At 31.9% G+C, this 72,089-nt stretch overlaps 2 protein-coding genes, 1 non-coding gene and 2 pseudogenes across 4 annotated transcripts; 3 read left to right on the forward strand and 2 right to left on the reverse strand.

The window, feature by feature from the left end:
• The first annotated feature begins 5,311 nt into the window (after nucleotides 1-5,311).
• LOC124945960 lies at nucleotides 5,312-23,497 on the forward strand. The gene is made up of 3 exons (XM_047486506.1): nucleotides 5,312-5,694; nucleotides 6,182-7,008; nucleotides 23,382-23,497. Exons 1-3 carry the CDS (start codon nucleotides 5,312-5,314, stop codon nucleotides 23,495-23,497), a joined length of 1,326 nt encoding a protein of 441 aa, XP_047342462.1.
• Nucleotides 23,498-24,756: 1,259 nt separating this feature from the next.
• On the reverse strand, nucleotides 24,757-30,447 carry LOC124945970 (annotated as a pseudogene).
• Nucleotides 30,448-32,177: 1,730 nt separating this feature from the next.
• On the forward strand, nucleotides 32,178-35,725 carry LOC124943588 (probable inactive receptor kinase At4g23740). Of its 2 annotated transcripts, XM_047484081.1 has the most exons (4): nucleotides 32,178-32,317; nucleotides 32,420-32,477; nucleotides 32,709-33,983; nucleotides 34,846-35,725. In XM_047484081.1, exons 3-4 carry the CDS (start codon nucleotides 32,789-32,791, stop codon nucleotides 35,493-35,495), a joined length of 1,845 nt encoding a protein of 614 aa, XP_047340037.1. In that variant the 5' UTR covers nucleotides 32,178-32,317; nucleotides 32,420-32,477; nucleotides 32,709-32,788; the 3' UTR covers nucleotides 35,496-35,725. The 2 variants fall into 2 exon arrangements, with proteins under 2 accessions (XP_047340037.1, XP_047340032.1); XM_047484076.1 differs by having other exon boundaries at nucleotides 32,191-32,477.
• Nucleotides 35,726-37,058: 1,333 nt separating this feature from the next.
• Nucleotides 37,059-37,132, forward strand: TRNAV-CAC. The gene has a single exon. It is a non-coding gene; the product is annotated as a tRNA-Val (tRNA).
• A 13,458-nt stretch (nucleotides 37,133-50,590) lies between these two features.
• On the reverse strand, nucleotides 50,591-52,211 carry LOC124945980 (annotated as a pseudogene).
• Between the last annotated feature and the right edge of the window lie 19,878 nt (nucleotides 52,212-72,089).

Below are 72,089 nucleotides of genomic sequence, written 5' to 3' on the forward strand. Positions count from 1 at the left end.
AATAATTAAATGAAAAAATATGTACCGATAAAATAAATATATTAAAACAATGTCATAATTAATTTTTTTATAATAATAAAATAGTATGATATATAATTGGAAAAATATTAAAAAACATTTAATTTAATATATATAAATATATAAATAATTAAATAAAAAGAATAGATGATAATAAAAAAACTAACATTTCAAATGTTTTAATTTTTTTATTTATAATTATAAATAAATCTAAAATATATTTCTCAACACATTTAAAACTTAAAATATTTAATTAAATATAATTTTAATTTTTTTTATTTAAATAACTTTATTAACATTTTTACAATTTTTATTTTATTTTATTTAGTAAATTGTTATTTTATTTCAATATTTTTAATTAATAATATATATTAAATATATATATATATATAATAAATATTTTTATTTGATAATATATTTAAAAATATATAATAATTATTTTTTATTAAAAAATAAAAATAAAAAAAAAAATAATTTTTATTTTTATTTAATAATAATAATAATTTAATATTATAATATTTTATAAAAAAATATTTAGAACATTATAAATTTAAATAAAAAATATTTAATAATTATATAAAATATAATATTGTAAACACTATAAATCTACACCAATTAAAAAAATTATTTTCATTTATTTTTGAATAAATAAAATTAAAATGATTAACCTAAAGACAAAACACAATTTAAACATTTAATTAAATTAATTAGTGTGATAATTAAAGTCTAATTAATTAATAAAATGGTTAAAATAAAAAATAAAATGATTTTAGATAAATGTTTTACTTATTTATCTTAAAATAATTTTAGAAAAAAATTAAGGGATTAAAATAAATAATTTAGGATGAAATGACTTACCATTTCATCCCAAAAAATTATTTATTTAACATAAAATATAAAAAAAAACAATAAAATAATTTGGAAAAATATTTTTCATATTTATTTAAATATTTTGTGTTTTTAAAAAGATCAAAATTAAAGTCTGAAGGTGAAAGTAAAAATCAATTTCAAACCAATCTTAAGGTTTAAAAAATATTGATAATCCGGTGTAGCCAAAACCCTAAGGATTCGTTGCATCAGGAATTACAACCTTCGGATGGACGTTGGATCTTCATTCAACGCCCATGAGCGCAAGTCGCGTACTCCGCTGCAACGAATGGAACATGCGTCTGCGCCGCACAGGATCGACTAACGCGCACCTCACCATCATAAGCCGAAAACGCCCAAACGCAATATCGCTTAAACGGCACGCGGACAGAACGCTCCTCGTCTGCGTTTTCCCTCGAAACGACGTCGCTTTCACCTACGATCGTCTTCTCTAATGCGTCGCCGGAAGGATAAGAACAATTTATTTTTGATTTTCCAAAAAATGAAAATTTCTCTTTAGTCAACCTTTCCGGCTGATTAAAAGGAAAAATGATCACCCTACCACGGTGATCATTTCTCCTACAAAAATAGGGATTAATCGTCCTTATTAAGGTCAGTTGGTTCAAGAACAATCAAAACACCATTAATGGTTTTTGGCTGATTCGATCCACTTTGATGGATCAACCGACTACGGAAGGCTATAAATAGCCTCCTTAAACAAATTTGAAGCCAAGAAATCTACTCTCCTACTTCAAATCGAAAAAATTCAAAAATTCGTCATTAAAGCTTCAAGCTTTTGGATTTTTTAAAAATTTCGTATAAAGCCTTAAAGTTCGGATCTGAGCATCCTAAAAGCTTTCATAAAGTCCTAGTAGTGTTCTCCAATCCTTGTTAAGATTTCAATCACCCTATAATTCATATTTCTAGTTTGAATTTGAAATTTTTATATTTCAAATTGCACAAGCTTGTAAGATGTCTAGTTGTGATGTTTTATGGTTGGAAACCAATTCTAGGATCATATATAAACTTTCTGTATAAGTTAGAGACAATCAATCAACTTTAAACAGAAAAACCTAAATTTAATTTAAAAAAAAAACAGATTTGTTGTTCTTGGGCGAATCTTTGAAATCCCAGAAAGCTTCCCAACATGATTGTAATCATGTTATGCAACTGTTTGGATCATGTTTAATCCATCACGATAATGTTTGATCAAAATCAAAAATTTCAAAATAATTGAAAATTTTGAGTTCTTGATTTGGTCAAAATGAACATCTAGTGTTCTTGTTTTGGTACCAATCAAGTATATGAGATATAAGGAAGTTATTGGATTACTCATTTCTCCTCAAAAACAGTTTTAAAACCAAAAATCAAATTTTTGATCACAAACTATTTTGAACGATTTAATCATCATCCATGTCGATTCATCCATGTCGATTGATACCTTGAGATGACGACCAACATGTTCATAGAAGTTTTATGAAGCTACCCAAACTCTTGGATCAAAGAATCCAAGCTTAAATCAAAATTGCAAAATCTGCAACTTTTGTGTTTTGAGGACTGAGAGGTTCAAACGAGGATTTTTACATTCGAACGAAACATCAAACTCAAGATCGAGAACTCCCGAACCTAGGAACGATGGCCTCCACCCAGAACGGAGAGGTCCGATTGAGAGGGCAAACATAAGACCGAAGAATCTCAATTTCGACCAAGAATTCATAAACCTAGGACCGATGAACTTAGCCCAGAACTAGCCTAGAACCGATGAGTTTATACACCCTAACCGATAATCTCAACAAAAAACCGAGAGTCCTTAGCACCTCGATCGAGGCTTCTTAGCCTAGACCGATGGGTCCAACTAAGGGTCCCGGATCCCGACCGATGTAAACAAACTCAAAGCCTATGACTTCGGTCATAAGGCTTGTTTGGTTTCATTTTTCAAAACTCAAAATTATTTTTGTAATTTTGGAATCTCCAACAATTTTCTAAAAATCCTGAAAGATTAGAAAATGATTTCAAAATATTTTTGGGATATTTTCACAAAAAATATTTTGACTAAAGCATGTTTGGTGTTTATTTCTAAATTCTAACACCCTAAAAATAACTGATGTTCTTCAGTTATACTCCTCCATAGTTCTCATCAACAACGACATGTACCAGGATTTAAATATTGTTTCAATATTTTAAATATCACTAAAACCTAGAAACATGACTAAGACTAGAAAAATAATCGATAAAATAAAACGTTATACAACCGATTTTCAAAAGTCAAATTTATAAGTAGAGACCGTTTTTTAAAATGGGAAGGAGGATGAAGCGCAAAAGCCCTTCCCCGAATATAACTAAACTACGAACTAAAAGAAACTTTGCCCAATACGTTTGTATACGTATTCCAATTTTGATTGATTTTCAAAAATCAATTAATTCTGTTTTAAAACAAATAATCTTTTAAATTAATTATGTTTAATTATCTTAAACAAAAGAATTTTTTAAAATTAAATTTTATTTGATTACCACAAATATTCGGATTATATAAAATTTATCCCCGTATTAATTATTTTTAATTAATTTCAAAAACTCACAAGAATACTTTAAAAAAAATTTAAACAACGTTTTATTGTAAAAAAACATTAATATTATTTACCTCTAATATTAATGTGCATCGAGCACTTTTTACAATTGATAAATCAATTATTGCATTTACATATTTTAATTACCGATATTAATTTTTCAAAATTACCTCTCATATATTATTTATTTTTATACTTCTAGCATTTTTTTAACATCTCAAACATTATTAAGTTTAATATATATACATATAATTAAATATAAAAAAATACATGATAATTTATATTTTCAATATATTCTAAAATATTATTTTAAGTATATAATGTTTCATTTTATTTTTTATTATAATTAATAAATTTAAAATAATTTCTCAATTACTTTAAATCTTAACATACTTAATTAAATATATTTTATATTTTTTTAATTTAAATAATTTTTTAAAATATATATATATATATATATATATATATATATATATATATATATATATATATATATATATATATATATAGGTATATTAAAAATTATTTAAAGTTTGTCAAAATATTTATATGGTAAAAAATATTAATATTAGTACCTTACTTATTAATATTCATTTTTTTTAGAATATCTTTTACTCATACACTCGGCGAACCAACTCTTACATTACCCTATATTATTTTTCCAAATTCTAGTATTATTAATTTTCATCTCAAACATTACCAACCTTTTAATAAATAATATATATAATTAAATATACAAAAATGTGATAATTAATATTTTTCTTTTTAATTTTTTTTTTAAAATTCTAAAATATTTTACAAGTATATAATGTCTTATTTTATTTTTATAATAATAAATAATTCAAAACATTCTCGATCATTTTACAACTTAAAATATTTAGTTAAATTTCATTTTAATTTTTTTATAATATATATATATATATATTTAAATATACCTATATAAGAAAATTATAAATTAAAATAATAAATATTTATTATATTTTATAGATTTTTGTATGTATATATATACAAATAATTAATAATTGTAATTCTAAAAAGACAAAAAAAACATTATTAACTCACCCTTCGGTGGACGAACTTTTACTTTAGATTACACATTTGAGCATGTCTTAAGCCTTGAATCGTGGACGAACCCTTATATTTTCTTACCAATATTTTGATTTATTCTAAGTCGAAATTCCTCCATGGACGAACCCTTAGGTTTTATCATCAATGTTTGTGTTACTCAAGCCGACATTCCCTTCGTGGAGACACCCTTAGATTTTCTCACCAATATTTTCTTTGCTCTAAGCCGACATTCCCTCCATGGATGAATCCTTAAGTTTTTATCACTAATGTTTGCGTTACTTAAGCCGACATTCCCTTCGTGGAAGAACTCTTAGGTTTTTTCATCAATGTTTAATTTACCCTAAGCCGACATTCCCCATGGACGAAGCCTTAGTATTTTATCACTAATATATATTATTTAACAAAATCTTAACTAATTTAAAATATTAAAATTTTTAATTGCACGATATTTAGTGTGATAAACTTACTGTCTCTAAAATTTTTATTACATAAAATTAAGTATTTTCTCAAATATGGTGATGTTCTTATAGGAGACGGATTAGTATTAATTAAATAGTGACTAACAATTAATGAATTCTTTTAACAAGTAATAATTAATTAAAATATTGGTGAAGTAATCCTACGACTTTTTCCTCAATTATTATTTTTCTTAACTAAACAGCTGTTGTCATGATCAATTCAATTAAGTCATACAAAAAGTCTTTGGTTTGTTGTACAAAGAAAGAAAGAAGAGTTTGTCTTTACAAATTGTGTTTTGATCATATATATCTTCTTACTTATAATCAAATCTAATGTTGAATGATGGAGATGAAGTTGATTATCCCCCAAGTTCCGGATCTTTTCATGTTCATTTACATATAAAAGAAGAAGAAGCAAGAAAGAAAGGTATTAAGCATTTTGGGCATGAACATTCTTTGACGTTCAAGGAAGATGTTAGAAATGGATTTGAAGAGGAAGATGTATTCTATTGTCATGGTTGTGGCCTTGAAATTAGAAGAAGTGGGTTCATTTGTTGTATGGAAGATTGTTGTTTTAATCTTCACGAATTTTGTGCATCTTTACCCAAAGAGATGAAAGACTATCCACAACACCCACAACATCCTTTAATCCTCTACACACACTCACCTTATCCCGACTTTGGTTTCAGTTGTGATGTTTGCAAAAATGACTCCTGGTCAGCGACGCCATTTTGTTATCACTGTGCAGTTTGCAAGTTTAACGTGGATCTAAGATGCGCATCCATGTCCTTTCTTGTTTGCAATGAGTTTCTGCACAGACACGAATTGACTGCTCAGCTATATCCTGCATCATTTTTGTGTTGTTATTGTGGTGAGTACCATGGAAAATTAGGTATGTCCTATCAATGCAAAACTTGCTCGTTCTGGATCCATGAACAATGCTACTCATTGCCTAAAAAAATTAGTCATGGAAGTCATGTGCATCCGCTTAAATTATTCCATCTTGAGGATTCACCAAAGTCTCTATGTGGTGTTTGTGAGGAGAATATAAATCACAAATTCAGTTTCTATGGTTGTTTCAAATGTAATTACCCAATTCACATAAAATGCTCAACTAAAGAATGGTACAGTTGATCCAACTATCTTTTTACAATGTTAGTTTCTACACTTGATTAAATTGTGTTTTATGATCTTCTTATGTAGGTATCCAATAAAACAGTATGAAAGAAATGACAAATTGATTCAATTTCCATTGCCTTCTAGTGAGGTAGTACGGAACATGCTAGCCCAATTTATCAAAAATATATGTAGATGGAAGGACGAGGAAGATAAGAAATTTGATATCCTAAATCACCCCAGCCATGATCATCCACTTACCCTTGAGTTTGATTTAAAGAAATTTACAAGCTTTAATACAAGTAGACGTGACTATGAAGTCTGCAATGGATGCATGCTTCCTCTATTGAATGATGCACCCTTTTATAGTTGCAACATGTCGACGTGCAATTTCGTTTTACACAAATGGTGTGCTAAATTGCCACGTGAGTTAAAGCACCATGCTCACACAGGACACACACTAATCCTACAAGAAAAGATGGATGAATGCTTTGGCTTCTTTAGATGCAAAGGTTGTCGGCAGATAGGGAATGGGTTTGCCTACAAATGCAATGAATGTGAAGGATACTACTTGGACGTTAGATGCGCTACACTTCCTAGATTCGTCAATCACGAGACTCATGATCACCCTCTCCTTCTCAAGTATGGGAGATTGACAGGAGGTTGCATCTCATGTCGTAATAGCAATTTAAAAGAAGAGTGTAATTGTAAGACTTGCAACTATAGTTCTACCATCTCACCATGTTCATCCTCCTTCTCATTTGGTTGTGATGCTTGTCATTTTAGCATTGACACCAAATGTTTGATATTGCCACGAAAAATTACACATTGGTACGATAAACATGGATTCAAATTGACACATTCAATTCATTTTTCCACTAGTAATGATAATCAAGGTGCAGAAGAATATCATTGTGAGTTTTGTGAGGGGAATGTAAATCCAGAAAAATGGCTCTACTATTGTTTTGAATGTGACCAGTGTGTTGGGGCTAATTGTGTGCGAGAGTTGCTCGGTTTATTTCCAAATCTTATTAAGTTTGGGGGACTCTATGATTCTCCGCATCACCTACATCCCCTAACCTGCATTATAATTTCCAATGACTTAGTGTGTAATCGTTGCCATGAAAATTGTTTTGCATTTGAAGTTGGTTTTCAGTGTAAAGAATGCAAAATTGTGTTTGGTCTTAAATGCGCTTATTCATTGTAATATGTTAATGTTATATACTATAATTTACAAACTCTCCATCCTTTGAATACAATGTCTTACTCAATTTCATTTTTTATTTTATATGAATCTATTCTTCTAAAAAAAACATTATAATTTTTTATACTTTTTATTTTAAAAAATTATTTTATTATTATATATTAATTTCTTTAAATCTTTATAAATAAATTAAAAAAATTCTTAAAATCACCCAAATTAATCAACATTATTTAATTAATAGAATAATTATTTTAAAAATAATAACAATCCGATCGAACCATGAAGGTTTATTTAAATAACTATTTAATTTGTTGGCCGACCAGTTGTGGAGGGGAATTTGAGGAAATGACCCTCAAGAGGGACCTAATTACAGATGGTGCGGGCCCATAATTTTAATAGCGCTGGTGACCCTTTTTTTTAATGACAATTATACCCTTGCGTAACGCAACTCCAGTTGCGTGGCGCAACCGATTTTTTTTTTCAATTTTTTTTCGTCTCGCGGTTGCGTGACGCGGTTGCGTGACGCAACTGGGGCATTTTCGTCCAAAAAATTTCATAATTAAAATTTTTTGAAAAATAAAAAATTGCGTCACGCAACCTGAGGATGCGTGACGCAATAGGGACATTTTCGTCAGAAAAAAAAGGGATCACCAGCGCTATTAAAATCATGGGCCCGACCATATGTAATTAGGCCCCTATTGAGGGTCATTTCCTCAAATTCCCCGTTGTGGACCATTATAATAATAAATTTCCAACTAATATCAAAAGTGGGGGCATTATAGTAATTGGACAATCATTTGTCAATTTTATCATTTTATAATAAACAAATTATATAGATAGAAAAAAATTAAAATGAGAAGAAATTTTAACAAAATATATTTTTACAAATTTATAAAAGTTTGATTTGTCAAATAGTGCTTTTATTGTTAAAGTTATAAACAAAATTTTATCTTAACAATTATAAACGCAGTTAACTTATTATTTACGTAACATTTATAAATAAATAAATAAATTTATGTCTTAATTTAATTATCAAATTTCAACAAATTTAGAGTTTTGATTACGAATTTCATTAAGTAGTCAAAACCCTTCTTTCAATGAAATTCGGTAGTTAAATTATTTAAAAATTTACATTATAAATAAAATATATGTAATGATTGTATATTTTAAATAATTATTTTACAAAATTACTTAAATAAATGTAAGAAAACAAAAAGTTAATGTATGAAAAAATATAATTGATCAAACTAACAATTGACAAAAGAATAATTGTTATTATTATTTTTTTTTAAATGGAACACAATTGTTTGGTAGTAATAACAAACAAAATTTGTCTTTGTTGGATTTAAACTCTTACAACCCATGAATACATATGATTACATTAATTAGGTGCATTGGTTAGACCTAAATGGACTGTCTTTTAATATATTTTCAAATAATATGACCTTTTATTTTCCACCACTCTAACTATAAAGCATTGAACATTATCTATCACCGATACTAATTGGTTAAGCATAATGCTCCTTAATCATTTTTTAAATAAGTCCATAAAAAATGATATAAATAAGAGTCGTTTAAGCTTAACGACAAAAATATTATCAAAACTAAAAAAAAAAACATTTTAAAAAACACAACACAAAATAATTCACCAATGATCAAACAAAAAGAACAAATTTGAACGAGCACGGAGATCTTCAAGAAGATCAATGAGTTTCTCAACTGCCTCAACTAGTTTACCTAATGAAAACTCCCCGATTGTCATAATAATAGAATTATGAATTAAACGCATTGGTCGATAACGATCAATAAACATTCCACAGTTCCTTTCAAATCAAATGGTCTACTAGAAGATAAGCGGGATATGGGCCCAACGACTCAGACCGACCGAATTCTCCGTCTCTATCCACACTTTTTAACAACTAACAATGGATTCCGGCATAAGCCTCTGAATACCAGTCATGTTTCATAATAAGCTTCAAATCGCAATCACTTCATCATAGTGTAAGAGAAAGTGAGGCGCCTACTCCACCTCTTTATGACACATTATACAACGACTTGACATAATATACCATTTTTTCATGCATGTATCACTAGTCAAAATCCCTCCATGCATGACACTCCATCCAAAGAACGAGATCTTCGATGGTAACTTAAAGTCCCACAACTTCTTCCATATGAGATCGTAAGGAGCATTCATTATAATTAAAGAGTAACAATGACTAACCTTAAAATTATTATTATCTTGCCAACGCAATATATCACACAAAGAAGGATTGACCTCTATAAGACCCACCAAGTTCAACACTCTATCATGTAAAGCTAACCCTTCATCATTTAGTTTTTTCTTATACCTAATTCTCATTACAAAACCATAGAACTCACGTCAAACATGTCTTTAATTGTAGTATCTCTACATATAACAATCGAAGAAAAGGACATGTATAATGAGGAAAGACTTTTGACACTACATCATACGTCACCCCAAAAACTAATCGAAGAGTCATCGCCAACTAAAAATATGCATTGTCCACGAAAAGACTTCCGCATTAATGTGATGCCACTCTAAATACTGCATCACACTGACCGGTTAATAGGTTTGGTGAACCTTCCAGACCAATTATTCTCATACTTGCATCTGATCATAGTAGCCCACAACGAGGTAAGCTCCAAGTAATATTTGCACACCATTTCAATAAAAGAGCTTTGTTAAATGATGTCAAATCTCGTATACCCAAGCTCCATTGGTCCTTAAATTTCTTCACTTTATCCCAACTTACCAGATGACGGAAGGATGACTTAGATGATCTCTAAAGAAACTTACAAATATTTTTTTCCATCTTCACAACAACACTTTTAAGTATAAAAATAAATACATCATGTAATTAGGCATAGATTCTAAAGCACTTTTGAAAAGAACCAAACGCCCACCTTTTGAAATCATCTTGCTCTTCTAGATTTGTAACTTTCTTTCCATTTTGGCAATGATCGGATCCCAAAAAGCTTTGAAACGGGCTTTAACACCTAAAGGCATCCCAAGATAAGTAGACGAAAATGATCCCACCTTGGAGCTCAATATGTTCGGAATGTCATCTTACTTCTATTGGATATTGAGTTTGAGAAAAAGATCTCAGTCTTACCAAGGTTAACCCGCAATCCAGAACAGACTCTAAACAACTAGAGAATATCACAAAGATGCTTGAAATTTCTGTGAGTGGCTTAAATCACGCATAAGGTATCGTCCACAAAAAGCAAATGAGAAATGACAAATGGTGACCTCCTAATCCCACAATCAACTCCTTTAATGAGACTAGCATGTTTGACGAAAGTAAACATTCTTGAAAAAAGTTTACATGACAATGACAAACAGGAATGGGGAAAGAGGATCACCCTGCCTGATTTCCCTTGAGCTTTGGAAAAACCCTTTATGGCTTCCATTCATAATTAAAGAGAACTTAGTTGTCGATACACATAATTTGATCTAATATATCCACTTCTCTTCCATACATATTCTACCCATTACATCGAATAAAAATTCCCAATTAACACAGTCATAGGCTTTTTTAATATCAAGTTTCACGAACAACACTTATCTTCCCTAAAATTTTCTAAATCAATACATTCATTTGTAACAAGGGATGCATTAAAAATTTTACGACCTTTAATAAAAGTCATATGATTTGTTGAGATCACTGAATCAAGAACTCCGCGTACTCTATTCTCCAAATATTTAGACACAATCTTGTAAAAAGATGAAACAAAACTAATAGGTCTAAATTTTTTCACATCAATAGTTACGAGCGCTTTGAGAATTAGGCAGATTAACGAAGAGTTCCAACATTTGTCAAATGATAAGAATTTATAAAAATGCTCGATCACTTCCATGATATCATTTTTGAGAAAAAATCACATTTTTTTAAAGAAGGTTAAAGTAAATTCATCGCTTCTCAGGGACTTATCACTCCCACAACCCATTACCACTATGAGTGTTCATCGGTTTAGTTTTTGGGTTATTCGAGTTCTTTGATTCGGGTTCTTCAATTTTTTTTTCATTTTTAGCCAATTCAAAAACCGAACCGAATTCGAATTTGATTTTTCGGTTCGAATTCAAATTAATCGAATTCATTTTTTTTAATTTTACTGCCAAATCAATTTTGAATTCGAATTATTCGAATTCAAATCAAATTTGAATTTGAATTAGAGAAATCTTATCTATTAAAATTCTAAAACTATACCAAAAAAAAGCAAAAATCACCCAAACTATTCTTAGTAACTTATTGTCGATCTTCATTATTCAGCAATTGAACGCAAGAAGAAAAACAGTGTTAGTGACTATCAAGATATTACCGGTGAGATATCTAGATATGTGAAAAGTTATAGAGATTTTTAAAGTTAGAGATGAGGTGGTCAAGTGGACGACTTGATGACTAAAGAGAGGGGAAATGGAGTGAGAGATTAGGAATTTTCTTGGGTTTGATAAAAATATTAGGGATCTCGTAGGAGGCCCATGACAAATTAATATATAATTATTTCATTATATGCAAAAAAATTATATAATATATAATTAAAATAAATAATAAAAAATGAATTTTATTTTCGGTTTGGTTTTCGAGTTAAAACCCAAACTCGAAAATAAAACTGAAAACTGTATTTAAATTCGAATCGGTTTAGAATTCAATTTAAAACCGAAAAAGAAATTTGAATTCGGTTTATTTGAATTCATTAAAATCGTATTCGGTCGGATATTTGGTTCAAACCAAATATTGAACATCCCTAATTATCGCTGTCTCCACTTCTCTTTCTATGTAACGAGCTTCTAATATATCCTTTTGCTCCACACTAATAGTAGCAAAATTTACACCATCTAACTTCGGTTTAACCCTATGTGCTTCATTGAATAAATCTTTATAGAATTGCACAATTCTATTTGAAATTGCAGGCTCACAATCATGAGCAACATCCTACACCAAAATTGAGTTAATTGCATTGTTCATAGCCTGCGCCTTTGAGACCCCTTAATTTTTTTTTGTATTTTTATTCCCAGCTCTCAGCCAAGTATACCATTGCATCGATCTCTTCTTCTTTACATGGCTCAAGAAGATTACTAACTAGTAAAATATGAGAGCTAACCTCTTTCGCTAAAAGTTACGAATCTCTTTCACCTCGTCGAGAACATTAATTTTAGTACATAAATCATCGATCTTTGCACAAAATATTGTACGTTCACCTATATATCAACTTTTTAATACCCTACGTAACTTCTTTAAATTCATAAAAAGTTTTGATGATGCCGAACCGGAAGGAACTTCAGACCCCCACCATTCTTGCATACGCGTCACAAAGTCGTTCATAATCATCCACTTATTCTCGAACCTAAAAGGGCGACATGACTTATCCCCAACCCTACGCTCTAGCATAATAGGTCTATGATCTAAAAAACTCTACGTAAGTACCTTTTGAAAAATATTAGCCACCCCCTGAAATATCGAGTCACTAACTAAAAACTTGTAAATGCGAGACTAAGATAACCCATCATTGTCATTGCCACTTCTAAACGTGTATCGTTCTCCTTCAAGTGGTGGATCCACAAGTTCTAGATTCTCGATGAAGACCATACAAAATAATAGTGAAACAATCTTTTTTAAAATTTATATAATCATTTAAATATCACGTATAAGTTGTAATTAACTTCATGTAGTCTTGGGAATGGGGGAATCCTCCTCTGAGGTGATAGACACCTCGAGAATGGTGGAATCTGGATCATCCAGTCCCTCAATGTCCGAAAGTGATCCAATAAATCTCATAGGATCATTGGACTATACGTCTTCTGTACGAGCTCAGGGCTCGTTTAAATGTCTTGATAGAGCACATTTTGTAACCTGTTTAGGTTCCATGATATCTCCATAAAAATAAAGTTAAAATTTTAAAGAGGTCATCCTATTTGACACAAATAAAACATGTCTATATGTTCGAATAATATGGATTTTTCTTTATGATAATTTTCCATCCATGTCTAGATGCCATATTCGTAGCGTAAAAAACATGTTGTGCTTGACTTTCCATTACAAATAGATCATTAATCTGAGTTATTAATGCCATGTTCACATTAACACTTAAAAAACCATATTTATCTACTTTTACACCACAATCCTTAGAATATACTCAAATCATCTACACTTGAAAAGAATTACTCGATTACCACCAAAATACTAAACTTCTATGATATATGTGAGTACTCTGTAGTAATTTATCGTTTCGGACTCATTGTTTTCAATTACTAAGACACCACTATTTTGCGTGGTTAACCCTTGTCATGCTTCTCGGTGCTGAACTTGTACCCGTTTATTTTACAAGATTTATACTTCTTGGCATAAATTGTTGGGAAACTCCCAAGAATCTTTAGACTCAAAGTTTGATCTGATTCATCATTCAATTACCCCACTTTCGTTTTGAAAAATCTTATGTAAAGTTTATCGCGTTTAATATTAGAAAGATTGAGTCGCACTGTATCGGTCAACTCTTGCATGAATTTACTATACATAATGAAATTTAACTGTAATTAGCTAATTATAAAATTCATACTTAGTCACTAATCAGCTTATGAACACTTACTTGTAATACTGTTCGACTTCGAGACAATTTTTCAAAATGAATACGTGAGCACATTCCTAATCACACAGTTTGTATATGTAAATTGTTGCAATCGATAAATCTTCTATTGACAAGGATATAGAAAGTGTTGAAGTTGGTTGTATCAATTTCTCTATTGACTCGTGATCTTCTAAATATCGAGCACATAAAGTCATACTTTTGTGCAAAAGGTAACTCTCATTAATTGACCCTTCAAGAAAGTTTTTGTTCTGAATGTACTTTTTTAAGGTACCCATATATTATTTAATTGGATACATCCATCGATACTGGACATGCCCCCCTAGCAAAGCCTCAAAGGCCAAGTGTACAGGAAAATGTACCATTATATTAAAGAATGAAGGTGGAAATATCTTTTTCAATTTACAAAGGATCAAAACAATGTCATCCTACAACTCTTCCAATTCATCTCGATTTAAGGATTTTTGACATAACAATCGGAAAAACCTAGACAAGTGCACTAGAGCATCGTACACATCTTCCGTAAGTAAAGAACGTGTGGCAAGTGGAATCAACTATTGTAATGGAATATGACAATTGTGACTCTTCAATCCGTAAATTTTCTTATCAATTATATTTAAACGCCCTCAAATATTGGAGCAGATTCCTTTTGGAATTTTTACATCTTTAAGAAACATACATAATTGTTTCTTCTTATCTGAGGAAATTGTGTATGGGGCTGCCGAACATTAAAGAACACCATCAAAATCAATGAGATGCAATGAATGTCTTATGTTCAATAATTCCAAATTCTTACGAGCTCTAAGTACATCCTTCGTTTTTTCTTTAAAATCCATTATAGTGCCCAACACGCTATTATAAATGTTTTTTTTCAATATGCATCACATCCAAATTATGCCTTAATAATAACATTTTTCAGTATGGTAGTTCGAAATATATGTTGAGTTTATTTCAATTATCACCCTAAGATTCATGAGAAAATTTTCTCCTTTTAGGACGGTAAGTAGTCAAACAAATTCCTTTTAAATCTTTTGTCTACATTAATAATTCGGTTCCAAACAAAAGATCAGGTGTCGGTCTAAACTTTGTATTACCATCAAAAGAATCTCTTTCCATGCGTCAATGATGAGTAGGTAAAAAAAATTGTCGATGACTTGTGCAACACTCTTTTTGGTAGTGTACCAATCTCAACGAAGTTGTATTCTTATAACAACATGGACATGCAAATTTTCCCTTCGTATTTCATCTAGATAAATTTGCATATGTCGGAAAATCATTAATTATCCATAACATAGTTTCCTACACATTGAAATATTCTTTACGGCTTGTGGCATAAGTCATCACACCGGTATGCCACAACTTTTTTAACTCGTCAATCAATGGTCGGAGAAACACGTTAATCGAATCCCCGAGACTTTTTGGCCCGGGGATTAACATGGAAAGAATGAAGTTATTTTTATCCATATAAATTGTAGAAGAGACGTTATAAAGGATAATAATAATAGGTCAAATGATATCAGAAGTCTTTCCATTTGCAAAAGGTTAGAACCCGTCACTTGCGATAGAAAGTATTACATTCCGAGGCTCAGAGGAGAAATATTTAAACTTTTCATCTAAGGACGCCAATGTCATTGAATTAGCTGGATACTTTAAGACTTCATCATCAATATTAATATTATCTTTATGCAAAGTCATATGAGGAGCGGTTGTGGAGCACATGTACAACCTTTGCAACCTCGGTGCAAATGGGAAATATTGTAAAATTTTATTTGGAATTAACTTCACATTCATCTTTTTCTGAAGCGTACCACTTGATTGGTTGCTAGATACACCACAAACTTTATACTTGTCCAAATCTTTATCTTTTTTACGGAAGAGCAAATAATCATTCTTACAAGCATCAATTTTGTCATATGTTAAACCGATGTTTGTAATAAATTACTTAAAATCATAGTATGAACTTGGCAACTCATAATTAACTTGTAATATTTCCTCTTTGAGCAATTTTAATAACAAATAAAATGACGTGTTGGTTCATTGACCAACATTTTTTTATGTGAAGTAATTTAAGTAAGGTGTAGGCTTTTGAAATTCGGGATCTTTCATACAAGGAAAGTTTCGAATCATCCAACATACGGTAGAATTCCTTAGCATCGTCAATAGTGTATTCATTATTTAAGACTTCAGCGGTTGGATACAAATCATTGATAAGGTCTTCCATAAATTGACCATCTTGATCAATTTCTTCGTTCATTTCATCATTAACGGTATTCTCTCCTACACCACCCTAATTTTCATTTCTAAGGTCATCTAATTCATCATTAACATCTTCTTCATCATCCCTTTCATTCGAAGATCTCGTTTCTCCATTAAAGTACCAAAAATTATAATTTTGATGGATTCCAAATGTAATTAGATGATCTCTAACCATTATTCTATTTTATTCTCATAGTTCGATTTGCACACTTTACACACAGACAAGGAATCGAATTTCTGTTAGTAGACCTAATTGCGAAGTATATGAACATTTCAACCCCTTGAATATAATTTGGATTATAACGGCATAGAGTCATCCAACTTTTATCGGGGACTTCCATTTTAACTAATTACAAAACATAATTTAACAATGTCATCAAAATTCGAAATGACCTGATCCTTGGGCTCAGAGCCACCTTTCGAGATGATGAACAGGAGAATCTTGGAATAAGTAATAAAGAAGCTCTTGAGAATGGACTAGGAAATCTTGGGTTTTGTGAAATCAAAAGATCAAGTGCAGAAGAAGACAATTTGGTCTTGAATAAGGCAGTGAGCCTTAGTTCTGAAGTAGGGCGAATTAAAACCGATAACAAACATGAATCCAGTAGTGAAGAGGTTCAAAGTCAGAAAAGACCTACTAAAGCAGAACAAGATGAAAATCGAAGACAAAGCAGAAAGATATTGGATCCAGAAGCTACTAAATCTATCACGGGAGAAGATGAGATCTACATGAGGCAACTCTCACTCAATGGCAATAGTATTCCATGTAATCAAACTGTAGCCATTGAGGATAGTGAGGCAAGTGATGCTTATGATTTCTCTAATGAAGAGGTCTAGGACAGTCTGGAAAGTCAGGAACCCAACACTTATATTCATTCATGAATATAGTGACATGGAACATAAGGGGACTCAATGAACCTCTAAAATGTAAAGAAATTAGGAGGATCATTGAGAATCAGAAGATCACTATTATGAGTATTTTTGAGACAAAAGTCAAAAGTCGGAACGTTGAGAAGGTTAGCAAACTGTGTATTGATAGTAGCTGGAAAATCATTCACAACTCAAATGACAAAACAGGCAGAATTTGGGTTATTTGGGATAACAAAGTTGTTGAGGTGATGACTCTCTTTTCGAATGATCAAGCAATCCTGGTGGAGGTCAAAGACAGAATCACAAGAATCGTGTTTAATCTTTCTATTGTCTATGGTAGCAACTCAAGCACTGACAGAAGACTCCTCTAGAATTGTCTTAGAAACTGGATCGGTATTGATAAATCTTGGGCTGTCCTCGGTGATTACAACGTAACCAGAAACGAATCTGATCGTAACCCAGAATCTGAAATTACTCGGGATATGATTGACTTTAATGACTGCATCAGAGATATGGGTTGTATTGAGCCTACCAATTCTGGGAACTTCTTCACTTGGTCTTCTACGAGAGGGAATGAGCAAATTAGAAAAAGTAGAATTGACAGATGTCTGGTAAATGAGAGCTGGATTAACCAATTTCCGATAAGTCAACTTCATGTTTTGAATCCGGGTATATCTGATCACTGCCCGATTAAATTGTTCTGGGAAAAGGAAGAAATGTTCAAAAGGCCCTTTAAATTTTTCAATTTCTGGATGGATAATGATAAATTCAAGAGTATTCTCGAAAGCGTATGGTCAACAGATGTCAGAGATTCCAACATGTATAGGGTTTCTGAGAAGCTTAAGCTCTTGAAGAATCATCTCCAAAGCTTTGACAAGAAGAAGTTCAACAATATCTCCAATAGAGTTCTAGCTGCTTGAGAAGAATTGGAAGAGGTTCAGAAAAAGTTATTAAGGGATGATAGTGATGAACAACTCAATGAAACAGAAAGATATGCGCTTGAAAACTTCAGGAAACTGAGTCTGCTTGAAGAGAATTTCGTTAGACAGAAATCAAGACAGAGCTGGTTTTCGTTGGGTGACAAAAACACAGCTTTCTTCTACAGAAAATGCAAGGCTAGAAACATGAGAAATAATGTGTACAGGCTGAAGAATGATGATGGTGAATATGTTCAGGGTCAAAAGGGTGTCCAAGATCTGGCTATTGATTTCTATAAACAACTTATGGGTACAAAAAAGCAGCATCAAAGTCACCTGAATACCTTGTATCAAATTATTGATAGGAAAATCTCTGCAGAATATAGTCGCGAGTTGATAAGGGTGGTCACGAAGGTTTAGGTTAAAGAAGCTCTGTTTAGTATTGATGGGAATAAAAGTCCGGGTCCTGATGGGTTTAATGCACAGTTCTTTAAAGATAATTGGTCGGTTGTGGGTAAAGATGTTACTGATGGGGTTCTGGAGTTTTTCAAAAATAGGAAGATGTTAAAGCAATAGAATACAGCGGTCCTAACCTTGATCCCCAAAACTGCGGTACCTGAGAAAGTACAAAATTTCAGACCAATTTCCTGTTGCAATGTGATTTATAAAATAATTTCAAAAATCATTTCTAAACGTTTTAAAAATGTAATAGGAAAAATAATAAATCTTAATCAATCTACATTCATCCCCGGTAGGACAATCTCTCATAATATTCTTCTCATGCAGAGCCTATTAAAAGGCTATGGGAAAAAGAAAATATCCCCGAGAGTGGCTTTCAAAATAGATATCAAGAAAGCTTTCGACTCTGTTAGATGGGAAGCCATTCGAGACTTTCTGGTTGTTTCTGCTTTTCCTATGATTTTTATCGATTGGATTATGCAATGCGTTTCATCATCCTGCTTTGTTGTTAGCGTCAATGGAGTCCACGGAGGCTATTTCAAGGGTGAAAACGGGGTAAGGCAAGGGGACCCCCTCTCTTCTTACCTTTTCGTAGCTATCATGGCGATCTTTGAGAGCATCTTCGCGATGTTCCGAAAGAATCGTCCATACATATTTCACCCATTCTGTGAGGTAGATGAGGTAACACATTTATGTTTTGCTGACGATTTGTTCATTCTAGCGCACGCAGACGTTGATTCCATTAAAATTATTAGGGTTGCACTAACGTTCTTTTCTAAGGTAACAGGTTTAACTATTAATGAAAGCAAAAGTGTGGCATTTTATGGAGGCGTGAAGGACGAAACAAAACAGGACATCTTCAACATCATGGGCATCAAGGAAGGCAGTTTTCCCATAAGGTACTTAGGAATTCCGTTAACTGCGAAGCAGATCGAGATCTCACACTGCAAGCCGCTGATTGAAAAGGTAAAAAACACAATATCTGGCTGGGCAGCAAAAAAACTTTCTTATGTAGGGAGGATCGAACTTATCAAAACCGTGGTTATGGGCATAGTTGGCTATTGGGCGCAGCAAATGGTCATTCCGAAGAAGGTAATGAAGGAACTCGACACGCTGATGAGAAACTTTATCTGGGGTAGTAGTGGGAGAGGAGGAAAGAAAATCAAATGGACCGCTCTCTGCAAACCGAAGGACGAGGGAGGCATCGACTTGAAGAACTATATCGAGTGGAACAAGGCTCTAACCTTCAAGCATTTGTGGGCTTTGGAACGCAATCAGGAGTCACTATGGATCAAATGGATGCATACGAGGTTTATGAAACACGAAACCAGAATCTGGACCTGCAAAATTCACGAAGGTATGAGTTGGTCTCTAAAAAAGATTCTTAAACTAAGAAGCGATATTGCAGATCTTTATGACATTCGACTAGGGGACGGAAAAGGCACTCTATTCTGGCATGACCCTTGGTTTGAAAACCAGCCTATCATCGACAAAGAGAAGTTTCAAAATACTCGTATCAGAAGGGACTGCGCAAAAGCGAAAATCAGAGACATCAAAGACGGGAATTAGAACTTGCTCTTGAGAAGAATTCCAGAAGGAAAGAGGATACTTGATCATATAAGTAACATACAACTACACGACAGACCGGAAATTCATGAATGGAAAGCTGAGGACAATGGGAAGCTGGTATTAAAGAAAATATGGGAGGTAATCCGGGAAAAAGCGCAGAAAGTAGAATGGGCTCCTCTTGTATGGTCAACGAAGATTATCCCTCGACACCAGTTCATTCTATGGCTCGCCTTCTAGGAAAGACTCAGCACTCGTGATCGTATCAGTAAGTATATGAGCATCCCGGACGCGAGCTGTCTTCTATGCATAGGAAATGAAGAAACCATAGATCACCTATTCGGGAGCTGCTGTATTGCTTCGGAGCTTTGGGACAGATTCTATAAAAGCCTGGAGCTGACCAGTTTCCCGAGCGAATGGAATAAAATCAAAGAAGCAGCACTGGAGCAGTGTTCAAGTGTGGCTTTGGAGCAGTGGTGTATAACATTTGGCAAGAACGGAATGCAAGGGTATATGACAGAACTCGTAGGAGCATTGACAAGTTATGGAAAGATATTGTATCGGATTGCAGCGCCCTCGCGGGAACGTGGAGAAGAATTTCAAGCACGGAGCAGAATTGGAATATCTGCAGGAACTGGAATTTACCGTTTTTTAAACTCACTAGAATTGAAAGCATTGTAAACAAATAATTCATTTACGTTTTTAGCTTTTTAGCTTTTATTCAGAATGTTACGACTTCAAAATCATTCTAGGCCTGTCTAGAATGATCTCTTAAACTCGTGGTTTTTTTTTCCCGTTTTTGGGAATTTTTAATGAAATGACGCTAAGTCGTTTTTCCCCAAAAAAAAAACATAATTTATAGTTCTAAATTTTTTTTATCAGCATACAAAGAATTAACATCTACTTAGTTTAATTAATATCAATAAATAAGCAACTAATCAACATACTAACCTAATTTTTTTAATAACCTATCAGCAAACCTATCGGAGACTAACATCAATCTATCAAATAACCTAATCAATATACTAACAACAAACATTATTTGGAAATAGATCAAACAATCTATCAAATAACCTAAATTTTCGATCATCTATCATTCTAAATCAAACTTAATATCCTAACATACTAAAAAATATCCTAACATACTAAATACACTAAATATTAAACCAAATACCATTGAAAGACTGTAATTACCTGGAGCGGAGAAGAGAGGAGCGACGACTGATCAGAGAAGAGAGGAGAAGCAACCGGCGAAATGATGAGACGGAGTGGCGACTAATCGACGAATGATCGATGACTGAATGGTGACTGAACTGATTGGTGATTGTACGGTGGATCGACCGGAGATGAGAAGCGAGCGAGAGCGAAGAGAGAGTGTTAGGTTAAATTAAGCATAGAAAAGAGAAAATTAATTAAGAAAGAAATAATTAATTAGCGTAAAAGAATATACACTACATAATTTTGATGATATGTTTGAATAAACTAAGTTGGATTATTTGCCTTTTTGTAGGTACAGATCTAAAGAAGGTTGTCTATTCATACGTCGTCTAACTCCGTTAGACGTGGTCTAAGGAGTACGCGAGTAGACGTCGTCTAACTCCTTTAAACGTGGTCTAAGGAGTACACGAGTATACGTCGGTTAACTCCTTCATACGTGGTCTAAGAAGAAGCGCAGTTAGACGTCGTCTAAAACCTCTTAGAAGCGGTCTAAAGAGGAAGCGCAGTTAGACGTCGTCTAAAGCCTCTTAGACGCGGTCTGAAGAGGAAGCGCAATTAGACGCCTTCTAAGTTTCTTAGACGCGGTTTAATGAATAAGCGCAGTTAGACGTCATCTAAGGTCTAATGAAGAAGCGTAGTTAGACGTCGTATAACTCCTTCTTAGACCGGTCTAAAGAAGAACGTCTGATGTCTTGCTTTAGCAGCCGTCTAAAGAAGTATCCATCTAACTACGTACTCAGCTCATTTACAGTTACCATTTTCAACAGTTTGACAAACCAGCTGATCCCAACAAATAAAAGACTTCCACGTATGCGTTTATCATTCAATTTTCCAACGTTCTATATCTCTAATACAAGACAATATCAAAGAATATTCGGCGCACTACCTGTCAGGTATGGCCACGATCCCAATGCTTAGTCTAATGTACCTTTGTACTATTGGCGACCGTCCAATGGACACATGCCACGTGTCCTAATAGAAGATTCGACCATTGATGTACTTTAAGTATAAATAGAATCCCAAAAACAACAAACGAAACATAGAGTGACTTTCACTTGCTCATACATTTGTTCTTTCCATCCAATTATACAATCTTTATCAAGTTCAAGCACGAATTACTCACTGTATGTTTGTGTGATTATTCTGTAATTCAGTCACTTTTATTTCTGTGTGAAATCTCAGTGTTGTAAATTGAACAGAAGTTGTTCTGTTCAACAGAGAGTTAGCTAGAAGTTCAGAAGCAGACAATTGTTAAGTCTTGTAGTTTCTGACTGGGTTTGTGTAGTGGGTTCTACATCAATCAAAGTCTTCTAATGAATATCCTTTCTGTTGAGGAAGAAGGGGTGACATATGAGTTTTATCTCTGAACATTCATAAAATAATACCATAATGGAACATTATTCCAAATCATTAAACCCCACTTAGATGCTTGCATGTCCCTTTTGTACAGATTCTCGCGCATCTGCTAAATCTGATTTCGCACATAATTTGATGTCATTTGATAAATTTCTTATAGACACGAACACGAATGTGATGACTTATGAAGAGCCATTATAAACTCTTTCAGTTCCGGCATGTAGTGAAGAAGAATGGTCAAAAAATGGTGGTGATCTAAGTAGTGAAGGAAATAATTTTATATGTCGATAATAATCAAGTAATTAAATAAACCACGTTGATGGATGACTTGAAGTCAATAAACCAAGACATTGAAGTGACTGCAAGACTTGGTTTCTCATTGTCTTCTTCTTCAACTAATGTGCTTCTAACCAATAGACAATTAAGTTCTTCTTGAAATCTTAATCTTCAATTTCCTTCTGACCAATAGATAACAACGACAGTTGAGTATAATTGTGATTTTCTATTGCAATCACAATTGTACTCAACGTGTTGTTGTTGTTGTCTATAGGCCTTGGCTTCTTCTTATCTTCCACTTGAGTTTAGAGATTGATGATCATTGAGAAGAGTCTGATTAGATATTGGTTGAAAGGAAATCAGTAGTTTCACTTTTCCACTACATAAAATCTTAAATACCTAAAGGAGAAGCGAGAGAGGAGCGTGCTATTTAACATGCCATGAAACTTATTTTATGAAGAATGTCAGCGGCGATATTTTTCAGTACCTTCGTTGATATTACAGATTATCAGCGACGGCGATAGAATAATGTTGTGACTGATAGTTTTTATAATATCAGTCACGACATTTGTTGGTGCCGAGGCTGCTATTATAGATTATCAACCACGACATTATGCTATCGTCGTGACTGATATTCTAAAGACTATTAGGGACGATGATAACATATTGTCGTGACTGATAATCCATATTATCACCCACGACATTATGCTATCATCGTGATTAATATTCTTTTTAAAAATGGCAGGGAATGGGCAAGAAAACCTGAATTTTAGCGACGACATTGAATACGAAAACTATCGCTGATAATTATTATTATCAGTGACAGAGTAACTTTGTTATCTCTAATATTTTTATTAACTACATTTCTTTGGTCACCGTCGCTAATAATAATTATCAACCACAACGTAACTTTGTCGTCGCCAAATTGCTTTGCTAATAACCCTAATTTTACTAGTAGTGGGACATTTGGAGACTTATTATTTATGTTTAATATCTGACTAAGTTTAGTTTTCAAACGTAATCTCATCCATATACATTTTTGGATCCATAATCTTTATATCATGTATACCTAAGTTCAAAATACAAATGTGATCTCATCTGGATGTGGTGAGAAATTTAACAAAAACATGGATTTATTTTTGTAAAAGTTAGTTGAGGAGCTAAACTATGTGATCTTATTTCAAGATAATGTTACCAATCCTATTATTAACCAATATATAGCATCATGACTTAGCAGGGAGGCAGTGTCTTTTGCTGTAGCACACTATGGTGACAACCCAACAAAGATGTTTTCTCTTCTAAGTTTAATCATTTTGCTTTTCATGATTAAGGAAGCCTAATAATGTGTTTGGTTTAAACTTGTAGAAATCTAAACATGATCCTACCATATTATTTACTTATTTGCCATACTTTTCTGTTTGTACTTTGAGAACCTTAGTCATTAGCTCATTTTCTTAATAGCCAACCGGTTTCTGTACAAATGGTTTGAAATTCTCCAAAAAAGAACAAACTATTATGGTGATGGATTGTGGTTTATTAGTTTGAAATTGTTAATAAGGTTCCATGAATACCATTGTCATTCATTAGAAAAAAAAATTATTTTTAAGGAGAGAAAAAAACCTCGGAGAAAGAGAAAATATCTTCGGTGATAGTGTTCACTGAGGCAATAAATGTTCTCGGTAATACAGTTGTCGGTGGAAAAAAAGTATCTGCGAGAGCATTTGTAGCTCTCGATAAATTATCACCGAAATTAGTGAAAGGCTATTGGCGAAAATATTTAATAATTACCGAGAGCTTTAGTTCTGCTCTCGGTGAAATGTTAAATTATCTAAATTAAAAACCAAAACAGCAAATGGGATAATAGTATCTGCTGATGCTTCTTATTTTTTACTAGTAATAGAAATTATGACCCATCTTGTAAAAACAATAGAAACTTACATTACATGATCGTACTCCCATCTCACAGTAAGTGGAAGAGAAACAATAATAGTCTCAATCCTACCTCCTTCCTTCAGATCAAACGTCGCATCTCGACCATAAACCTTATAACAATCAAACCCCCATTCCAAATAAGCAACAACAGTAGCAATAAAGCAAAATCGTGTTTTTTAAAGAGTAAAAAAAATACTAAATTGAACTCGACACAACGACCCCTTCTTCACTACTACCATGCCTTGTGTTCATCTGTAAATGTCAAGTCTTTCCTCTTCTCTATTATAGGTATGTATGCACCCACCACATAATTCACACATTCTTCATCCAAAATTCAATACTTTGATTACAAAACATGTCAAGTTAGACTTTGATCTAACCTAAAATGATAGAAGCATTTCCTAATCATAGATATTACTAAGATCATCGAAGAATATTACACCCACCTTTCTTCCCTCCCTGCGATGCTATTTCACATACACACCATGAAACTCAGATCCAAATACATTTGTAAATCAAACTTAGATAACAGTTTTCAAGTTGGGTTTTACATTTATATAGAAATATCCGTCACACCATTTCTTGAATTAAGGATAAAAACTTGGATCAAATTTGTCACAAGCACTTTTCTCAACCTGCCAACATGAAATAACTACTACTACTTATAGTTATGTCAAACTCCAATGATGATGATGATGTTAAATGGATATTACCGAATGGAAGTGTTTCACATCCTCTTTGAATAAATATGGAGTTAAATCTGTACCACCACCATTCTTTAGGTTCTCCTGCTGCAGCATCTGCATAATATTTGATATCAACAATTAAATTCCAGATCTCGCGAATATGTTTGTTTGTTTCAATTCATATATACCTTTTGTCTCGAAATATCGGTAATTAAAATGCAATGTTGGTGCAAAGGGATTCCATAAATAAGATCTAATTTAGTAACTTGTTCATATTAACAACATTAATTTATAAGTATTACAGTTTATAAGATTGTTATAAACAACATCATATCAGATTTATTACCATCTGAAAATCTGGAAAGTTTCCTACTCTAAAATATAGATATTAACATCTCAAATCATTTAAGATCTTAACAAAACAAAACAGAGATAAGTAAATACAGAGACTGTAATATTTGCTGCAGGTTGTTTCAAATCCCTATATCTAGATTATGAAAGTTGTTAATGATCATATTCCATATTGAAATAATACTTGGTAAGACAGAGAAATTTGATGAATTGATGGATGCTCAAGCAGAACAATTCGAGAATGGTGGCTTGCTAGTGTTGATTTTATTACCATACTCAATATTCAAATCTAAATTTTATTGCTTCAGGCTCTTTCACATTTGTTTCCTTTTGTTTAAGACTGATTGTTGTTAGAGTGTTAAACTTCAAAAGATATGTTAGCTCTTCTAAGAGTGAAACATAAGTACATAAGTAAATAATACTTGATCAAGAACTATATGCAAAGGGAGTTTCTAATATCTAAATTCAGCAGCAAAATAATCAAATATAGTTTCTAATTCCTAAATCCAACAGCAACAAAATCAAATAGAGTTTCTAATCCTTAAATTCAGAAACAACAAAATCAAATTTAATCCAACAGTAGAAAAGAATTAGAAAGGGAGCCGCGGTGGAAGAGAGAAAGAAGAAAGGAAGCGTTCGCTTAGGGCAAAATAAATGAATTTCACCGAAAGTAGAAGCCAATGTCTTTCGGTAATAAAAACTATCAATGAGGGAGAAATGTTGCTCTCGGTGACTTTAATAAATATCAGCGAGGGAAGAGGGTTGCTCTTAGTGAAATAAATATTTCCGAGAACATTCAATCGCTCTCGGTGACATTTATCGGTAATCATGTATTTTCTAGGAGTGATTGTGCTTGAGGTTTTTTATGTTTGTTTTGGATTCTTGGTCTAATTTAATAGATGATGTTCAAATCATCAATAAACCCAATAACCAAAATTGTGTTGTTTTTGAAGAACCATTGTGTTAAAGAAATAGTTTGGAATTTTAAGGTTTTTGACACATGGAAATCGAAAGTTATCCACCAGGAATGTTAAAGTGCTAATGTGTCTTATCTTCTAAATCTAAGGTAAAAAAAAGGGTGAAACATGTATTTAGCTATTTTCCTTCTTCTTATAAGCTAATATACATTTTAACTTATTTGAAAACAAAACATTTCATGTGTAAAAATGAATTGGACTTTACAAATGTGTTTGATTAAAAGAATTTGATAAATTTGGTGTGAATATTGATCAATGTATTTGTAACAAAATCCCAGTTTTGGTTGAATGTATTTAAGTGGGTCCACCTTGATATACTTTTCTTTGTTACTTTTATTTAATTATTCATGAATATTGAATAGAGATGTAAATTTGGAAGTGTGAATGATTGATAAGCTTCAATGAACCTAATATGGAACTCCAAAATGAATGCCCAAAACATCTCAAATTTATGTAATGGGAAGATTAACAAATTTGTTAAATTTCTTTGAAGATTGAGTGGTTACCAGAGATAAGCAATAGAAGAAATTGATAAACATGATTATGTGAATTTTTCAATATTTATAGTGCCACAAAATTCAATATAGAGAAAAGAAAAAAAAAAGTTTTCCCTAATTTATATAAGTATTTCAAGTAAGTTCAGATAAATTTTATATCCTGAATTTTAAGATAAAATCAAATTAAAAATAAAAATTAGTTATAACAAAATAATATGTTTTAATTTTGTTTTAAGATTATTTCCAATTCACACTCAAACTCATCTCTAAAATGAGTTTTCACTCCAACCTACAACTAGATCCTAAAATGAGTTTTTTTTGGTTCTCTTTCTTTCCAAATCTAAATTTGTGTTTACACTATTTCAAAACTCAATTTTTTTAACTAAAATATATTGCTCTAATTATTAGTATAGGTGTATTTTATATAAATTTTTTTATTAGTTTGATTATTTTTTTTTATTAATATTTTATTTTGTTGGTATGATATAATTTGCGTTTATTCAATAATGTTTAATTTATTTTCTTAATAATATTTGTTTTGATTAATTTTTCATGCTCGTGTAGTGTAATTTAATCTTTCATACTCATGTAGTGTAATTTGCGTTTATTTAATGATGTTTAATTTGTCTTTTTATATGTATAAATTATTAATTTATAATTAATTTTATTATAATTTTCTCTTATTAATGAGAAAAAATATTATTTATTGCGATTGAATAAACTTCAAATCTCGGATCTGTCCATGGCGATTGTGTTTGAGCGTTTAATACTTTGTCTTTAACATATTCAAGTCTTTATTATTTGTTTATTGTTGTTTAAATATAACACAAAGTAAAAAATTTAAATCATATTTTTTTTTAATGAAATATTATCTCTGGAAAGAGATTTATAATTGAATGAAATCTAAGTTTATAAAGAAAGAAAGGAAATGGAGACTTAAATGCAGTCAAGAAATAGAGTATATATTATATGGGTAGTGTTGAATCATGGGGTTTGTAGTGGGGATTTATTGGGGGTTGATGCAAATTATTTTGCCACTAAGACTAAATTCTTTATTATATTCATAGGATATATCAAGTTATTGAAAATTTCTGCTGTCATTTTTATCGTGATTGGTTGAATATTTTACCACTAAAATATTATTATTACATTGTGTTTAAATATAATTTCTAGAGGTTAAAGTGGTGGCACAATGTTAAGTACTTCTATGACCTGACAAATCCTGGATGTAAAAAAATTGTATTGAGATCTATATAATAAGACCAGCCGCAGCAGGGGAGTATTTGAGGGGTTATTTGGGTGTCAAAAGAGGAGGGTGGGAGGCAGCAGGGGGGCAATTTTGGGTGTCAAATTTTGGGTGTCAAAATTTGACACGGGTGTCAAATTTTGTTTGGCCAATGAGATCCTGCCATGTGGCAGGCTTTTGATTTTACTTTTCTTATTTTAAAAATACATTTTAATAATGATTGATTAATAAAAAAAAAAAAAAATTATATCAATATTTTTTATTTTTCACGATCTATAAATAGAGACTTGGTTTGTGTCATTTGGACACCAAAAAATTTCAGAAATTTTCTACCATATTATCATCCTTGTTTGTATCACCTTTCTTTTAAAATCTTCAAACTCTTTCATCCTTGTTTAGAGTGTTTGTTTTCTTCTTCGTTTTAAATAATATTTGTATGTTTGATTTATCAAGTGATGAATAATATTGTTTGTGGTTAAAAAAAATAAAATTATGTATATGTTTAAATGATGTGGAAGTGAGAGAAAGTGAAAAAGTAATTTTGATACTTTGAATAACACGCTGCTGTATGACATGTTAAAAAGTGGGTGTTAAAAGAGGTGTTAAGCTGACGTGGCAGGGTGTTAAATGAAAAAATTTAACACCCTGCTGTGGGTAGTCTAAGAAGAATTATATCTCATTTATCAAAAGTCAAATATACGATTTCATCATCATTGTTATTATTGAATTGATATTGTTCAACTGCCAAATATCAAATTCTCGTTAGGTTTATATTATTCAATTGTCAACTATCAAACTGTCTTTAGGATTATCATGAAAATTGATTAGAAACTACTGATTTATCATGATCACCATCATAAATACAATTAATTTTTAAAATTATTAAAATAAAAAGTGAGGGTGATCTTATTTGTATTGGATAGAAATATACACCTAAATAGCAGTCAAAAAATTCGATCAATTGAAACGGCCGATCCGATCCGAAAAAAATCGAATTTGATGGATCGGATTCAGTTATCGATCCGATCTGATATTTTTATCGGATTTCGGGATCGGATCAGATACGAATCAAGAAAAAAAAATCTGAATACCCGAAACCGATCCGGTAAGTTTTAAAATTTTAAAATAAAATAACATATTTATAAAAGTTACAAAAACTAAGGCCTAAACAATAATTAGTCTATTTTTATTATTTATTTTTGGTAATTTTCAATAAACATTAGTCAATTAAAATAATTATCTAATTATCCAAACAAAAATATTATTAAATAATTAATTATCAAACAAAAAACTAGAAATATGAAAAAAAAAATTGGATCGGCGGGTATCCAGCTGGCCGATCCGATCTGGTGTTTTCGGATCGGATAGTGGTCGGATACGAACCACAAATTTTTTTAAAAATAAAGACGGATATCCGATTGAAAAACCGGATCGTATTGGATCAGTGGGTTTGTCTACCTAAATTTAGATTATAAAAATAGTTAAAAAGTTGACGAAAAAGTAAATTAATTATTGATAAAATTTTAAATCAAACTACTACATAAAACAATTTTAATAATTTTGTTAAGTTTTGATAGCAAATGTGCTCAACATTTGATTTATTAGTGTAGGTACTATGCAATATGAATATTCAGAGGATTATTTTTCCTATCAGTCTAACAAAAGCCTGTTGACTATTGAATTTATGTAGGTTCTGTTTGTTTATTTACGAACAGACCACATTCACTTCATTTGTTTGTAAGATTTGAAGCCACAAGCAAAATCTTCTCTTTTTTCCAGAGAAAAATCTTTGAGCGAAAATGTAAAAAATTGTTCATATATTGAAGTGATATATAAACAAACATACCCTTAACAGGCAGGTCATACAATGTAAATGTTACGAGTCCTTTAGTGTCACAATCATGTCTGCAGCCAATAAGATATAAGCCAAACACATATAACACACAAGTTTAAAAGGTAGCCACTTGAGATACAAAGACTAAACCAGGGACATAAAATGAGAATGTATTGGAAGAATAAAACACTTGAGACAATACGGATAGAATAGAAAAGTCCAAGTTTTGTGGACCGCGGAATAAATGCTAATGGAAAAATGGCGAAAAATGGTAATGAAGAGATTCAAAACTAGTCGTAACAACCGTTAATAATCAATAAAAAAATGGTTAGAATTTGAGACTTCATCACAATTAGACATCCATAAAAGGGTCTTCACCGAAATAATGTAAAAATATTTATTATTTATTTAGTGAAAATATTCAATTTAAGAGACCAAAATGTCACGGGTTTGATTTCTCACTCGAAAAGTTTTGAATGTAAACGGAGAGTCATAGTTGTGAGGTGTCATAATAGCTCTTCATAATTAATATATATATATATATATCATTTTTTTTACAAAAGTTAGGTGAACAAAATTTAAGTTTACAATATAAATTAGTTATATGTAAACATAAAATATTCTTTAAGAAAAAGTTACTACATTAGCATAAGTTATAAAATATATACATGAGGATCAATCCCATTTAAAACGCTTGAAGTTAAAAAGAATGGTTTGACTACTCCGAAATATGTTATTAAAAAAATAAAAAATAAAAATAGAAAAACATTATGAAATAGAAAAGATAATTTTATATAAAAGAGTAGGAAAAAATTATAAATATATATATATAATCTACATACAAGATTTAGAATACTAGAAACTAATAATTCAATTATTGTCAATATAAAAAATACAAACTCCCTCACAAATCATATCCGGCAATGCTTTAAATCCAATAAAAAGTGTGATTTTTATTTAGTTATATTAAATTTTATTTTCTTAAAAAAGCTAACGCAATCTCACATATCCCAAACTTTTAAAGAACACAATCTTTTGACATTGATTATATTAACTACTAATTTTACATTTTTTTTTATCAATCTCAAAATTGTATTCCTCACTCATCTTAATTTATATTTTATTATCTTACTCTACACCATTATCAAATTTGCATGATTATATTCCAATTTTGGATTTCTTATACTTTTGGTTGCTTTCTCTATCAAAGACTAGAAAAATAAAAGAATAATTGCTGTGTTAAGTCAATATTTTTCGTTTTTTAATAAAGTAGAACTAACCTAATATATCTAAATCATAACATCCCGTTTTAACTGAAAGCATTTTCAGATAGAATCGAACTTATGACTTTATGTTCTTGTTTATCGAACTCTATTTCGGATAATAAAAACAGAAAACAAACCAACCTTAAAATTATCTAAATATTATTTATGTAATTATTAATTAATCCAAATTATAGAACTATTTCTCCATAAAAAAAATGTCCACCCCATGGCAGCTATCATATATATAAGTCATAAGATCCATCCACATGCAGATGGACCCCACAAGCACTATAAATCCTAATTGTGTTTATTAGGCGTGTTTGTTTATACTTTTAAATTTCAATAACAAATAAATTTAAGTCCAATTCAAAACATTTTAGTCAAAAATAAAATTAATTTGTATCTTAATTCTATATAAATTTATTAAAATTTCCCATTTTAAAATTGAAACATAAATTCAAAAAAAAAAAATGTTCACAACGGGAATATTTAAGGTCTAATCTTCTTCCTCAGAGCAAGATAATAATACAAATTTCTTCTTCTTCTTTCTTCTTCTTCTCTGTAGAAGGAAGAATCTCTCTTTTCTGTCTGCACGTGAAGCTCACACTACCATCATTCGCGCGTTCAATCGTCAACTTCCTCGTTGCTTAGCTTTCTGGAATTAAGCATCGATCGAAAGTCATTCCTGCTCCCGCAAGCAATCATATGTAAACTTCCATACCCATCTCTCATTTATAGATATTGAATTCATATATTTATGGATATGGGTTTAATTTAAATCATCAGATTCCTGCATGTGTTTGATTCAGACATTCGAGTTTGTTGAAAATGTTTAAGCTTTAGGATTACTGGATCTGAAATGCTCAGGTTAGTCCGATTTCTTCTCTTTCCCAATACCCTGTTTGTAGACTTGAAGAAGATGAAGATCATTAAGATGTGAAAATGGTGAAACTTTGCTTTTAATTTTCATATTTACGTGTTTTTTTGGGTATCAAAACGGACGAATTAAATTCTCATAAACCCAAAATAAATGAAACGGCTACATTTGCTTTGCATCAATACCATGTCTCTTTATTCACGTATCCTTTTGTTTTGCAGATATATATATACACGGTCCTGAATCTGGTGAAAGTAAAATTCTTCTAGAGATTATTTGTGCTCATCAACTGTTTGTGAAAATGTCTCTGAAGTTTATTTTCTTCACTATTTTCTTCACAATCTTCTTTACTGGTAAATCTGAGCCTGTAGAAGATAAACAAGCTTTACTTGATTTCATCTTCAACATCTCTCACACTCGTCAAATCAATTGGGACATGAATTCATCGGTCTGCACCAATTGGATTGGAATCACCTGCAATCGCGATCAATCCAGAGTGATAACTGTTCGGTTGCCTGGATTTGGCTTACTTGGTTCAATACCCATCAATACATTGAGCCGTTTATCTGCTCTTCAGACTTTGAGTCTGAGATCAAATGGCATATCAGGTCCTATTCCATCTGATTTCTCAAAACTTTCAAACTTAACTGCTTTCTTTATTCAGTTTAATAACTTCTCTGGACCTTTGCCTGATTTCACTTCCATGAAGAACCTATCGATTATCAATTTATCAGAGAATTCTTTCAATGGTAGTATCGATCCCACAATTGGAAACTTAACTCAGCTCATATCTCTGAATCTGAGTAACAACTTTCTTTCTGGAGAGATTCCAGATCTCAACCTCCCAATCCTGCAAGTTCTAGATCTATCCCACAATAATCTATCTGGTCATGTGCCTCGTTCTCTTCAAAGATTTCCCAATTGGGTATTCTCCTCTAACAATCTCCTCTCTACAGAAATCTCTCCTAATATAACACTTACTGAACATAGACCAAAAGAATCCAGAAGGAGGATAAGTGGACCTGCACTATTAGGAATCATAATTGGCAGCACTGTCTTGACTGCTGCCATAATTGCGATCTTGATGATCATTTGTTACGCGAATAAAAGAATCGATGAAGGAACAGCTGCAAAGCCAGAAAAGAAAGAGAAGAAGCCGGTTGCCTCAGATAATCAAGATGTGAAGCTCATGTTCTTTGATGGGTTTGGACTTGCATTTGATTTGGAAGATTTGTTAAGGGCTTCGGCGGAGGTTCTTGGGAAGGGAACAGTTGGGACTACTTATAAGGCTGCTTTGGAGGATGGCTCGACTGTTGCGGTTAAGAGATTGAAAGATTGGAGCTTGAGCAGACGAGAATTTGAGCAGCAGATGGATGTTATTGGAAATATTAGACATGAGAATGTCGCGCCTCTTAGAGCTTATTACTATTCCAAGGATGAAAAGCTTATGGTTTATGATTTCTACTTTCTCGGAAGCATTGCTTCGTTGCTGCATGGTATGTCTCTTATCCTTTTGTTTGATGAATTCAAAGAAGTAATTGAAATGCAAGTTATGAATTTTATATGTTCTAATTTCATCATTCTCAATTTTGAATTGGAATTATATGATTTCTCTTTTGAATTGTAACCACAATAGGTAGCTCAAATAGAAATGAAAAGTGTTTTGTCTAAGAAATAAAAAATCTCATCTCATATTTGATTCTCCCTTAAAAACGTTTTAAGTTGGAGTGAGAATATAATTTGTATTCTGATTAGCCACGTCCTAATATAGTGGAAGACTGTTTTTACTTTGTATATAAGGGAAATTCAAGTTAGACTTTCATTTCAATTTCATACAAAATAAACATTGAATTACAATTTCATTCTTATGTTTCAAAATCCATAAAATTGTAATTCTTAAAAGATTTGTTTTCTTATTTCTTCTTTTTCTCAATTGAAATTCATTTTGCTTCCTCAACTTGCATCATAAACTCGTTTTACTTCCTCAACATGTGGTAGGCTCTTTTTGTTTCCTAAACTTCTAGAAATGGCTCAACAAACTTCTTGCTGTCATTTTCTTGTTAACTCCATTACTGTATTAATCCGAGTTTAGAAAGAAACAAAAATTTAAGCCAAGAATTGCTATTAAGGAGATACAAAAATTGTGGGTAGATGATTTAAAAATGATCCAAATTAGCAAAATAAATCTGTCTGCTGAATGTAATTTGAGCATTTTTTTTAAGTTTTGGAAACAAAACAAGCCTAAAGTTGACTTCTATACTAAAATGTATATACTTGTTTTGCATAAGAATTCAAATTCAACAAAAATAACTAGAATTGTCCATTCCAATGCCAATTCATCTCTAACTTCATTTACAGGAGCAAGAGGAGATAACAAGATGCCAATGGACTGGGAAACGCGTCTAAAAATTGCAATCGGTTCAGCAAGAGGAATCTCCCACATCCATTTACAAAACGGAGGGAAACTAGTCCACGGAAACATAAAAAGCTCAAACATATTCCTAAAATCAACTCAATCAGTTTGTATTTCCGATCTCGGTTTATCAGCATTAACAAACACAACAAAACCGGGAGGTTACAAAGCCCCCGAAATAGTAACAACAGCAAACAGACAACAACAAGCCTCTCAAGCATCCGATGTCTACAGTTTTGGTGTCTTATTGTTGGAACTTCTAACCGGAAAATCCCCCATTCAAGTTGCAGGCGGAGGTGCAGAAGTGGTGCAGTTGGTTAGATGGGTAAATTCTGTTGTTAGAGAGGAATGGACTGCTGAAGTGTTTGATATTGAACTTTTAAGGCATCATCATGTGGAAGAAGAGATGGTTGAGATGCTTCAGATTGGATTGGCTTGTGTTGCTAAGATGCCAGATCAACGGCCTAGAATGCCCGATGTTGTTAAGAGAATCGAGAGTCTCAAACGCGATGAACCTTCGTCAGAATATGGATCAACACCGAATTTGACTCCACCACCACAGATGAAAGGCAATATTGCTTCTTCTTCTTCATAGGTATATGCTTATTATTTGTTCTGCAATAGTATATTTACTTATAGTAACATTAATGGCATGTTTTGGTTATTTTGTTTTTTTTACTCATTGGTTTAGGTCTTGTGACCATTATAAGATAAGATAGATAGACATGAAATTTGTTTCTCCTAGTATCATCAAGGTTATGTCAAAGATATTAATTAACATATGTTCAATGAAATGCATTTATAGTCATTTGTCATTCTTTTTTTATTTTTATTTTCTATTGAAAACCGTTAAAGATACTCATATGTAATGACATTCTTGGCTTCCGCCAATTTTAATTTAAGTCATTCCGTTTTTGTTCAAAAAGTATAATTGAAATTAGGCTAAGCACGAATACAACGAAAGGACCAGATTAACATTTTGTAAATGCAGGCACAATTAGACTCAACCTAAGTTAGTTAAGGCCTTGGTTTGTGAGTTAGGGTTAGCCGGTTATAAGGTTTGTCCGCCTTGACATATTCAAAATTAAATCAAATAAATTGTTCGGACGAGGTTATTTCAATAACTTGGGTTGTTTGAAAAATAATAATTGATGGTAGTTTTGAGCCAATAACTTGGGTTGTTTGAAAAATAATAATTGACGGTAGTTTTGAGCCGATATAATTTTTTTTATAAAAAACCATATAAGGGTATTAATATATTATGATAAAATAAAAAATAATAATTAAAAATAAAAATAAATTTAATATTTTGGTTTAGTTAAATGAGTGAGAGAGATCGAAATAGTGAAATAATGTTGGATACTTGCTCATTCATTTAAGATTATCCACTTAAATTTTGATCCAATACATTCAAGAATTATAAATTGGATTTGCAATGGAGTGACTTTTAAATAGATCAGTAAAATTCAATCTACAATTAATTAGAATTGGGCTTCAATTAGGATAAGAAACTCCAAGCCAATCAACATATTCCAAACTCTTAATGATGTTTTTAGTTCTTTTTTGGCTCATGTGAAAAATGACCATTCATCAATAAATGTTATCTGAGTTCATGCAAAAGCTTTAACAATAGTTCTCCCATGATCGATTTTTTTTATTATATTATTTTATACTTTGTATAATTTAAATTAAATTAAAGAAATATATAATTTTGTATTATAAATTAATATTTTTTTTTATCTAATTTAATTAGTTAAATATGGTATTAATAGGGTGTGGCCTAAACTATGGTGGCCTTGTCATATTCATTTTATTCACATTCTTTGTTTATTATTATTCAATTTATTTTATCTCTTATGGCTTATTAAGCTTGGGTTTGTAATTTTTCTATAGAAATATTGTGTTTTGGATATGTTTAAATCAGAAAAATATGAATAAAATTAATATGATAATCTGTTAGAAAAGGAAAGATGTTATCTCCCACACCTTCAAAGCTCAAAGATGAAGGAAGTCATGTTGATGACAAAGGTTGCTTCTACTTTCCAATTGTACCACTTTTACATAAGGCTATGTCTACACTTATTTGCATAATCATGAATATTTATTACCTGTAAGCTTATGAGTAACTTTAATTTAATATATAAATTTTAGATCAAATGTCTGGGTGGTGTAGTTGGTTATCACGTTAGTCTCACACACTAAAGGTCCCCGGTTCGAACCCGGGCTTAGATAATTATTTTTGTTACAATTCCAGTTAAAGCATACGATTGTTTGTTCTTTAAATTGAGACGACAACAATAAAAATTAAGATCAAACATTTTTATTTACCTTGACGGTGGAATGTTTAGTTTACAATAAACTGGTATCAGAACTTCAGGTTATTCGATTGTTTGTTCTTTCAACTGAGACAACAACAATAAAAATTAAGATCGACAAATTATAGAGGAGGAGATGATGTGACAGATCAAGATGTACGATCTACTAAAACAACATAGCTTATAGGGTTACTAAAGCTGTCGGTAGAAGCAGAACCGTTGAGATGGTCATTCTAGAGAACAAAACGACAGATCAAGATACGACTTTACTAAAATAACATGGCTTATGGAGTCGCTGAATTTATTAGTAAGAAAAGAACAACAGTTGAGATAATGTAGTTGATTATCTCGTTAGTTTCACACACTAAAGGTCCCTGATTCAATCTCGGGATCAGAGAATACTTTTTTTTTGCTACAAATCCAGTTAAAACATGCTTGGAATTAGTATTCACATTTACAAAACTATCAACTTTTTTATTTACCTTAATTGTGGAATGTTTAGTTTACAACAAACTGGTATCAAAACTTTAGGTTATTCGACTGTTTGTTCTTTCAATTGAGACGACAACAGTAAGAATTAAGATCCACAAATTCTAGAGGAGAAGATGATGTGATAGATCAAGATGCGAGTTCGACTAAAACAACAGTGGTTAAGGGGTTACTAAAGTTGTCGGTAGAAACAGAACCGTTGAGATGGTCATTTTGGAGAACAAAATGATAGATCAAGATACAGGCTTTACTGAACAACATGGCTTATGGAGTCGTTGAAGTTATTGGAAATAGCAGAACAACTGTTGAGATGGTGTAGTTGGTTATCATTTTTGTTTCACCCATTAAAGGTCCCTGGTTCGAACCTAGGCTCAGACAATACTTTTTTTTGTTACAATTCTAGTTAAAGCATGCTTAGAATTAGTATCCACATCTAAAAAACTACCAACTTTTTATTTATCTTGATTGTGTAATGTTTCGTTTACAAAAAAAACTAGTATCAGAACTTCAGGTAATTCGATTGTTTGTTCTTTCAATTGAGACGACAACAGTAAGAATTATGATCAATAAATTCTAGAGGAGAAAAATGATGTGACAAATCAAGATGCGGGTTCTAGTAAAACAATAGGTCTTATGGGGTTACTAAAGTTGTCGGTAGAAATAGAACCGTTGAAATGGTCATTATGAAGAATAAAATGACATATCAAAGATACAGACTTTACTAAAACAACATGGCTTAAGAAGTCACTGAAGTTATCAGTAAGAGCAGAACAATTGTGGAGATGGTCATTCTAGAGGAGAAAACACATTCAACAATTATGTTGTTGTGTTTATTAGATGATGACATCATCAATGTCGTAGAGGAGGAGAAGACCGCTAAGTTATGGTTCAAGTTGAAGAGCCTCTACATGACGAAGTTTGTCACTAACAAGTTGCTTCTGAAGCAATGCCTGTTCATTCTACGAATACAAGAAGATACATTAAGTTAGGCAAACGTCAAGTTTGACTTTGATTATAGGGATCTGTATCATAAGGCTGTTGGTACAATTGTAGACAGTCAAGCATCGGGGTTGTTTACCAGCGGAGGTAATGGACGATGGTAAAAGAAGAAGTACAACAAGTTGTCTACTTCAAAGGGTCCTAAGTTGAAAAGGTCCTAAGTTGAATGATGTTTATAATTACTATAGGGAGCCTTATTTGTCTAAGTTTGATCACTTCTGCAAGGATATAGAGATTTTTCCTCATCACACAATCAGACATCCGCCACAACAAAGTGGTGTGGTTGAGAAGATGAATCATACATTATTAGAGAGAACGAGGTGCATGTTCTCTATTGTAAAACTCGATAGAAGGTTTTGGGCAGCGACAATCACTACAACATGTTATTTGTTAAATTGTGGACATCACATTTGGATTAAATACAAAACACCTAAAGAGGTGTGGTCTGGCAAGTTTGCGGACAACTCAAGTCTGAAAATTTTGGTTTCACAGTTTATTATCATGCCAATGATGGTAAACTAGAGCTAAGATAGAAGAATGTAGTATTTGTGGGCTATGGATATAGTATCAAATATACAAAGTATGGTCTCCATCTAAGAGAATAGTTATTTTGAGTAGAAGTATCATATTTGATGAGAATTCTATACATAACTCTATTGTGAAGTCTTTTGTAGAAAGTAACAATCTTGATAAATACGTGGAGTTAGAGTTTTTTCTATAAGAAGAGGAAGAACACAACATTGAGGTTAAGTTTCCAAAGCCTGAACTATTAGATTCTCAACCGTTAGAAACTATTTATCAAAGTGTAGATGAATGTCGTCAAAGAGGATTGGAGTTAGACCACCTTAAAGATACAATTATGAAGATATGGTTAGTTATGCACTACATATTACTATGGAGGAGGTAGATATATTAGAACCATCCACCTATAGGAAAACTGTATTCAGTTATGAAGTTGCACAATAAGAATATTCAAGTAACTGTGGAGATTTATTGAGTAAAATTTAATATTTGGGCTAACAAAGAAGTTGTTAAGTTATCTTGGAGACAACTCTAGATCTATAAGAGAAAGACGATAGATCATTTAGGTCATATGACATTGACTAATGAATCTGGGCCACCTCTGGCATTGACTAATACATTTTTTCCACCTCTAGTATTGACTCATGCATATGAGCTACCTTTAACATTGACTAATGCATCTGAGTTATATATATCATTGACTAATAAATCTGGTCAAACTCTAACATTATCTAATGCATCTAGGTCACATCTAACATCGACGAGTGCATTTGGGCCATCCGACATCGACAAGTGCATTTGGGCCATCTAACATCGACTAGTGCATTTAGTCCATCCATCATCGACGAGTTCATCTAGGCAATTCGGCACCGACGAGTGCATTTGGGCCATTTGGTATCAACAAGTGTATTTGGACCATCCGACATCGACGAGTACATATGGGCCATCCGACACTAATAAGTGCATCTTGGTCATCTAGCACCGACGAGTGCATTTGGGGCATTCACATCCATGAGTGTATTTGGGCCATCCGACATCGGTGAGTACTTCTGGACCATTCAGTAACTATGAGTGCATTTGGGCCATTCTACACCGACGAGTGTATTTAGGTCATTCAGCAACGCCGAGTGCATATGGGTCATCCAATACCGAAAAGTGCATCAATGTCATCCGGCATCGACAAGTGCATATGAGACATCTAACACTGACCAGTGCATCTAGGTCATCCAACAACAACAAGTGCAACTAGGCCATCCGACACCAACGAGTACATTTGGGTTATTTGTCACTATTTGGGTCATTCGGCGTCGGCGAGTGTGTCTAGGTCATCCAACACCAGTGATTGCATCTAGGTCATCTGATATCGACGAGTGCATCTGGGCCATTTAGCATTGTCAAATGCATATGAGTCATCCATTATTGACGAATGCATATGTAAAGTTGTCTTAGGGTAACTCTAGATCAAATAGATGAAATATAATATACGGGCATTGATTAATGTATTTGAGGTATTTGGGAGAATTCAAGTTAATGTGGAGATTTATTAAGTTGTCTTGAATTGATGGTGTAAGGAAAGAGAATATTGTGATAATATTTTGGAGATTCTTTGACAAGATATTAGTGTTAACCTAGTTGAAGCTTATTTAAAGGTGCATTTAGAAACTTTAGAAAGCTGAAGTCTTTACCTTGAGAGCATCATTTACAATCCTAGTTATGTATCTATTGGGGTTTCAAGAGATCGAGTGCTAAACAAATTTGTGTCATAACCCTATACTATCTTGATATAATTTTTGTTCTGATCTCCTAATAATTCTCCCTCTTTCTGGTGGACGTAGCCAAATATTGTCTTGGTGAACTATATTAAATTTGTGTCTTTCTATATTTCTTATTTCATCTCACATATTTCCATTACAACAAACTGGTATTAGAGTCGAAGGTTCATCCTTGGCATTGCGGTTGAGTCTTCAAAAGGGGCATCAACTCCTTCGTCATCCTAGATGAGGACCCCGATGTCAAATTTGAATTTGCGGTAGAAATATTTGATGGAATTGAGTATATAGGCATGTGGAAATGTGAGGTTATAGATTGTATTTTCCAACTAGGTCTAGAGTTTGCTATTGAGGTCAAAAGAATTATTTTATAGAAAAAAGAATGGAGTATCATAAAATTGGCGTGCGGAACAATTTGATTGTGCATGTCTACAGAGTAGAAGTATGTCGTGAAAAACGAAACTTTTGCATAGAAACTATGGCAAGCATTAAAGGACACATTTCTAATTAAGAGTGGTCATAATAAGCTCCTTATGAAAAAGCGTTTGTTCCAGTTTAATTACCAGTCATGTACCACCATGAATGAATACATCACTAAGTTTAATCAACTAGAAGCAGATATTTTAAATCTTGATTTGAAATTTAAGGATGAAGATCTGGCCTTGATGTTGTTATTGTCCCTTCCTTATGAATTTGAATATTTAGAAGCAACATTACTTCATGGGAAGGGAAATGTATCTTTTGATTCTGTAAGTTCTGCTTTATATAGTCATTAATTGAGAAAGCATGATAAAATAAAAAAACAAAATAGCTACAACAAATGAAGCATTAGTGGTTAGAAGCCATCAACAAATCAAATCAAAAGGGGGAGGTGGAAAATCTAAAAGTAGAGTTGCCAAAGATGAATGTACTTTCTGTCATGAGAAAGTACATTGGAAGAATAACTACCCAAAATTGAAGAAGAAAAAGAAAGATTTTAAAGATGCAAATGTTATAAAAAAACAAACATCATAATATGTGAATATTAGACTCAACCTGCACTTATCGTATGACACTAGTTCGAGAGTGGTTCTTTGACTTTAAAGAACTAGATGGTGTAGTTGTTTACATGGGAGATGCTAGTACATATAAAATAAAAGGAATATGTTAAATCAAGATAAAAATGATGACGGATCCACCATAATTATCAAAGATGTTCGGTACATACCGAATATAAAAAAGAATCTCATTTTTTGGGGGTATCGGAGTTAAAGGGTCTACATGTGAGAATAGTAAATGGAATTCTTAAAGTAATCTCTAGAGAACTAGTGATATTGAAAACCATGAGGAAAAGTAATAATTTGTATTATTATCAAGGTAGTATAGTTAATGGGATAAAAGTAGTTGTATCAACCTTCGATAGTAGTAAGGAATTATAGGCAACAAAGCTATGACATATCCGTTTAGGATACGTTGGTGAGAAATATATGCAAACTCTTGTTAAGAAAAGATTTCTGAAAAGTACAAAACTTTGTAAATTAGATTTTTGTGAACATTGTGTTCTGGGAAATCAAAGACGAGTAAAATTTGGCACTGTTATCCACAACACTAAGGATATTTTAGACTATGTGCACTTAGATGTTTGGGGACTTTCCAAGAACCCATCTAATGGAGGTAGACCTTATTTTGTTACTTTTGTTGATGAAATTTTCAGAAGTGTATGGGTGTATGAAGAACAAAGATGAAGTGTTTGAGATTTTCCTTAAATAGAAAACTCAAGTAGACAAGAAGAAAGATCAAAACTCTTCGAACTGATAACATTGGAGAATACAAAAACGATCAAATCCAGAAGTTATGTCAAGAGTGTGACATAGTTCGACACTTCACAATTAGAAAAACACTTTAAAAGAATGGAATATCGTAATATATGAACATAACCTTAGTGGAGAAAGTTCCTTGTATGTTATCTAATGCTGGGTTATACAAAGGATTTTGGGCAGAAGTTGTGACATACACTCAACATTTGGTAAATCTTCTACACATATCTGTACTTGGTGACCTCTTTTAAATGTATGGTTTGGAAAACCTGCAACTGATTATGATTCTTTTGCATATTTTTGGTTCTATAATATATTATCATGTAGTTGAATCAAAGTTAGATCTATGAGCAAAGAAGACTCTATTTATGAGATTTACTATTGAAGTTAAAGGATATCACCTCTGGTGTTTGGATGCAAAAAAAACATTATCAGTAGAGATGTTACATTTGACGAATCTTCAATGTTGAATAAAGTAACATCAAACAAGAATGATTGTACTTCGTAGCATGTGGAGTTTGAGTAGATAAAGATAAGGTCAACTACAAGTGACTCTCCAACTACAAACGAAGAGTTAGATGAATAAGAGGTTCCGACTCAAGAACCTTCAAAACAACATGAATCAATTACTGTAAATAGACCAAGACAAGTTATTCAAAAACCATCTTGGTTTGTTAACATGGCAGCCTATGCACTTCTTGCCGTAGATGATATTTCATCCACCTTTTCAGATTTCTTTCGAAATACTGAAAATGGAAAATGAAAAGGTGTTATGGAAGATGAGATGCAATCTATTTAGAAGAATGAGACATGCAAGTTGACGCATCTACCAAAAGGGAATAGATTTATTGGTTGTAATGGATCTTTCTTCTTAAGAAATAAGGATTTCCCGAAAAAATTGAAGTTCACTACTTGACAAGATTGGTAGCTAAAGACTACGCTTAGAAGGAAGGAGATGATTATAATGAGGTATTTACTCATGTTGTTAAACACTCTTCCATTATAATTTTGTTGGTCTTGGTAGCGCAGATAAATTTGAATTTAGCTCAACTAGATATGAAGATCGCATTCCTACACAGTCATTCGAATAATGAAATCTACATGTCTCAACCAGATGGATTCAAAGTTGCTGATAGTGTTTTAAATGGCAGTCGAGGCAGTCGCCTAGGCGGTAGTACACTGCCCCACCTATAAATGAGGCGGTCATTTAATTATTTAATTATTTATTAATTTTAATTAATTAATATCTAATATTAATATATATATATATATATAAATTTAATAAAAAAGACTATTTACCTTTCACTTATTCACCGTTTATTTAAAATGACTCTTTACCTTCCACTTCATTTCTTTTTTTCATTTCTCTTCTTTATTTCTCTTCTTCATTTCTCATTTATGATCTAGTTGCTTCTCCTTTTAGTTGCTTCTCATTCACCTCGCTTGGTCATCTACATCTTCTTCAGGTCATCTAGATTGGCTTACTGAGGGTGGTGATGAAGATGAGGTCGAGCCAGGTTTGGGACTTACTTAGAAGATGGTGGTAGAAGCCCCGGGGCAGATGAACTACTAAAACTAAGGAGGAGTGAAAGGAGCATCACCATTAGAGAACTTAACGAGGATTTAGATACATCAAATGAGGAACATGAAGAAAATGTTGATTTTGAGTGTGATGATGAGAGAATTATGAATGTAGTTGATGGTGCATTTATAAATGATTTGAAAGATTAATTATGCTTATAGTCTTATTTTTGTTAAATGTTACTATGTTAGATAGATTATGAATATTAATTTAGACTTTTGGTAAAATGGTAATTATAGAATATCTTTATTATATTTATATTTAAATTTATTTATATTTATATAGTGAAAATATTTCAACCGTTTAGGCACCGTCTAGGCACCCGAGGCAGTAGGCAGTCACTTACCGTCTCGCCACTACCTAAGCACCTGAGGCAGTAAGCAGTCACTTACAGTCTCACCACCGCCTACCGCCTACCGCAATTTAGAACATTGAATGATGATAAAGAAAATTAGGTATGCAAGTTGAACAAATCATTGTACGGGTTGAAACAATCGACGAGACAATAATACAAACGACTTAACAAGTTTATGTTGGACCAAAAGTACACAAGAAGCAAAATTGATTCATGTGTGTATTTGCGCAAATTGTAAGATGAGTCTTATATCTATATACTCTTGTACATTGATGATATGTTGTTAGATTAAAGTAGCTAATTAACTTAGGATAATTAGTCAACGATTATAAAATTACCAGATTTTGAATATTTAATTTAAATAATTTAAAAGGGAGAAATTGTTAAGTTAACGTATTTAATCAATTTTTAGTGTATAAATAAAAACGGAGTTTTGTTAAATTAACTCTGTGCAGATTGAAGAAAACCAGAAAGGAAAGTTGTCTTGTAGTTGATCAAATTTGGCATTTGATTAAACTTCGGTTTCTGCAAAGAGGCGCTTCCGGTTTTATCTCACCCTCGGCTCTATATCCAAGCCTTCTGGTATTTTACCGTGGTTCTACACAAGATCTTCTAGTATTTCCCAAGTTCGGTATTTTGGATATGCGTTTTCTTGTACCTGATCAATCTTAGCTCCTGATTAAGCATTCGTTATGGGCAGTCTGACACAACAGCAGAATCAGACCTATAAAAGACTATTATGAACCAAGACAAGTCAAAACCTATGAATTGTACGTTCCTCGTATACCACATTCCATTAATGAATATTTGGCTTAATATCATCCACTACAGCCAATCAAATTAGGACATATGTCCTCTGAAGCAAATATGTCTGTTATAGCTTGCTTATTTACGAGTGTAGTTCGAGACTTCTTTAGATTTGGAAGACTTACCCGAAGTAGAGTGAGTAGGGGTCGGCTGCTTGGATTTCTAAACTTCATCATCCTCTTCATTAGTCGCCAACTCTAGAGGTACTGAGTTACTACCGGTCGGTTGAGAGAATGCTCAAATAGAACTGGAGATGGCTAGGTCCTTTAGTGATGCTGATGTTGAAAAACTTAGAGAAGTAGTGACGGTTGCACAATGATTTCAGGATAAAGAAAATGCAGCCGCTGAGGCTGCTAAACAAACTGCTGAAGCTGATGAAGAGGACATATGACCTTATCACAAATGGCGATCCAACAAGAAAACCTTGTCCCACGCAGCTCTCGCTCCAGACGAAGGCTACGTCGAAGCGATGGTTCTACTTTTGTCTCTGTCCCTGCTTCACCAAAAGGAAGGTCAACTCAAAATCCATTTAAGTATCATGCGTCTCCTGAACATCCTGCTCTCCAAGGTGGCGCCTCTCGAGCTTCAAAAGGAAGGGGTCGTGGACGTGATACCAGCGGTCGAACTAGTGGCAATATTATGAACAAAGTCATGGAGGACATTGATGAAAGACAGAAAAGATACAAAAAGGAGGGACGTTAAAACCTTCTTTTAATTCATGTATTTCCTTGTCTTTTAATTATAAACTCATTGAACCAATTATGTTGAATACTTACTTTTCACTAATTGCATTTCTTGTTTTGGTTATCAAACATGGAAAATCAAATGATGCATGTTTAAAATTTGATTAAATACTGGTTTTGATTATTTTAGGATAAAACAATCAAAAAGGGAGAAATTGTTAGATATACATCACTGACTTTGATAATTTATTCTAAACAATCAAAGAGGGAAAAATTGTTAAGTTAAAGTATTTAATCAATTTTTAGTGTATAAATAAAAACTGAGTTGTGTTAAATTAACTCTGTGCAGATTGATGAAAACCGGAAAGGAAAGTTGTTCGGTATTTGATCAAATTCGGCATTTGATCAAACTTCGGTTTCTGCAAAAAGGCGCTTCCGGTTTTTATCTCTAATTCGGTATATCTCCAAATCAGTATTATATGAGATCGATTTTATATTGGAATGCGTCCAATATTTATAACTTTCGTTTTATATTAGAACGCGTCTTGTATTTTATAACTTCGGTTTTATATTAGAATGCGTCCGGTATTTTATAACTTCGGTTTTATATTGGAACGCGTCTGGTATTTTATAACTTTGGTTTTATATTGAAACGCGTCCAGTATTTTATAACTTCGGTTTTATATTGGAACACGTCCGATATTTCATATGAGATCGATTTTATATTGGAGCGCGTCTAGTATAATATGAGTTCAGTATTTTATCAAGACGCGTCCGGTAGTTTATCTAGATCGGTTCCTAGATAAACGCCTCCAGTTTTATATCCAATTCAGTTTTATATAAAGGCGCATCCGATAGTTTGTGAGATTCCAGTTTTATATCAAATCGGTATTTTACAGAAGTGTCCAGTAGTTTATCCAGATCGGTTTCTGGATAAACGCTTCCGATTTTATCTCACCCTCGGCTCTATATCCAAGTCTTCCGGTATTTTACTAGTTCAGTATTATATTAGGATGCTTCCAGTATTTTACCACTTCGGTTCTACACAAGGCGCTTCCAGTATTTCCCAAGTTCGGTATTTTGGATAACCATTTTCTTGTACCTGATTAATCTTAGCTCCCGATTAAGAATTCGTTATGGGCAGTCTGATATGGCAGCAGAATCAGACCTATAAAAGACTGCTATGAACAAAGACAAGTCAAAACCTCTAAATTGTACGTTCCTCGTATACCACATTCCATTAATGAATATTTGACTTAATAACATCCAGTATAGACAAGATAAAAATAAGATCCTTTCTGATGTACTATCCTGGAACTCAGCCAATCAAAATTAGGATAGATGTCCTCTGAAGCAAATATGTCCGTTGCATCTTGCTTATTTAAGAAAAAGATAGAGACAGTTTGCTTCACCATTTTTACCATCAATTGTTTTTATAACCGCCTTACAAGTTAAACACCGGTTTTCTCACTACTCTCTTAAATTATCAAAGTCCTAAAAATTTACAAGTTTGCTAGAGTGTTAAAAGTTGTATTATTTACTGTTCATTATGTGTAAATTTTCAGTAGTGTAAGTTGATAGAATTTGTTTATGTTCAATAGAGTGTTTGTGTGCTAAGAGTTTGGAAACAGATAGTGTCTAAGTCCTAGTTGTTCGACTGGATTTGTATAAGTGTTGTATTCAAACCAAATCTTTTAGTGAATATTCTTCTCAAGGTTGAGAAGAAAGGGTGACGTAGGAGCTTTTTACTCCGAACATCCATAAAATCTCGTCTCTTGTGTTCATTTCTTTTCAATCCCATTCTCATGCTGCTTCAAGTATAAACAAATAGTTCTGCACTTGAACTCCGTTCAAGTGTTTGTGACGACTTGGGAAGAATTGAAACATATATTAACTTCTAACAGAGTTAATATCAAACGAAGTGTGTAAGCATTCAATATAGTTAAACCCCCGTCTCTATTGTTGTACCGGATCCTAACATATGTTGATAGCATCAAAGAACCAATATGAAATTGACAAATTGAAGACTCGATTGGGTAAAGAGTTCGAGATGAAAGACATAGCAAAACCATATTTAAACATTATTTAGATTTAGTAAATATCTTACACGTTTGAGACGGCACTAAAGAGCGCCAATTGGAAGCACTAAAGAACTATTTTTTAATGATGAATATTTGTATTGGATATTGTGCCAATGTGGAGATTTGTTGTTTTTGGCACAATTAAAATTCCACTTCGGATGACCAGTGAGAGAAGTTTCTTAGTATATAAAAAACATTTCTCAATTAGAATCCCACATTGAAAGATAATGGGAGTAGGAGAAGTTTCTTAGTCTATAAAAGAAACTCTCCTCCTTTTGATTTGATGCACCCAATATTTGTATCTCTTTTTTCTTATTAATTGATAACCTTAGTGATCGGAGACATATGCAGCATGAGTGTGTTCTTTCTTTTGTGTATGTCATTTTTTCACAACAAATGGTAAATGACATATTCTTATAAACTAAACCTTCCAAAATCAAGGTAAATAAAAAAATTGATAGTTTTTAATTGTGAATACTAAATATTCTTATAAATTAATCATTCCACAATCAAGTAAATCAAGTATCTAGGTGGTGTGGTTGGTTATCACGTTAGTCTCACATACTAAAGGACCTGATTCAAATCTGAGCTCGACATTATTATTATTTTAAAATAAATTTTCATTATTCGAGAAATTATGCATCCCAAAAACAATAATGTGTAAATACTTTTTTTTTATCATTTCAGTTAAAGCTTGCTTGGAATTAGTATTCACATTTAAAAAAATGTCAACTCTTTTATTCACCGTGGAATGTTTAGTTTACAAGAATATTTTATTTACCAACTATGCAAAGCACCCAGATGATTTTTTTTTCTGGGAGGAATTAATGGGGAAATTTGACGAAATAGCCCTGATAATAGGCTTATTTCCAAATTTAGCATAGGCATAATAAAATTTTCAAAATTAACCTTTTGCCATGGGTAAAAGACAATTCTACCCTTAATTAAAAGTTTGGGTTATTTCTGTTTCTTTTCCTCTCTCTCCTCATTCTCTTTCAGTTTCTCTTCGACCGACCCTTTGGTTTCCTTTCTCTCATTTTAGTTTCTCTCATTTCAGTTTTTCATCCGACGATCCAAGTGAAGCAACGAAACGAAGGAAGCTGATCGATCAACTCCCCGAGGCAACGTCGGAACGCCTTCATCATTTCAGGTGAGTTATGCCCGTTTTCCATCGTTTTCTGCTGAAACGGAAGATTGGTTTAGAGTTTAGGGTTTGGTTTAAGATTTTAAATGGTGGCTGAATGGTTTAGGGTTTAATATAAATCTGCCGTAGGCGTCGCAAGCGAAAATGCATATGTCGCAGGCGAAAATGCATCTGTCGCAGACGAATATGCATCTGTCGCCTGCGAGTATGCATCTGTCGCCTGCGAATATGCATCTATCGCCTGCGAAAATTGCGCATCTGTCGCCTGCCAAAATTGCGCATCTGTCGCCTGCGAAAATTGCGCATCTGTCGCCTGCGAAAATTGCGCATCTGTCGCCTACAAAAATTGCATTTGCATGTGTTGAGTTCTTGTTGTTGAGCAAAAAATGAAGTAAAATGTTATTGTTCTTTGTGTTTTGTCAAATAAAGTATCAATTTTTTTCTTTGTTGAACCCTGCTTCCCAGAAGAAGTACAGTGATACGGGGAGAAATGTCTAGCGAAGCATGGGGTTGACAGGCCGTCAATGGGAGATGTTTTGTGGAATTTGGAGTACGCTCTCTAGCTTGAGGAAACTTCATCGGCTCTGACAGAACCGAAAGACAACAGCACGGACCATATTCAATGAATTGCATTGAATCCTCCACCTATGGAGGCGTTTGATAACAGCAGCGCAAGTAGGGTGGAGGGTGCGAGTTATGGGGAGGAAGATGTGGCGACAAGTGCTATTTTCTCGCAGCTAGTAAATCCTCGTGAAAGATAAATGTTTTTGCTCGTGACAATTGGGTGCATTTATACTTAAAATTTGTTCTTTCTTTCTTATCTTTTTTCTTTTGAATTTATGATTGATCTTTCTTTTGTCTTCATACTCGCTAAAAAAGGAATAGATAAACTTTTTTTAATATAATCATCATTTAATATAATCATCATTTAACATAAATTAAACTTAATATGTCTCTATTTTTTGGTAACTTACTCAAATAATATAATATATGTTTTATTTATTTGATAATTTATTTTAACAAAAATCTCAAGATCTTAATAAAGTCCAAGACAAACACAAATTACATCCCACAACATAATTAACAAAAATAGAACAAAGTTGGCATAATCCATCATCTTTCCACGACAGAATACAAACGAGATGAAGCTACTTGACTTTCTTCTTCTCCTTGATTGACGATGAAGATGATACAACTCAAATTCTGTAGGGGTCGATACTGTAAGCGTACTGCTGAATAATGGCGAAAAAACCCATCTCCAGACACACCAACACATTCTGATACGCCTCTTCAATTTGCTCCACATCAATCCAAATATGATGGGATTTTATTACGCCCATGGCAGCTAGAATCTCAAGAACAATCCCCTATTTTGTTTGTACACAATAGATTGAATGATTCACAAATATAATGATTTTGATAATATCAAACGGAATGTTAGAATATTACCTGCCAGAAACAGAAGAAGACAATTTCTCTTGATGCACAAGAATTTCGCTAAAGGGCTGTGTGGTTTCAATTCTTTATCAAACACATGGTAAGATATCAGAAGAGAATACAAGGCAAGTGAGACTGAAACGTTTAAGATAATAGTGAATGTCCAGTTGATCCAACTCGGATATATTCTCATTCTTTGAAGAACTATCATCAAGAATGAACATACAGGTCGAATCACAACAAACTGCCATGTCCACTACTTTAGAAGCTTTAACGATTGGTGATTCAACCGAACTGTATGGGGCTGCAATCAGTATAAAAAGAACCACATCTTTGAAACAGATGAAACAAAATCCTCAAAAACTACACCCAAAAAAACAAGTTTTACTCACCTGAAAGAGAGTCATTGGAAACGAGTGGTGAATTTCTCTTCCTTATACCCCATCTGGAACTATGTTCTTTCTCAAGGATATGTTCCAAATAGCTATACATCAACGCCATAAACTTAGCAATCACCTGCATTTATAAAAACAATAGAATAATCTCCCATTGGAATTACAAAACCCTTAAAAATGTTTGGTACTATATTTACCAAAGTTTCATAGCATTCCTTGATTTATTCAAGAAAAGTAAAATAAGAACTGCTCCATGTAAAATGTAACAAACCAGTGTAGGATACAACAGCATATGAAGGAGCCATGAGAATGATAGCCAATATAGGATTATGTTCTTTTGGTTCCCTCTAGCATAATATATGTGTCAAGACTAATTTAGTAGAAACCAACAGTGTAACAAGTTGTTGCAATATAAGTCATTTGTGCTGGATGCATCTTTCCTTAATAACCGAGAACCTTCATTACAGATTTGAAACTTCAACCCTTAATAACTAGATTTGTTGTATTATTCACGCGGTAGATTTCAGAAAATTTCATGAGATTCTAAATCTAGAAGTTAGAAAGAAAAGTGTATGATCAAAATAACTAGAATTCCGAGTAGAATCGCGCAAGCAGCGAAGGTTATGAACTTCGACAGGCGAAAAATGCATTTTTCGCAGGCGACGGATGCATTTTTCGCAGGCGACAGATGCATTTTTCGCCTACGACAGATGCATTTTTCGCCTGCGACAGATGCATAGTCGCCTGTGACGCCTACGACAGATGCATATTAAACCTTAAACCATTCATTCACCCCCCAAAACGCTAAACCCTAAACTATTATTCCATTTCAGCATTCATTCAAGGAAAACGACATAAAAATGGGCATAACTCACCTGAAATGATGAAGGCATTTCAGGGCGTTGCGTCGGAGAGTTGATCTATCGGCTTCCTTCATTTCGTTGCTTCGCTTAGATCGTCGGGGGAGAAACTAAAATGGGAGAAACTGAAATGAGAGAAAGGGAAACCAAAGGTCGGTCGAGAAGAAATCGAAAGGGAATGAGGAGAGAGAGGAAAAGAAATAGAAATAACCCAAATTTTTAATTAAGGATAGAATTGTCTTTTACCCAGGGCAAAAGGTTAATTTTGAAAAATTTATTATGCCTATGCCAAATTTGGGAATAAGCCTGTTATCAGGGTTATTTCGTCAAATTTCCCAATTAATGAGAACTAGTATGATACTCCACAACCATGGTCACCGCTTAAACCTAAAGCGCTTCCAGATGGAATCGAACCCATAACCTCTTGGTTAAGCCGACTCTTACAAAAATATTTCATTTAAACCATGCAAAGCACCAAGATAATCCTTTATATGCTCAAATTATTGAAAAGTTAATTTGTTCTTAAGTTGAGATTATTGTGTGTCCTAGTTGTTTTATTAGATTTATAAGTGAGTATGAAGGCATGTGAAAGATTAACTTAATATTATGTTTTGATATTGTAGTTGAACTTTAGTGGGTTGTTTTTGTTGTTGTGCATAATACCGGTTAACCCTAATATATATAAGAATATTGCGTTACTCATGAGCTTATATAATTATAATTCGTTCATGGATGATTTTTTATCCTAATTGTCCTGATTATGACGGTTTTTTTCTCGGTTTAGTTAGAGCAATTGATAGAAGATTAAACTTGTATGGTATTTTGATTTCGTTGTAAAATTAATAAATATAATTAAATAAATATAATACTACTAATATATTTATTTATTATTTATATTTTATAAAAAAATTAAATTTATTTTATTTTAAAATAAATAATTATTTTGTAACCAAACTTTTTTTAACTATAAAAATACTTAGCTACCAATTTGATAATATTATGAATCATTGTAATATAATTGAAACATTAAGTATTGAATGCAATTTTGAAGTTGTAAATTCTTTATAATAATATGATCAATTTTTAAAATATTATACTATATTTATATAATTTTATCATAATATTTTATTTTTTTTTATTTTTTAAAGGATATATAAGTATAGATTGTATCCTGCAAAAATCTTAAAACTAAAATAAATAAATAAATAAAAGTCCTGAAATAGAACTTACAAGATGTCCAGCCATCCACTCCATTGTCATTCTACCTCATTCAACGTGAAAACACCTAAACCAAAGAAAAAAATAGATTAATTATTATTATTATTATATATTTTTTTAAATAATAATATATTTATAAAATAAAACATAATAATTATAAGAAAACAAAAAACTATTAGGATAGATAAATTATAATAAAAATATATATAATATAAACACATGATTAAATACATAATAATTTTATAAAGTTTTAGGTGCTAAATACAAAATATATAATTTCAATAAAATAATTATAATTATAATTATATAATAATAATAATTATGTAATTTAGAATATTTAGGGAAATAATTATACAGTACTAATAATTATTATAAATTAGTATAGATATATAATTATGAATTATAATTTAAAGAATTGTTAATCAAATGTAATCTATTTTAAAAATAAAATATTTAAGTTTATAAGCTTTAAAACTAATAAATATATATATATATATATATATATATATATATATATATATATATATATATATATATATATATATATATATATGTGATAAAGGGTAAATTTAGTACTCTAGTTTAAGAGATTTGTCAAATTTAAATTTAAGATCCAACTAATTTTTTTCATTTAAAGAACTATTATTATAATATTTTGTTATATTTAATACTTTCTGTTAACACCGTTAATTTAAATAAAATTTAATTCAGTTAAATTTATTATCATTTTATTTAATATTTAATATATATCATAACTTGGATTTGAATTTCTCTTTTTTCAATAGTATTGTGAGCCATATATTGAGATCATAATAAGTTCTAAGATTCATTGCTCGATTTTGTTGTATGTTCTGCTCCTAAAATGCGGAGAGACTTGCGAGGGCATATCCGAGTTGGTTGATCTGGAAAGTTATGGGAGAGACATGTTAAGTTCAATAATATACTGGTGCTACTATATTTGATTATGAATCACGCACGACACAATTTATATATATATATATATATAATTATGATTAATTTCAAAAGTGTTCGGATTGTCGGATCGAGGCCTTGATTACTTTTGATATATATATATATATGAGAGTAAAAGATACATGGGTTGAATTGTGGGTTGACCCGCCCATAAACTTAAAATGGTTAAAAATAAAATAAAAAATGTTATATGTATATTTCAAACTTACAACCTAACAAAACAAGTACCGTCTTCAACTAACTAGGCTAATAAAATTTATATTTTAAATTCAACATCAAGTTTGATTACGCGTTTAAAAATATAAGTTCAACTTTTTAACTATCTAATATATATATATATATATATATATAATAATGTTTAATTTCAAAAGTGTTCGGATTTTCAGATCGAGAGTTGTGATTAATTTGGATATATACCTAAGAGTACATATATACTTGAGTCGGATTGTGAGTTGACTCGTCCATAAATTTAAAACAATTAAAAATAAAATAAAATATGTTATATGTATGTTTAGAACTTACAACCTAACAAAAATAAGTACAACTCTTTAACCAATAAGTATATAATAATAAGTAATATTAGACCCTTAGTAGATAATTTATATGATTATTCAAAATCTAACTTACAAAATATATATACATGCACAAAATTATAAAGTTATTTTAATAATCATGAGTGGTTTAGCGGTTAAAGTATTAACATTTCATAATTGTTATATGTTAGGGTTTATATCTAAAGGTGTTGTCGAATGTTTAAAAATGCACCCTCGAATTTGGTTATTAAATAATTAAAATCATTATGGATATAAAAAATATACAAACTTAAATGAATTAATCAATGTTATTTTTTAATATTTTTATTTTTTCAAATAAATATATAATATTAAGTAATATTAGGCCATAGTAGAACTTTATATTTGATTGGTAATTTGATCCAAAATTCAATTTTTGAAGATTTGTTTTATCAAAATTATTTTTATTTTCACCTAATGAATGTTTCAATTTATATAATTTTGGGTAAACTTAAAAAATAACAAAACAATTTTAAATAAAATGAGTGGATAAAAACAAGTTTTGTCATATTTTTTAATAATTAGATAACAAAATATTGAATAAAATTATAAAGTCACAATTTTAACGTAATTTTTTTTTTGATTTTTATATCATTAAGCAAATGCACAAGTAACAAGCTAGTTTCTTTAATAACATTAACATTATCTGACTATACATTTTTACATATTATCGTCTTTAATTGAAAGAGCATAATTGCGTTAACTCATTTGTTTGATCTCAATAATAATTGTGTAATTGGTGTATAAATAATTATTACATATATATTATGAACACGTGATTAAATACATAATACATAGAGTATACAATTAAATAAAATAATATTGAGAATTTATTAAAATAGTATATCCATTTTTTTTATTAGTACTAACTAATATAAGTAATCTTTTCATCATAAATACTCTTTTTGACTCATATATATATATATATATATATATATATATATATATATATATATATATATATATATATATATATATATATATATATGTATTGTATGATCGGATAATATATACTCTTTTTTGACTCTTTATATATATGTGTATGATCGGATAATCAAAATGGGTAAGTAGATTTTTTCGGGTCCAATTTTATTATTATTATTGCTCAGAATTATTAAGCTGAACTGTTGGGCTTGGGCTCATCATGTCATTGAGAGCCTATGTTTTGGGCTTTATTTGAGTTATTAATGTATTATTTTTCATCTTCATTGTTATGATTCAGTGAAAATTAAAGTTTATTTAAATAGTTGGCTAATTGTAAATTAGTAAAATTAAAGTTTATTGAAAATATTAAGAATTTAATTGATAAAATTATAATTTATATATTATTATTATTTATATAATTATGTATTCTTTACTTTACCAATTTAAATATATATATTTAATATAATATTAATTAAAAATAATAATAACTAAATGATACTATTAGACGTTATATTTATAATAATAATTTTTTTTTAATTTATAAATAATTTTTTTTTAGTATAAATGATATAAAATTGTAAAATCAAAATTAATTATAAACTCTTAAAATCGCAAAATTTTATTATCGTAAATTTAAAATTAATAATAATTATATTTTTGTTAGAATTGTTAAATATTTAAAATAAAATTATTTTTTAATAATACGTAACGCCTAAATTATTGACCACTCAAAAAATCTCGACTCGATAGATTGATATCCCAATGCCTATCTTATAATCAAATATCACGGAGGAAAAGTATTGACTTTTTTAGAGTCATTATCTAATTTATTTTTAAAAAAATTAGGAAAAATATGTTTGTGTGTACAAACGCATTTTAAAGATTCTGGTTTTGGTTCGATACTTGATTATACGTGAAAAAAAGTTTCGACATTATATCTCACATCTCACATGCCCATTTTAACTGATGGTCTCTTCTAAAAACAATTGATCATTTATTAAAAATATTATTTTTACACTTCGTTCACTCTTCCATGCATATAAGGTTTTATCTAAATTGTCTAAGTTATGTCATTAATCCTAAAATTAAGAGTGAAGAAAAGTAAGCACTTATAAACGATAAAGAACAAAAGGTAAATAAGTTCTAAATCGCCCCAAGGAAACTATCTCAATCAATCCTAGAGTCGACGAGAGCTGTAGACGAAAAGAAAGATTAAAGCTTACAATTAGGAGTGGGTCGATACGATATATCATAAATTTTCTATAACTCTCGGTAATAGTTCCAAGAGGATAAAAACTTTCGTTATTAAAAATAGATTCCGAAAGGTGTGTAAAACCTTCGGTGATATGAGGGTTTACCGAAAATTTCCAAAAAAACAAAAATAATTCTAAGTGTTGAAAATGGGGTAATTGCGAAAGTTTATTAGAAAACCTTCGGTTTTAACTTTCCCCAAATTGGTAATTGCGAAGGTTTTCTATTAAACCTTCTATTTTGACTCTTTCCAAAAAACCAAAAATAATTTTAAGTGTTGGGAAAAGGTAATTGCGAAGGTTTATTAAAAAACCTTCGGTTTTAACTTTCCCCAAATTGGTAATTGTGAAGGTTTTGTAATAAAACTTCGATTTTGACCATTCCCAAAAAAACAAGAATAATTCTAAGTGTTGGGAAGGGTAATTGCGAAGGTTTATTAGAAAACCTTCGGTTTTAACTTTCCCTAAATTGGTAATTGCGAAGGTTTTGTAATAAACCTTCGGTTTTGACTCTTCCAAAAAAAAACCAAGAATAATTCAAAGTGTTGGGAAGGGGTAATTGCGAAAGGTTTATGAAAATTTTCGGTTTTAACTTTCCCCAAATTGGTAATTGCGAAGGTTTTCTAATAAACCTTCGGTTTTAACCATTCCCCAAAAAAAAGAATTCTACGTTTTGATAATTGCGAAAGGTTTATAAAAACTTTCGGTAATGACATTTATAAATTGAAAAAAACATACTTTTCTCTTCTTCTTTCCGCCCGCTTTCTTTCCCTTTCTCTCTCTCCTCGCTTCCTTCCACCCAAGCTGCTCGAAGATCTGCATCCGCCAAGACGTCGCCGCCGCTTGGAAGACTCTCGTCGTCGCGCCTCCGCCTATTTCAAGGTTAATTATATTTTGGTTAGATGTTATATATTTAGGGTTAATTAATGTTAGATTATTTAGATGATGTTTATTAATAATGTTAGATTAGGGTTATTAATGTTATATTAGATGTATATTTATGTTGATTTTGTTGGATTAATGTTAGATTATGTTTATTCATGTTAGATTAGGTGTATATTTAGGTTGATTTGTTGGATTCATGTTATAAAAAGTTTATTAATGTTAATTAGGTATATATTGTTGGATTCATTTTATATTAGGTTCATTAATGTTATATTAGTTGTATATTTAGGTTGATTTGTTGATTCATGTTAGATTTTTATTTGAATTTTTGATTAAATTCATATGTGTTTGCTTAGATGAGTACTAATTGGAAGCGTATGCGGAAAACACTAGAGAGACTACACCCGTGTTTCCAGAACTTGCTAGCACAATCAAATTCTGACCTAGTGTCTGTCGTGGCGGATTTAATGACTACTACTGACGTTAAACGTGAGGAGGATGTGAGACACCTGGCGTTGGCATTAGAGCAAATTAAATTGAGGGATACTCCTAGAGCCCAATTGATTAGTGAAATCAAAGCGGAGAGGGTGCAAATGACGCAAAAATTGGAGAATCTTGAACAACAAATTGTTTCTTTCATGAGGCAGAATCAACCTCCCCCTCCTCCCCCTACTACAAAGTAGATTAATGTTTTTGATAATTAATTATAAACGTTTTCGTTCGACTGATAACATGTTTTGGATAATTTGGTACGTTTTGACTTTTGTTTAGAATGATAATTATCTTTTGGTTTATGAATGTGGTTTATGAATGCTTTTCTATATGTATTGGTTTGCCTTTATATGAGAAATTTATTGAACATTTTCGATTTATACTCTTGTCAAAAAATGGAAAAATTCTAAGTATAGGGTAATTGCGAAGGTTATACAAAGAACCCTCGGTTTTAACTTTCCAGAAATTGGTAATTGCGAAGGTTTTCCAACAAACCTTCGGTTTTAAACTGCCCAAAAAAATTAAAAGAAAATTCTGGAAAGGGGTAATTGCGAAGGTTTATTGGAAAACCTTCGGTTTTGAATCTTCCCAAAAAAATCAAAAATAATTCTAAGTGTTAGGAAGGTGTAATTGTGAAGGTTTTCCAATAAACCTTCGGTTTTGACTATTCTCAAAAAAAATTAAAACAAATTCTAAGTGTTGGCAATGGGTAATTGTGAATATTTATTGAAAAACCTTCGGTTTTGACTATTCTCAAAAAAATTGGAAAGAATTCTAAGTGTTGAGAAAGGGTAATTGCGAAGTTTATTGTAAAACTTTCGGTTTTGACTCTTCCTAAAAAAATTGGAAAATATTCTAAGTGTTGGAAATGGGGTAATTGCGAAGGTTTATTGTAAAACCTCTGGTTTTGACTCTTCCTAAAAAAATGGAAAAAATTCTAAGTTTTGGGTAGGGGTAATTGCGAAGGTTTTCCAATAAACTTTCGGTTTTGACCCTTCCTAAAAAAATTGGAAAAAATTCTAAGTATTGGGAAGGGGTAATTGCGAAGGTTTTCCAATAAACCTTCGCTTTTGACCCTTTTTAAAAAAAATTGGAAAAAATTATAAGTGTTGGGAAGGGGTAATTGCTAAGGTTTATTGGAAAACCTTCGCTTTTGAACCTTCCTGAAAAAAATTTGGAAAAACTCAAAGTGTTGGAAAGGGGTAATTGCGAAGGTTTATTGGAAAACCTTCGGTTTTGACTCTTCCTGAAAAAAATTAGATAAAATTCAAAGTGTTGGGAAGGGGTAATTGTGAAAGTTTATTGGAAAGCCTTCGGTTTGATCCTTCCCCAAAACATTATGTTTAAAGTCAGGGCCGAGAGATATTTGAAAATCTCTTGTTTTTGAATGTAGCTACCGAAAGTTAATTAATTTACTTTCGGTATTCATTCCCTATTTTATTTGTTTTTTTGCTATTTTTTGTCTAAACTCTTAAGCACATAAAGAGTGTGTTATTTTTTAAAAATGAAGATTGTGTTTAATGTTATAAATGTATATGATTGTGTTTGATAATATAAAGAAGTATATATATATATATGCATGTTTGTGTTTGATGATAATAAGGTTGTGTTTAAAGTTTGATTGTAATGATGTAATTTGGATTGTGTAATGTTTTAAGGATAACAAATGTGTTAAATTAATGTTGTTAAAAGTTATTAGAAGGTGAAAAACCAGTTAATATAACAATTTATGAAGTGGTTATACCGAAAGTTATACCATTAACTTTAGGTAATAATCATCAAAACCGAAAGTTGTTAGGAAAGCTTTCGGTATTACCACTTCATAAATTGTTAATTTAATTGGCATTTCACTTTTTAATCTAGACTCCTAACTAATCTAATCAAGTGTGTGTTATTTTTTAAGAATTAAGATTGTGTTTAATGTTAAAATGATTATGATTGTGTTTGATTATATAAATAAGTGTATATGTATGTTTGTGTTTGATGATCATATGAACGTGTGTAAAGTTTGATCATATGGATTGTGTAATGTTTTAAGGATATCAAATGTGTTAAATTAATGTTGTTCAAGGTTATTATAAAGTGGAAACCAATTAATTTAACAATTTATCAAGTGGTAATACCGAAAGATTTAAATATATATTTCGGTAATAATCATCAAAACCGAGATATACACAAATCTCTCAGTTTTATCTATTTAAAATTAATTATACATCTGTCAAAACCAAGAGAAGTGTCTAAATCTCTCGGAATTTAAATGATCAAAACGAGAGATATGTATAAATCTCTTGGAATTATAAATTTGATCAAAACCGAGAGTTATATGAAAACTCTCAGAATTAATCAAATAATCAAAACCGAAAGTTTTCATATAACTTTCGGTATTGACCTGTTTAAATTAAAAAAAAACATTTTTCTTCCCAATTCTTTCCGCTCCGCCTCTCTCTCCCCGATTATTTCCGCCTGCGCCGCCCGCGACTGAAGACGAATGCCGCCATCCGACTAAAGACGACGCTGCCATCGGATTGAGGACGTTGTCACCGCCGATTGAAGACTGAAGTCGCCGCAGATTGAAGACTGAAGTCGCCTCTTGCCATCGCTGCGCCGATTGAAGACTAAATCGCCGCCATCCGATTGAAGTTCCTACATTTAAATGTTAGATTTATGGTTATTTAATTTGATTTAGGTTATATTAGGTTTTTGATTTAGTATATTAGGTTTTGATTAGGTTAAATTTATGATTATTTAATTTTATTTAGGTTATATTAGATTTTGTTTGATATATGTATGATTATGTTAGATTATGTTTGATATATGTATTATTAGGTTATTTGTTTGATTTATGTTTGATTAGATATGATTTATGTTATATTTGGTTTGATTAATGTTAGATTATGTTAGATTTTGATTAGATATATGTTAATATGTTAGATTAATGAATATTTGGTTTGATTGATGTTTGATTAGGTTTGATGAATGTTAAAAATTGGTTTATATTGAGTTTGATTTAGGTTATATTTTGGTTATATTAATGGATATTTGGTTAGATTAATTGATATTTGGTTTGATTGATGTTTGATTAGGTTGGATATTCCATAAATGATTGATATTTGGTTATATTGAGTTTGATTTATGGTTAATATGTTATATATTGAGTTTGATTTAGGGTATATTTGGTTAGAATTTTGTAAGATAATTGTAAGCCTAATTAATTTAGATAAAGTTAAATAAATAATAATGCAGGTTATTTTCCATCTTATTAGAAAGATGGAAGTACTCGATAAAACTTGGACGACCTTACGTCAAGATCATCTAGATTACGAGGAAGATGTTGACAAATTTCTCGAGTTTGCACTTAGGAGTACAAGACGACAAACAATGAAATGTCCTTGCGTGAAATGCTTGAACACAACGTCTATTTCCATAGACGGTGTGAAGACTCACCTCATCATTATGGAATAAATCTTCATTACGAATTCTGGTATTTTCATGGAGAAAAGAGACTTACTACTAACGTGGTTAATGATGATGATGATGATGTCGATGACTTGGATGATGATGATGATGATGATGATGATGGTCAATCGAAGGATGTCGTGCCGGAATTCAACGATCCTAGAACGGAGATGAATAATATAGTCAATGAAAAGGTCAATGAAGAACGTTATATGCATGATTTTATAAATAATATGTTCTCCAACATTAATGATGGCCCGAACAACCATGAATGAACCAGGCGAGGATGCACAAAGATTTTATAAATTGCTTGATGATTCTAAACGGCCATTGTATGAAGGTTTTCGAATAACGAAATCATCATCACTACTAAAACTAATTCACATAAAAATGTCGGTCAATGGACAAATGCTTCGTTCGATATGTTGTCGCGTCTGCTTAAAGATGACATATTATCGATGGACGCTCAACTTCCAAACTCCTACTACGAATGTAAAAAATTCATTACAGATATCGGGCTTAAGTATGAGAAGATAGACGCGTGTAAGAATAATCGTATGTTATTTTGGAAGGACGACAAAAATGTAGAGTCTTACAGAGTTTGCGTCCTTTCAAGATGGAAAGTCGACCAAACAAGTGGGGCAGTTCGAAAAAAGCAAAATGGGAAATTCATGTCAACTAAGGTGTTAAGATATTTCTCTCTAATACCAAGACTACAAAGACTATACATGTCCTCAAAAACTTCTCCAGTGATGAGATGACATAAGGAATGAAGAGTTGATAGTGATACGTTGAGACATTCGGCTGTTTTATGAACTTGGAAAACGTTTGATGAAAATTATAAAAATTTCGCGTCGGACTATCGAAACGTGAGACTGGGTTTATCAAGCGATGGGTTTCAACCATTTACTAATGGAAAAAGTCATATAGTGTATGGCCGGTTATTCTCGTTCCTTATAATGTGTCAACCATTACTTGCATGGATTCTAGCAATTTCATTCTATCTATGTTAATTCCAGGTCCAAAGAGTCCGGGAGATGCAATTGACATATTTCTCTAGTCATTGATCGGCGAGTTGATTGAACTGTGGCAAACTGGTGTGAGAACGTTTGATGCACACACCTCGCAATACTTTAACATACGAGCAGCGTTGCTATGGACCATTAACGACTTTTCAGTGTACGCGAATTTGTCAGGATAGAGTACGAAAAGGATATTTGCTTGTCCTTGTTGTAATAATGACATTATATCTCTTCGATTAGTTAATGGTTCCAAACAATGTTACGTGGCTCATAGACGCTTCCTTACACTAAAGCATAAATACAAAAGGGATAAAAAGTCGTTTGATGGTCGGACAAATTATAGAGAGCCCTCTAAATGATTAACGAGGCAAGAAAAAGTTACGAGCAAGCACGAGACCTAGAAGACACAATTCTTACTACGGATCAAAGTAAGAAAACCAAGATATATCATAAAACACGGGGAGACAATTGGAACAAACTTAGCATTTTCTTCTGTTTGCCTTATTAGAAATCACTATTATTGAGAAATAATTTGGATGTGATGCATATTGAAAAAAATATTTGTGATAGCGTGTTGGGAATAATAATAAATGTGAAAGAGAAGACTAAGGATGGTCCTAAATCCCGTAAAAACTTACAACTCTTAGACATAAAACAATGGTTACATCCTATAAATGATGAAGGAATGATTCATTATCCAGAAGCGTCTTTCATTTTGACCTCTGATCATAAAAAACGTCTTTGTAAATTTTGAAAGATCTTAAGTTGCCTGATGGTTTTTTCTCAAATATCAGAGGTTGGGTAAATTTGGAAGAGAAAAAGATTACGGGATTAAAAAGAGTTATGATTGTCACATTTTATTAGAATATCTTATTTCTTTAGCAACCCGTGGATTACTTCCATATAATGTATATGATTCTATAGTAAATTTGTCTTGGTTTTTTTGGTTGTTGTGCTCCAAAGAGTTGATTGCAGCGGATCTCGAACAATTGTACATGGATATTATAACGACACTTTGCAAATTTGAAATGTTTTTTCCACCGTCAATCTTCGACATCATAATGCATCTCCCGGTTCACTTGTCATTTGAGGCTTTGCTTGGAGGACCTATTCAGTATCGATGGATGTATCCGTTAGAATATTACATGGGTACAATGAAAAGATATTTTCAGAATAAAAACCACCCCGAAGCCTCAATAAGCGAGTGTTATCTTGTAAATGAGAGTATTAGTTTATGTGCCAGGTATATGGAGGAAGAAGACCAAGAACATGCACAAACTAAAATCTCGGGCATTTCAATATTTTCATCATTGAAAGACCTATCCAATGGAAAAATATACAACTTGGATTATAGCGATCGAGTGACAGCTCATTCATACATTTTGAAAAAATTTCCCGAAGTAGAACCTTTTTACATATAAGATTCAATATGTTGTTGTTATAGTACGTCTTATTAATTAGCATTAAAGAGTTTACTATTTAATATTCGATTTATTTGCAGTAATTATATGCAATATTGCAATAACAATGAGTCATGTGGAGGAACGTATGCCACCTATTTTAAGAATAGAGTGAGTAGATTCAAAACCATATCTAATAACTTTATTTTTATTTTAACGACTAAATTTCGCGAATGTATATATATAGGTCGCTCAATTAGTATAAAATAACGACATATCAAGAGACCTCAAGATCTTAGGCGAAGGTCCAACTATGTACTCATGTATGTATGTTTGGTGTAAAGTAAACAGATACAAATTCTGTACAAAAAAATACGACGAAGGTTTGACCACTCAAAATAGTGGAGTGGTTGTTGAAGGGTACAACGGGTCAGATATTATGTCATACTACGGAGTTTTAATGGATATAATTTAAGTACAATACTTTTCTCACAAACGAGTTGCCTTATTCAAGTGTAAGTGGTTTGATTCACACTCGGGGGAACTAGAAGTTAAAGTGGATATTTATGGCTTCGTAAGTATAAATGTAAACCGAATTTTGAAAACCCAAAGTCAGGATCTGTATATATTGGCGAGTCAAGCAAAACAAGTATTCTACGCCCCTGATATGTCAGCACGACCCGGTTGGAAGATTGTGACAAAAATAAATCAAGTTTACGAATATATAGTTCATATTAATTATGTAGATTAATGTTTTTGATTTATATTCATTCTTATTACTACTTTATTTCAATTATTCTCCAATTTATTAATGTGTGCATTAAGGATGTATGAATGTCTAAAAAATATTTGGAAGAGTATGAGGAAAACACCCAACAAACTGTCTAGGCCATACCGGAACCTTCTTGCATAGGCAGATCTCCTAAGGATCCGAGGAGAGTCTTTTAGAGACGCACCATTATCCATGAACCCGTTAGTTATTCCTGCCCCAGCAAGTGATACACATGATAAGGATGAGACTATTGAAGAGTTTATTTAGAGTACGTTTGCTGAGATGGAGGATCATGAGCACCATTCCATTTCCGACCCATCATCAACAGGTAACATGCTTACACTTAGTTATTGTTTGTATTGATTTATATCTAATTATGAATTTGATAATTTTGAAGAATATTCTGCCCGCAAGAGACGTGGGAATAACAAGAATATCGCTCTATCTAGGAGGCCACCGGGGACGAAGATTTCTCTAAATTTTAGAGAGGTAGATGGGAGGCCCGATGGCGGCGATGGAAGAAAAATGTGGTCTAGACATTTGAGGTCAGTGGTGCAAGACCCCTCAGCCATCTAACACCGTCTGCTGAAGTGGAAGGCATTAATTGCTGACCAATTGTATTCACTTTGGTTTGTTATGACGGTGATAATTACTTAATTATAAATTAATCATTCAATATTTTTTAATAACATTTGAATTATTTATTTTCCAGGATTCATTCGAGTGTACTAATGGTTCTATTGATCAGTATCAAGCGATCGGATTGGCACACGCCAAACAAATATGGGATAGGTGGCGCTCTAATTTGAACAGGGATTATATCCGGAATCATGAAAGAGACGAGGCGGCGGTACTCGCCAATCCCCCACGAGACTACAATCGAGATTATTGGGAGTTCGTGTGTCGGAACCATTACTTCACGGATAAATTTAAAGTAGGTTTCATAAATCAAATAAAATCTGATATCAATTATTCTAACTTCATTTTTTATTTCAAATACAGAAAAACAGTCGTACCAATGTTGTTAACAGGAATAAGTTAAAATTCCCACATCATACTGGAAGTAAACCATTTTCTCAAGTGGAGGAAGAGTTGGTATGTACATTATTTCTAATAACTTAATATATAAAGAATTTCATTAATTTTATAAATCATTTATTTCAACAGACGCTTGAAATAGGACGGACCCCTCTATCGTTGAAGTTTTCAAGAGGACTCATACCCCAAAATCTACGAAAGAAAACCCCAACCCGATCCCGAACGAACGAGCGTAAGAGAAAACTGTAAGTTAATTGAATTTAAATAAATTACATATAGCTAGTTTATTTCAAATGTGCAGGTTGAGATGGAGGAAGTAAGAAGTAACGAACCGGATATATCTGACTTCGAGTTGACGAAGAGAGTGTTCGAACGCCAAATACATGGAACAGTGATCGGTATGGGATCAGGCGTCCGACCCAAATACTTTTGAGAGGATCGTCAGAGTGGCAACAATTTTAAACGATTTACTGATCGGTTGTTGGAGGAGAATGAAAAACTAAAGGAATATGTGAGAAATATGGCGATGGCAATGGAGGAATTGGAAAAGAGGGATGCAGAAAGAGCTGAAACGCTTAGTGAAATGAAAATGAGGGATGCAGAAAGAGCTAAAACGATTAGTGAAATGAAATTGAGGGAGAGTAGAAGGGAAAGTGAAATTGAGGCGGAAAATATAGAAATGAGGAAAAGAATGGAGAAATGTGAAGAAAAATGTAAATGTTACTGAGGTATTATCAACCCCCTCCCCCTACCAACTAATTCTAGTTAGTAGTACGTTTTGATTTGTAGTACATTTTGTTTCGATTGATAACAGGTTTATGAATGATTTGATACGTTTTGATTCGACTAATAACAGGTTTTTTGGATGATTGGTTTGGTTTAGAATTTTTTAATGATAATGATCATTTGGTTTATGAATGTTATTTGTATATATATTGGTTTGACTGAACAGGTTTTGATTTTGGTTTTGGTTGCGCACAAAACAATCAGCTTATTTTGTACATTTTATAGGGGTAATACCAAAAATTAAAGGGAAACTCTTGGTTTTTCTATTTCAAGAAAAACCGAGGGTTATATAGAAAACTCTTGGTTTTTCACTTTCAAGAAAAATCGAGAGTTATTTGGAAACTTTTATTTTTGCCCTTTCAAGAAAAACCGTGAGTTATTTGGAAAACTTTCGGTTTTTCTTGAAAGGATAAACCTGAGAGTTTTCCATATACCTCTCGGGTTTATTTGAAATGGAAAAACCAAGAGTTATTTGGAAAGCTCTTGGTTTTTCTTGAAAGGGAAAACCGAGAGTTTTCCTTATAACTCTCGGGTTTTTTTTAAAATGAAAACCTGAGAGTTATTTTAATAACTCTCGTTTTTTCTTGAGAAAAACCGAGAGTTTTCCATATAACTCTCGGTTTTGACCTTTCAAGAAAAACCGAGAGTTTCCTATATAAATATCGATTTTTCTCTCTAGTATCTAAACCGATAAATTTACGATATCTCTAGGTAAACACCCAATTATATTTACCGAGAAAGTGGCAATACCGACGAATTGCGAGAGTTACTCAAACTTTCGGTATTAGGTCTGTACCGAGAGATATAGGGTCATTACCGAGAGATTTTACTCTCAGTTTTGACCCCCTTTTCACCAGTGTATATCATTCGAGAGTAAAGGGTTACCCTCGTAGATAGTTGTTAATATTACCGAGAGAAAATGGTTTCCATTGATGATAATTATTATTATCGAGAGCATTCGACAACGCCCTCAATAATAATAATTATTTTGCCCTAATTTTGTTATCTCTCTTCCTCTCGACCTTGTTTGGAATGCTCCTCCAATTTTCAGACCCACTAAATCAGCTCCTACATCTCTGGCAAAGCCTCTAGGACTCTCAAGAACACGTACTGATTCATTTCATATCGCCCACAAAGTCCCTGTTGGAGATAGTCCTTATATTAGAGCCAAGAATGTTCACATATTTTAATATAACACTAGTAAAATAATGCACATTTATTAAGAAATATCGTCGAGAGTGAAAGAATGCTCTCGATGATATTAATATCACCGAGGGAAAAGAGGTGCGCTTGGTAAAAAAAATATAATTATAACCGAGAGCAGGATAAAAAAGTTATATTTTGTCTACGGCCGCCCAAACTGTTGATTTCTTTATCTCTTATTCTCTCTCTAGATCTCTTCATTCCACCTCTTTAACGCATTCTCTCTCTTTCTAGATCTGTTCATTCCACCTCTTCAACATATATCTCTCCATCTTCCTCATCATACATTCCATATCTTTAACGAGAAAATTGACTGTCTTTACATCAATATCTTCCTAGACATGCTTGAATCGTTGAAAAACAGGATCAGATCCATAAACTATCTTTACTCCAGCGATTTGAGTCAGATCTAGAAACTACGCTAGTGATTTGAATCAGATCTAGAAACTACTCTAGCAATTTGAGTTAGATCATCGAGTTTCCCTATAAACACGAGCTCAAGAAGATGATATTCGTTAGAGGAAACTATGTTTTTTAGTCCATCGGATTTGGAGATTTCATTCTTCAACTTGGAGATCTCGCGAACAGTTAGGGATTTGTATAACATCGGTTTTAGCACTGCGGAAACGAGCAGCAAAACTGTGGAGATCTTAAGATGTTTCTCCGGTGGCTCTTCGATCTCTCCAGATCCATCTGCACATATCTAAAATAGCAGAAGAAACGAGGAAACGAAGAACTGCACCTGATACGGTTAGTACAAACAAATAGAGATGATGATCTTTGTTCGTTTACAATATTGTTGTTGTAATGTTATGTTGGTAAAGAAAAGAGATATGATTATGATGATGAGTATTTATTTCACAATGAAGTAAAAAAAACTAGGAGTATTGTTTTCGAAAAGTGGAGAATTGATATATGAAAAGCAATTTGTCTAGTTTATTGTATTCATTTCACTTTTCATTCTTTCTAATATTTTCAGCAGATATTTGTAAATGAGATGGATGCTGCAAGTTACTGTGAAGCTGCATCGAACAAATATCTAAGGGAAGGAGGGAGAAATGATATCAAACACGAATGAAGATTTTAGAATATTATTTTTTTTAGAAAAGTTGATTATGACCGAGAGCCAATGCTCTGCTTTCGGTAAAAAAAATTATAATTATCTCCGAGTGCCACAACTACTCTCGGTTTTCTTCACCGAAAACGCTATCACTGACACTGTTCGAGAGTATTATCGCCCTCGGCGAAAATAATCACCGAAGACATTTTGGTTTTCTCCGAGGGTTTATGCCCTCGTTAAAAATTATTTTTCTACTGGTATAATCTTCTTAATTTACTTTTACAAATTAGAACCCAGATTGATTTACTTACCATCCTATTTCATTAGTTGGTAGATAAAAATCTAAAAAGAGCAATTACCCTTACTGGTCGGCTATTAATGCTGGGGATGACAAAGTTGATAGTGCTCTTAAAGACATGGCGATCATTATGTAACAGCAGAATCGAGTGGAGGAATAGATTGAGGCTATCAAATCGCTTAGAAATTGCTCCGACGATCAATCATATTCTCCTAATTCGATTTTGTCACAAAGCTAGTCATCTGTTGCGACCGTCAATCTGTAAGGGCACCCTCTTTGACCGTATTCTAGTTTGGTCTTCAATTCAATCTGTTTCTTATTTAATTTCCATCTTCTTAATACTTATGGTTAATTCGATTTCGAAACCCTAAACCTAAACTATTGCTTGGATTGTTCTTTTCTCTTGTTGTTTGACCTATCTAGGACCAATTTAAGTTTTTGAATATAACATGTTAGACAGTGGCTGATATGATAACGGGGAAGAATTTCATCGAGAGCTAAAGCTAAAGAAAGGTTTTAGAGTATCTTCGAGAACATTGGCTCTATTCTCGATAAAAGAATTGAATTATCACCTAGAGCGATTAGTGCTCTCGGTGATACTATTTTTTTCTTCACCGACAGTCGAATTATCGTTACCTTCCGAGTTTTTTTTCCTCGTTAAAACCCTTTTTTTCACTAGTGATCATCGATGATATTGCCATCAAGAAGCCTTTCAAATCGGATAATCCCAAAGGTAATTGATTTATATTCACTAGAAAACCTTTGCTGCAAGTGGCACCAGAAAACCTTTGCTGCAAGTGGCAGTGGGGAAAGTGGTGGTGAATTGTTTTGGGTGGAGGATAATCGAAGATGGCTGATGAAACCGTAGTCGGCCGACGGAGAAGATAGGGGACAAATAATGAATTTGATGAAAATAAATAAATAAAAATTATATAAAAGTTAATAACGTGTAAAATAAATATATTAAATAAATAATATGAAAAATATTTTAGAAGAATTTTACTTAAATTAACGGTATTAACTATGAAGTATTAAATATAACATAATATTGTAGGTAGAGTTCTTAAAATGACAAAAAAAAATTAAAAGAGTTCTAAATTTATCATAACATTTATCTAGAGGATCCTAAATTTGTCATTTATCCTCATAATGTATGATACTCATCTATTTGGAATTATCTTTAACTCTTAATGTCATTATTAGAGTAGAACATACGTAGTTGTTGGCATAGATAAAATTTAAAAACGATAAAATTTGTAAATATTTCAAAAATAATAGGCAAAACATACGTAGTGGAGATCGTCGATTTAACGGGCACGTGAGACATAATGCCAAGACCGTTTCTTACGTGCCACCAAGCCAAGCACCGAACCGTATTTGAAAATAATATATAATTTTATAGTGTCCTTCCATTAATTTGTTTCCTAATTCTGTGAGAAAATATAGGTGTCAACTCACATAGTTAAGAAATTGTTTTTTTTAATCGACAAAAACTAAAAACCAAATTATAATATCTATCATTTTGGTTTCTAACAAGTTAAGTTATGGAGTTTATATAATTTATTGAGTTAGATCTATTTTACAAGGTTGATTTAATTAGGGCTGTGCAAAAAAACCGGAAAACCGGTAACCCAACCGAACCGATAGTTAACCGATTTCATTTTAACGGTTTATTGGTTAACCCGTTCTAGTGGTTCTAGTTAATCGGTTTTTTACCGGTTAAACGGCTCGGTTTTCGGTTTCCTTATTTTTCTAATGGTTTAACCGGTAAACCGGTAATATTTTAATTATATATTTTTATATTTTATAATTTGTATTAGTTATTTTATAAAATAATTTTTAAAAAACATTATAATCTATATAAAATTTTACAAAAATAAATTAAAAACAAATTGAAATAATTTCATTAAAATATGTATAATTGTTTTTAGGAATTAAAAATTAACAAAATCAAAATAGTTAAGCAAATTAAAATTTGATGTCTTCAAAGTTAAATCTTCACTTTATGTTTTAACTTTCTCTCCAACACGTCCAATACGGAAACACCTAAAATCAAAGTTATAAATTATAATTTACCGATTTTACTTCCCGTTCTATCGGTTGAGAAGGGATTCTATCATATTCGCTTATACTTGGTTGGTCAAAGACTAATCGACATAATGAATTTGAATTTTTTCAAGGAACATATAAAACCTAACAGAATAGCTATAAAATATATTATATTGTTACAATAAAATTATATATTATAACATATTCCTAAATATATCAATAAAATATATTATTATAATATAATATATTTATATTATAATAATAATATAATATATTATAATAGAGACAAAAAAAAGGATAGAGAATAATATAATAGGAAAGTGCAAACAATAATTAAAAAAAATTATATTTTATAAATTTATTACTTAAATTAAAATAATTGAATTATCGATTCCTGGTTAAACCCGGTTAACCGGCCAGAACCGATCAAAACCGGTAGAACGAGAACCGATAAAATCGATAACATTAACGGTCGGTTAACCGGTTTGTAAAATAAAAACCAAAACCGGTATTAACCGGAACCGTTTCTTACGTGCCACCAAGCAACGAACCATATTT

This window comes from Impatiens glandulifera, chromosome 1 (assembly GCF_907164915.1).
Source record: "Impatiens glandulifera chromosome 1, dImpGla2.1, whole genome shotgun sequence".
Lineage (NCBI taxonomy): Eukaryota > Viridiplantae > Streptophyta > Magnoliopsida > Ericales > Balsaminaceae > Impatiens > Impatiens glandulifera.

Coding starts and splice junctions, on each gene's coding strand:
- LOC124945960 (XM_047486506.1), top strand. CDS start 5,312: ATGTTGAATGATGGAGATGAAGTTGATTATCCCCCAAGTTCCGGATCT. Junction 5,695..6,181: donor GTTTGCAAAAATGACTCCTG/GTCAGCGACGCC, acceptor CTTCTTATGTAG/GTATCCAATAAAACAGTATG. Junction 7,009..23,381: donor AGGTGCAGAAGAATATCATT/GTGAGTTTTGTG, acceptor TTATAATATCAG/TCACGACATTTGTTGGTGCC.
- LOC124943588 (XM_047484081.1), top strand. CDS start 32,789: ATGTCTCTGAAGTTTATTTTCTTCACTATTTTCTTCACAATCTTCTTT. Junction 33,984..34,845: donor CATTGCTTCGTTGCTGCATG/GTATGTCTCTTA, acceptor CTTCATTTACAG/GAGCAAGAGGAGATAACAAG.